This window comes from Gastrolobium bilobum, unplaced genomic scaffold (genome assembly GCF_033153095.1).
Source record: "Gastrolobium bilobum isolate Gb01-03AN ecotype WA unplaced genomic scaffold, APGP_CSIRO_Gbil_v1 utg14484, whole genome shotgun sequence".
Classification (NCBI taxonomy): domain Eukaryota; kingdom Viridiplantae; phylum Streptophyta; class Magnoliopsida; order Fabales; family Fabaceae; genus Gastrolobium; species Gastrolobium bilobum.
The window spans coordinates 327,250-399,338 of record NW_026898077.1 but is presented as its reverse complement, the minus strand read 5'-3'; the positions used below and the strand labels follow the sequence as shown (position 1 = coordinate 399,338).

Sequence of the window (72,089 nt, the reverse complement as noted above, 5' to 3'; positions counted from 1 at the left end):
CATTTTAACACAACTCAGCAGACATTCGCCACAAGTGCGCACGTGGTCATCCTTTCTTTTTATTATTATTATCACACTTATCGTTGTTCCTTAACGAAGATGATGTAAAATTTCTCTGTTTATTTCTTTTCAAAATTGTTATGTGGTATTACTTTGAATTATTTATATTTCTATGCCCTTTTTTAATCACTTAATTATTAATCTTCTGTGATTTTTTTTATAGTGTTTTTATCTTTATTGTTGGGCCAATAAGCTCATTATACCTAGCCCATACTCACTTAGGAATCTATTTGGGAATATTTAACTGAAAATATAATTTCCTAACAATCTCCCACTTGGGCCACATATTAACTTGAGATAATTATATCATATATCTTTAGTGCGCAACTGTATGCTATTTTTCTTTAGATTCCTCCTTAGATACAATCTGGTCCACCTCCTATATCAATATGAGATCATGGCGGCTTTTGTCACTTTCAAGCGTAACTAAACCTTCCATGGTCATCGCACCAATATATTCAATGACATAGATCAAGTATGGATGAGTGGCATGGAAATTACATGCAATGTGATCTTACCATGCCTATTTCCAACTGGTCCTACTTTAATCTTTATGAGATCAATCCTAAATTTTCTGCATACACAAAGCAGAAACACAAGCACAAAATTTAATACATTCAGAGGGAAAATAACATTGAATTCTTTATTCTGCAGAAAACAAACATAAGAATATTTCATTTATTTATTTACATAGAACACCAACATAAAGAACTCCCACTAAACCGTAGTGTCATCGAACAAAACAACACCCATATGAGCAGTATGCTCGTGAAAGACCTTAGGCACTAAGCCTTTAGTAAGCGGATCCGCAAGCATGGAGTTCGTCCCTATGTGTTCTATGGAAATCTGACCACTCTGAACTCTTTCTTTAACAACCAGAAACTTTATATCGATGTGCTTCGATTTTGAAGAGCTTCTGTTGTTGTTGGAGTACAACACTGCTGACCTGTTGTCACAATAAATCTTCAGTGGCCTTTCAACACCACTCACTATATGCAGCCCTGTGACAAAGTTTCGCAGCCATACCCCATGGTTGGATGCCTCAAAACAAGCTACAAATTCAGCGGCCATAGTAGAGGAAGCTACGAGTGTCTGTTTAACACTCTTCCAAGAAATAGCTCCTCCAGCCAACATGTAGACATAACCTGACGTGGATCTTTTACTATCTTGGCATCCAGCAAAATCAGAGTCAGTATATCCGACGATCTCTAATTCATCTGACCTCCGATATGTAAGCATATAATCTTTTGTTCTCTTTAAATACCGCATAACCCTCTTGGCTGCTTTCCAATGATCCATTCCTGGATTGCTCAAGTATCTTCCTAACACTCCCACTATAAATGCTATATCAGGGCGAGTACAAACCTGGGCATACATAAGGCTTCCTACTGCCGAAGCATAAGGTACCTTTGTCATTTCTATCATCTCAAGCTTACCTTTAGGGCATTGGGCGAGACTAAACTTGTCTCCCCTAGATATGGGCGTATCTCCTGACGTACAATCCTTCATGCCAAATCTATCCAAAATCTTTTCAATGTAGGCCTTTTGTGATAACCGTAGGATACCTTGAGCGCGATCTCGAAGTATCTGTATTCCTAAGACAAAAGATGCATCACCAAGGTCCTTCATCTCAAAATCTTTAGTGAGAAGTTTCTTGGTTTCATGCAATAAGCCTATATCGCTACTGGCAAGTAAGATATCATCAACATATAGTATCAGGAATATGAATTTACTCCCACTGAACTTGTGATACACACAATCTTCCACTAAGTTCACCTCAAAGCCATAGGAGATAATAACCTGATGGAATTTGTGGTACCATTGACGAGAAGCTTGCTTAAGGCCATAGATGGACTTTTTCAATTTGCAAACCATAGACTTTGAATCTCCCAATACAAAGTTTTCTGGTTGCACCATATAAATTGTCTCATCAATGTTGCCATTGAGAAACGCTGTCTTTACGTCCATCTGATGTAGCTCCAAATCCAAATGAGCCACAAGCGCCATTATTGTCCTAAAGGAGTCCTTCGTAGAAACCGGAGAGAAAGTCTCTTTATAGTCTATGCCTTCTTTCTGAGTGAAACCTCTAGCAACTAGACGTGCCTTATATCTTTCGATGTTGCCATTTGAATCCCTTTTGGTTTTAAATATCCATTTACAACCAATGGGTTTCGCACCTTTAGGCAACTCAATAAGATCCCAAACGTCGTTGTCTTTCATAGATTGCATCTCATCTTTCATGGCATCAATCCATTTATGAGCATTAGAGCTTTCTAAGACTTGTTGGAAGTTGATTGGATCATCTTCCTTCAAGCTTAAAATATTTTCATGCTCTTGAAGAAACACAATATAATCATCCGGAATTGCATTTCTCCTTTCCCTAGTGGATCTCCTTAATGGCACTTCTTGAGTTTGTTGAGTTTGTTCTATAGGTGGCATAGGGGGTGATTCATTATTGTCTTGACCCAAAACAATGTCAGGGACCAAAGCCTGTTCCATAACAATGTCATGAACAGGGACCTGATCATTAATTGCTTGTTCCGTAATTGCATCTTGAATGATGACAATATTAGGAAGAGAAATATAATTTTCTTCCTCATCAAAGACAACATTCCTTATTTTATCTTCCCCCGAACTCAACATCCTCAAGGAATCTGGCATTTCCCATCTTAAAAAAAGGATCTTGTAGTGGGATTATAAAACTTAAAGCCCCGAGAGCGTTCAGCATATCCAACAAAATAGCAGCTGATTGTTCTTGAGTCCAACTTTCTTTCATTTGGCCTATAAGGCCTTGCTTCTGCTGGACAACCCCAAATGTGTAAATGCCTTATGCTAGGTTTCTTTCCATTCCATAGCTCATAAGGGGTTTTTGTCACTGCTTTGCTGGGAACCCTATTAAGGATATAAACTGCAGTCTTTAGTGCTTCTCCCCAAAGTGATTCTGGCAATGAAGAATGACTAAGCATACTCCTCACCATGTCTTTAAGAGTCCGGTTTCGCCTTTCCGCAACACCATTCATGCTAGGTTTACCTGGCATTGTGTATTGCGGGACGATTCCACACTCCTTTAGGAAGATCGCAAAGGGCCCTGGACGTTGTTCACCTGATCCATCAGATCTACCATAGTATTCACCACCACGATCAGATCTAATGGCCTTAATTTTCTTGCCTAACTGAAGTTCAACTTCAGCTTTAAATTCTTTGAACACATCCAATGATTGTGACTTCTCTCTAATCAAATATAGGTATCCAAATCTTGAATAGTCGTCTATGAATGTGATAAAGTATTGTTGACCATTCCAAGAGGCTATAGGAAATGGTCCACAAATATCCGTATGAATCAATTCTAAGACGTCTGAAGCTCTGTTGGAACCTATTTTCCTTATGTTTGTCTGTTTCCCCTTTATGCATTCAATGCACACCTCAAAATCATCCAGATCAAGGGGTTCAAGAATTCCATCAGTCACAAGCCTCTGAATTCTCTGTTTAGAGATATGACCTAAACGCTTGTGCCACACAACCAGTACCAACAAACTAAAGTGAGACCTCTGAATTCTCTGTTTAGAGATATGACCTAAACGCTTGTGCCACAGAACCAGTACCAACAAACTAAAGTGAGAGTCATACCCTTCTTTTCGCGCCATGCCTTGTATTTGGAACACTCTTTCTTCATGTGTCCAGATTTCTTACAAAAGAAGCAGGTGAATTCCTGGTCCTGCTTCTTTTGCTTCTTTGGCAAAGCATCTGCATTATCCTTAGCTCTCTTTCTTTTCTTGTCTTGAGAGGTTGATGCCAAGTGAGCACTATCAGTCTTCTCTCGCTGTAACCTCTCTTCCTCTTGCACGCAGTGAGAAATGAGCTCATTAAGAGTCCATTTTTCCTTTTGAGTGTTATAACTCACCACAAATTGACCGTATTGTGCAGGAAGAGAGATAATAACTAAGTACATGAGCAACTCAGAGGGCAGCTCTAACTTTAATGCCTTTAGTTTTCCAGCAAGATTAGACATTTCCATAATGTACTCCCTTATGTTTCCCTTTCCTTTATACCTCATGTTTATGAGTTTGGACAAGGTTTGACCAATTTCAGCCTTTTCATTTCGAGCAAAGTATTGCTCGAGTTCCTTCAGAAACAACTTGGCATCAGTAGTCTCAACAATCGAGCCCCTAAACGCCTCCGGAACGGAACGTTTCATGATCATCAGACACATGCGATTTGAGCGTTCCCACTTCTCAATTTTATCCGTGTTTGGATTTTCCTGAGTGGAAGTGGGTTTCTCAGTCCTTAGCGCATTGTCGAGATCCATGCAGCCGAGAACAATTTCCACATTCTCTTTCCACAGCTTGAAATTTGCCCCATTAAGCATTGGAAGCATATTCATTTGAGCAACATAATTGGCAGCGGTAGCAGAAACTATACAGAGAACAAAAAAGATAACATACTAATAACATGTCATATCATATATATTCATACACGATATAGACAAATAATCCGAAGTAAAATGAGTTTATTATAAGATACCTAGCACAACATTAATATTTAGTCTGTGGACAAAAATATCAACTTGTAAGTGGTACTCTTAATGTAGTAATCAAACATTGACAATAAGTCCTGTCAAATCATAGCCTTCCTGTGGGCCGACTATGAATTACATGGAGAATTCTTGATAATTGTCACATATTTATTACCACAGGTATGTTTGTTACTTGGCCAAATAATAACCTTCCTGTGGGCCGATCACTATCCGCATAAGCAATAAACACACACATGATCACACAACATATGTTATTTGGCCAAACAATAACCTTATGACCAACCTATTTGAAATCAAATTAACCTTTATAAATTTGGCCACTGTGGCGGCTAACAAATATATCATATTTAATTTCAAATAAAAACCTTTAGGGATACAAATCATAAAGAAAAATAAGAACAACATAAAGGTGGAGGCATACCTGTCTCCATTGCAGCGGAATAACTTTGATATTGTCTCTTAGGGTTTGTAGTCTTCCTCAGTCAAATCACCCTAAAACCGAATTCCTCAGTGTGCCGTCTCTCTCTTAATGGGGAAGAGAAACTAGGGTTGTGCATTTGACGTATTGGGGACCATAACCCTTTTATAGTGTTTTTATCTTTATTGTTGGGCCAATAAGCTCCCATTATACCTAGTTGGCCCAACACCGGTATCCACTCCTTCAGCCCATATCACTTAGGAATCTATTTGGGAATATTTACCTGATCACTTTAATTTACCCAATATATATAAATAGCACAATATGATTATTAATATAATATGTGACCCACAATAATTATTAGAAAATATAATTTCCTAACAAAAAGTTCTCTTTTGCGACCTAACAGGATGTTGTTTTGTTTACCAAAAAAGAAAGATGTTGTTTTAAAATTTGAGCAAAAAAAATATAAAGTATTTTGATAAAATTCACGTTGTAGTAGAGAATCAAAACATTCGAAAAATCTGTTATTTTTATTTTCCCAAATCCCTAAACAAGTCATTTTAGGATTACAAAAATAATTAATTTATCTCATATATATATATATATATGAGAGGATTATATTTATAAATTTTTTATTTATAAGCTCTTATAAACTATAATATGTATTCTTGAAAATGCACTCGATTAGTAATATGCTTACAGGAGTACATAATATCATTTGTAAAAGTTTGTAAAAAAAAAAAAAAAATCTTATTAGTGTCGCAAATTTCGTGACAAGAAAAAAACAAGAAATATGTGACGAAATTTGATTATTTGTGTCGAATATTGTCATTTGTGACAAAATTTGTGACAAATTTTTTTGTCACAAATAAACTTTTTTCTTGTAGTTATATCTTCCTATATATATATATATATATATATATATATATATATATATATATATATATATATATGTGGCATGATATTCTTACACTGGTGTAAGAGTCAGAAGTCTTATGCTCAATCTTAATCATTGATCCACTTGTATTTAATGGCTCATATTACTAAAAAATTAGAACCATTGGATATAAGTAAAATGATCCTCATCCTATATATATATATATATATATATATATATATATGGAAAAATGTTTGTCCTTTAAATAACACAACTTATATCCTTTCACTCTCACAAAGAGGTAGGACCCACACTTTTATATTTTTTTATCCACTTTTTCTCCTTCTCTATCTATCTCTTTCTCTTACTTAAAATGACACAACTTTACCTCCTTTAAAATGATACACATTTTTTTCAATATATATATATACACACGGCTATTTATGAATTTTTAATGTCAAATCATAATGCTAAATCATGCCATTTACATCTTTTTACATAAAGAATCTAATGTCCATGCGTCGGTGGGGAAGTGGGGGACTAGCTAGCAAAAGTGGAGGTTAGTGTCACGGACATAACAATGCTGAAGGTCTACACAATTAGCCTGTCCTGTCAGGTTGTGAGATATATACCTACTGCAAAATCTGTCCTTATATGTAGAGATCTGGTTTTCATTCAAACTTCTTTTCAAACAAAGCAACACCGTATCCATATTGTCGATATTTACTTGATTCCAATTCACTTCGCGTAAGCGGGGACGTCATCATAATTAACATAATTCCTTTAATAATACAAAATTTGAATATAAAAGAAGGCTGTTTAATTATAATGATCTTTAACCAATATTTACAATGACACACACGAATAATTTATAGGAAAAAATGTTTATATTTTGAAGAATATAACTTTATGTCATTATAGATTCTGATAATTAATTTTCTTCAATCAACAGTTATGACTTATTAGGTCAAATTTATTAATTAATTAATAATTTATAATAAAATTCAATAAATTCTAACCGTTGATTGACGAAAATCAATTGTTGAGATCTAAAATGACATAAAATTGTATCATTTAAAAAAGATAAATATTTTTTCCTAATTTATTAATATAAAATCATCAGAAACAATCCAAGGCATTTTAAAATGCTATTTCACTCAAAAAGTTAACCCAACGTTGCCAAACTGACATCATTATTTTGTACTTCCTAGCAAACCGCATGTCTTTCATAGTTTTCCGCTTGGGATGTAAATTCTTTTCTTCTTCCAATTGTGAATAATTAGCAGCACTTACGATTCATGAATTGGGCTGCGCGTTACTTCACAAGAAAATAATACTATCTTTTGCGAATAAGATTTATTTTATTTTATTAGAATTTTTAATTTTGATGCACGTCAGTGGAAAAATAAATAAATTATGCATTTTTATCTAATGAGTATTGTCAGAATTCATAATAAATTTGACATATTATATATTTAATCATGCAACCGAACTCATTAAATAAAGTTTGATATGTAAATATAAAATTAGATAATTATATACCAAAAATTTATACTATCAAAGAGTCAGTGTATGTGTGTGTGTATATATATATATATATATGTATATATATATATTTGACACACAAATTTATAAATAATATATTTAATTATTTATTTGAATAAATAATTAACTTATATATAACATTTTAAATCATATTTCATTTAAAATTTATTTGTATTTACTTTATAAGATATTTTTTTAAATTTTTTAATATATTCAATATATAAATTAATATATTAAATATCTTTTGCATTTGAATATATAAATCCCATAATTTAATAGCCTTGAAGGGATTAACAAAAAATAAAAAAATTGATTCTCTATCTTGAATTAAAATTGAATCGAAGTATTCTTATTTTTTATTAATTATAATAATTTTAAGTTACTAAAATAACCTTAAAACCAAGTTATTATTTTTTTTAATAAAAAATTAACATTCAGTCTAAAACAAAATAATTTTTTTTCAAAGTACTAATTAGTTTTTATGCTATTACATTTGAAATATTTAATTGTCCAGTTAAAAAACTCACAATGTAACCAATCGGTCTCTTATAAAAAAAGCTTCCTTCACATGACTAAAAATAATAGTTTAGTCTTTTTGCAAAAATAAAATAAAAATAGTTTAGTGGTGGTTAAGGAATTGCGTTATGTACTTTAATTATTGCCCAAACAAGAAAGTTTTGTAAAAATAAAATTGCCTTCTTATGATTTTACTAAAGCAAAAAAAAAAAAAAAAAATACATTACCATTTGTTTACCAAAAAATAAATAAAAATACATTACCATTTCACCCAAAAGAAAGAAAGAAAGAAAGAAAATTTACCAATTAGCAGCAACTCACGTACAATTAGGTAGTGTTTGGTTGAAGGATTATTTTGGGATTGATGGGAAAGTGTAAGTGGATATTGGAGAATATCACGTTTGGTTTAGGTTTTTTCAAAAAAATACTAGGCAAATGGGATAGATGGGAAAATGACTTTTGTGTTGATTTTTGGATGAAATTCACTGTTATAGAATACCACTTGAGATGTGGTATTTTGAGATAACTGGGGAAGTGAAAAAACAGGTGCGAAGTTTCTCCCCAACATAGATTTTGCAAATTTAAATAAATTTCCCTGGTAATATTTCGGTCAACCAAACAACTTTTTTTACATTTTCCTACTAAACTCACTTTCCAACCATTTCCCTAGTATTCAAAAAATTTCTCCTCAACCAAACAACCCGTTAAAGCTATCTCAATGGCCTTAATTAATTTTGCTAATTTTTACGGGAAAGGCTTACAATAATCAATTTAAAAAGTCGTGCAAACTGTAAAGCATAATGATTATCTTCAGTTGATGCACACGTATGGTCATACCCCGCGGTCAAATTCACAAGAAGTCAAAAAAAATAGGAAACAAGGGAAATAGATCCTCTCATGTGCTAAAAAATATAATATGATATGGTCATATGAGAAGATCACAATCATACAAAAGTAAATTAACGGTTATGATTTCATAACTATCTATTTTATCATTTTTTCTCTCTCCTCCTTTTTTATCATTGATTTACTATTGTATAATTATGATTTCCCACGTGACATGATCATGTGAATTTTTACGTTAGAGGATTGAAACAAGACTCAACTGAAAAAGTGCCTAAAGTCCTAAACCAAACCGTTAAATTTTTGCCCCAACTCCTCAAAAGATATCTAAAAGACTCCTTAATTCAATTTAATTTTTTTAAAATGGTATTCAGAGAATACATGCATGGGAATTGCAATTTACAAATAAATTAAGCAAATTTTTCCTAGAATAAATATAAATTTGAAACTACCACCATTAGTAGCCATACAATTCATGAACAATCTTATACATTTCGTCTTTGGTCATAATTATTCCTTGCTTAAGTGATTAGAAAAATATAATATAATTTATAATATTCTCTTAATACATTTTAATATTTTGGATTGAATTAATTTTTTATATAGTATTATAGTTTCTATGACCAGGTGGTCACAATTATCCATATTCTAATAATAAATAAATATTATAAAATTTCTTAATACAGGTATGTGGATATGTGTATTGTTTATTCTTTAAATCTAATAGATTTTAATTTGTATGAAAAGACATATTAAAAAAATATAATATAAAATTATTAATACAATATTCATCTAATAATTTAAACTTTTACGTTAACTTGATTCTTTATATAACTTTTATTTTTTTTATATAGGGATATAAACCTTATTTAATTCTTTCAAAGGTATATATATTTGTTATCAATTTAATCATTCATAAAATAATTTTATCAATTTTTTTTATTCTTTTCGGTTTACAGAAATGTTACAGTGACTGCTGGATGCTGTCCGGAGTAGATACAATTAGTTGTGACTCGTGATAGTGTTTTCTTTTTTAATTTTAAATAAATTATAAAAACTTTGGTTATTTGTGATCGTTGGTCAATTCTGGGTCCTGTTTTCTGGACTGCTAAGGATTGTTTATTTAGCAGTCGGAATTGAATTCCAACGCGTCATCAAAATTTTCAAATAAGGTATATATTTTCTAAACTTTAAATATTTGAATATTACTCAGCATGCATTCACGTAATTAATGACTTGACTTATTTATATCAAAGTATAATATTTAAAGATTAGAGGTTGTATTCTGTTTTATAACATTTAAATAGAGGGGTATGATATTTTGTTATTTAAAGTTTGTATTAAATAACTTAAATATCAATCTTAAATATTCGAATATTATGATATTAGGTTAGTCGTTAGAGATTAAAATAAACAAGGCAAGTAAAATATTAGAAACTTAAATTTTGGGAGAATAAATTAATAAGACTAATTTTAAAAAATTAAATTGATATTGAGTATTTATTTAGATATTAAAACATGATTTTTAATCTTTCATTTATTGATTTATGTTTTACTATTATATTATTTATATCAAAATATTTATTATTATTTTTTATAAAAACTTCGGAGTACGTTTTTGTTTGTTCTTAAGTAATGGGTATAAAAAAAAGTATGAAAGCATATATACTACTGAAAGTAAAATAATTTTATGTAAAATTCTTTTATTTCATCAAACACATGTCGTTTCTGTTATTTTAATTTCCCTTTTACGTTTAATACTTTCAATTTATTCTTACATTTCTGTATTTGTTCTTCTTATTTATTAATTACAAATTACGAACACTCTTATCTTGACCGGATCCACTATTATATTATTAAAAAAAATTAAAAAGAACAAAAATAATAATAATTATTTTCAAAATTCAATTCAATTGTGACTATATATATATATATATATATATATATATATATATATATATATATATATATATATATATATATATATATATATATATATATATATATATATATAATTGTTATCCACAAATGAGTCAGTTACTTAACCATTAATTCAGGATTACCTCGATCCATGTCCCATTTTCTTACTCAATTCGGTCTTATATATCTATCAAACCTTAGCTACCCATATATAAAAGGAAATAGATGTAGAAATCTAGAGATTGCTACTTTTTTTTTAGCACACATATGACATATCAACTACATTGGCGAATTAGGTCTCTTTTACTTGGATTTTGATTGAGAAATTATTCTTTACCAATTTTCATGGAAATTTTGGAGGAAAATTTGTAGAATGGTCTCCCACATTAAAAATGAAGGGAGCGATACAAATATCTCAAAAAAGAAAAAGAAAAAAAGGAGCGATTCAAAGATAAAAACGAAGAACAAATAGAGGGATCGATAGACAGAGATATATTATCTTAAAAAAAAAAAATCCAAAAAAATATATACAGAGATAAATAGGTTAATCAATTTCTTATTATTTATTTATTTCTTATTTATCTGCTTAATTAGTTTTTGAATTTTCATAGAAAATATTCAGTAGATATTAGTTATATTAAGTGTCAGATATTTTTAGGTAGGAATATTTTTTTCTGCTACTCTTATATAAAAGTGAATAAATCTCACTCTTTTTTTTCCTCTCTTCTCATTATAATGTGATTCACTTAATTTGATGTGAATGTAGCACAAATTTTTTTCCCACAATAAAAGCAAAAATATTAAACCCAGATATCATATGTCATTATTATTTTTTCTTTTTCAAAATCTTAAATTAAATTCCTTTTAAATAAATTATGGGCATGCTTCATATAACGTGATGCATTTATTTCTTTCAATCTATATTTGTTTTATATTTTATGTTAATTAATTATGTATATTTTCTCTTATAATTTTAAGCTTTATCTTCTTTTTTAATTTATATTTTTCAAAATTTTACCTAAATTTAAAAGTATTCATACAATGAATAGAATACTGTCTAGTATAATCTAATTTTGATTGCCTAACATGATTCAATTTTGTTATGATGAACAGAATAATTTAGAACGTAACATACCAAAGTAAAGTATGACCTATATCTAAAAGTGGTTTAGTTTAATCTATTCTACACTTTAGATTTTTTTTTATCTCACGAAGCACTTCTACATTGTTAAAGAACTAAATTACATAAATTAAAGCTTCCTTCATGAAATTTATGTTTTGTAGATTAATTTGTTAGTTGACATGAAATAAATAAATAAAATATATACCAGTAAATTTAATTAACTTAACTTCAATATTCCATTTTATTGCTCCTGACGTGGTCTTCTAAATGAAATATTCATGTTTTTCTTCTTTTTTCTTTTTTTAATAAAAAGATATAATTGCGAATCAATTGGATTGCAGGCTGATAAGGAAGTACGACAGCATACCACGTGCAACAAAGTCAATCTAAAGAGGTATTTTTATGCTATTGTTGTACGTCTATCCACACACATAAATTTGTATATTTGTTTATCTATTTATGTATATATTTTTATTGAAAAATGTCTATTTTAAAAATTAATAAACTAATTAATCATATTAATAAATATTTTTTTCACTTGAGAACTATCATCCTCATAAATTATTTTCCATTTAATAACTATCAAGTAAGCACTTATTTCTCTGCATAGAAAAATCTTAGCAATTAATGATTGTTTAAAATAATCATTTGAATGCTATTTAATATTATTGTTACTTGTTATTTATTTAAGACTAACAGTTGCAATACACAGCATGTATTGTGTATATATATTTTTTTGGTAACAAAAAGTTCAAGTGGGGTTAAAATCAATATTCCACTAGGGGCACAGGCGCATGCACAGAAGACCTGACAACCTTTTTAAAAAATTTCAAATGAGATTATATATCACTCACTAACAAAATCTTCACATCGATCAGCAAGGTTTAAACTCACTCTCTTGTGGGGTATAGATCACAGGATTTGAATCCACGTCCTTGTGAGGGTATAGATCAAATCATTAGCCAACTGTGCCCAACATTATTATTGTATATTTAAATAGACAGCATGGGTTCTCTAACGCATGATTGAGGGGAAATGGAGATAGAGAAGAGAACTAGTGGCGGTTTGGAGATGGTGGAGAAAGAAGATGATGTAGACAATAATAAGAAGAAGCAACATCGAAGAGGAGGAATCAGAACATTACCTTTCATCCTTGGTGAGCCATCACAATTCTTTCTCATTCTTTTTAAACTCGCTAGCTTAGATTTTAGCTTCTGAATATTCATTTCCCGGTGAATCTTCTTCATAATTGTCCTTCCCTTTTCTCATTCATTTTCCCTGTTTTTCTTTGGCTATGTACATATGTTGGCCAAACATAGAGAGGGATGTTTATTCCGCTTAAGCAAGGTCTTGAGTTTATGTTCTTGTAAATACAAAAAAAATTCTTTGAGAGAGCTAGCTCTACCGTGATGTAGATATTCCCTACTCGAATAGAATTGTCTCCTATTGAAGATATATGTGATTTATCTATAAAAAAGAATTTGATTGAATCTCATTCTGTTGAAGAATTAAGCACGAAAAAAAAAGGAGAGTAACAGCTTGTAATGTGTTTTATCTTTCTAATTCTAATTTTTTTTTTTTTTTTTTTTTTTTTGTATATCTTCTAATTCTAAATTCTAATGTGTTAAAATTTAGACAGATTTTTTTTTCTGTAATTTTTACCTAAGCATTGATGAAAATCTAATTTCTTGTATAACTTACTTTTAGAATCTAATGTTTGATTCATTGGTACACTTTGTACTAGCTAATTAGAGACTGGTTAATTGATGTTAGTTTCATTAATTAATTAATTATCAGTAATAATATAAAAGGGAAGAACTTTACTTATCCTTTTTGAAATAGAATGTAATTTTATTAGAGATAAGGGATATAATATTTTTTTAAATATAACTATATAATAATTTTTTAAATGTACTATTATATATTTTATAAGTAATTATATAAATTATTACATAGTAAAAAAATATCTTATATTATCTTGTTATTTAAGAATAGCAAGTAAACCAAATGAGAAAGTGATTTTGCGTGCCAGAAATTTAGTCGTTTCTTAATAAATGAAGTTTTCACTTAATTTTACGCATAAATTAATTCCATTATAAGGTTATGATTCATCGTACGTATTTTATTATATGAACTTATAAGTTAGATTTTTCAAAATTAAAAATTCATTATATAATTTAAAAAATATTTATACAAAATTTATTTTTCAAAATAAAAATAATTATTAAATTTGTCTTATTATGTCGTTACTTTAATAATTTATTATAATTATTAAATATCTTTTATCACCGAAGATGAAATGAAACAATTCCACGTGCAAATATGCTGTAACTCTTGATTTATATATTGTGCACAACGAAAGAGTGGTTCAGAAATATTATATCTTCTGAAAATTATGTCTTGTATGACTTAATTTTCAAATATAGCGTCTGATTTTCTGATTTATTTTGTACTGACTAGAGTAGATTCTACTTAGTAGATGTTAGCTTCATTTATTAATTAACTATCATTAATAATATACAAGCGGATAATTTATATCTTCTCCTATTTTTTAATAAAAAGATAAAATTTTATTTAAAAAAATAAATATAATTAGTGTATTTTATAATACATTATAATGAGTTATTGTATCATAAAAATTATAATTTTTTTTTAAATAGAATTATATCTGATCTCATTAAGTATAGCAAATAATCAAAATAAAAAGTTAATTTGACCGGGATAGGATATTGTGACACACAAATAATGTTACGTACAATGTTACGACCACATCTTAACCGTTGATTTCCGCCATTTATCATTTTTCAAATCAAACTCATTAATTAATTATTAATTCACAATAAATGATAACCGTTGATTGGCGGAAATCAACAGTTAAGATGAGGTCGTAACATTGTGCATAACATTATTTGTGTGTCACAATATCCTATTCCAATTTGACCTGCCAACAATTTATTGGTTTCTTAATAAATGAACATCTCCCCTAATTTACGCAAAATTAACTGAACTATATGGTTATGATCCCCCGAAGATGAATTTTTATACACATGATTCCCCTTAAATTGAATTTTTAAAGGAGTGTAGAATTTATAAAATTAACGTGTCATTATATTCTTTTTTAAATATTATATATTAATTTAAAATTTTAAAATATAAAATAAACATAAAAAATATTTTTGTATAATTACTTTATCAATTTAAGAGTATATTAATTTTTTAATATCTTTTTTCACTGAACATGAAAAGAAACTACAGTTTCCACGTGCAAATGTGCTGTAACTCTTGTCTCGTGTATTGTCCAGATATACATACACTTAATGGTCCCGCATATACGAATTCTACTATTATCCGCAAAGAAGAGTGGCTCAGAGCATACCATAATCTCTGAAGCTAAAACAATTTTCTTTTTTAAAAAATAAAAATAAAAGAAAAATAAAGGCTTGTCCTGTCCTTTGTTCACTTTTATGCTCAGGGAAATAAGTAAAGGTGTAATTAAAAAAAAAATTATCACATTATTATGTGACGTGAACAACGTGAAATGACCCATTTATATACAAAAATTAATGGACTAATTCATGATTAGTTCTGCGAAAGATGCCAGCCACGCCTAGTATATTTTTACATGTATAACAAGAAAGTCTCATCGTGATTATTTATTTTCTATGTTTTTTCTAAATAGTTTTTTTTGTTAATACTCCTTAACTTATCTTCCCTACATGAAAAAAAGTTAATTTGGACTGGTTGGGTATTGTGGATATCTATGCAGGTAATGAATTGTGTGACAGATTTGCCGTGGCTGGTTTTAATGCTAACTTGATAAGTTACCTGACCCAAGTGCTGAACATGCCATTGGTATCGGCCTCCAACACACTTACAAACTTTGGTGGAACATCTAGCTTCACCCCTCTCATTGGTGCTCTCATTGCAGATTCCTTTGCTGGCCGATTTTGGACCATTACTGTTGCTTCTCTCATCTATGAACTGGTTTCTTACCCTCTCCTCTACAATCTAATATTGTTATAGTCGCCTCCTGATTTGATTACATTCATTAACCTTCCGATGCAAGTATTTTAATATTTAAATATAAAATGTTTGAATTAGATAACTAAACGCTTAAGATGTTTGAATTATATGCATGCCATTCCACCACCTCACCTTTATTAATATTAATCTTTAATTTAGATTTTAAAACTCTCAAACTCTAAGTCAGACAGTTTAGTTTTCAAATCAAAATAAATAAATGATATGAATTATGAGCAATTTCCATTTTATTACATCATATCATGTTCCAAACCTTGCCAATTATTTTTTGCCATACTATCTGCTTGAAACAGGGAATGGTTAGTGTGACTCTATCAGCTATACTGCCACATATGCGCCCTGCACCATGCCCAACTCAAGTGAACTGCCAAGAAGCCACATCCTCGCAACTGTTGATACTCTACATTTCTCTACTCCTCACATCTATTGGATCAGGTGGCATTAGACCTTGTGTTGTGCCCTTTTCAGCAGACCAATTTGATATGACCAAAAGTGGTGTGGAATCTAGGAAGTGGAACCTCTTCAATTGGTACTATTTCATCATGGGATTCGCTACTCTGAGTGCTTTGACCATTGTGGTTTACATTCAAGACAATATGGGTTGGGGCTGGGGCCTTGGAATTCCAGCCATTGCCATGCTGATATCCATCATCGCCTTTGTATTGGGCTCACCATTATATAAAACTGTGAAACCAGAAGGGAGCCCTTTGGTTCGTTTGGCCCAAGTGATTGTGGCAGCTGTAAAGAAGAGGAGGGAGGTATTACCAGACGATCCCAAGCTTTTGTACCAAAATAGGGAACTTGATGATGCTATTTCTTTGGAAGGAAGGCTTTTACACTCGGACCAATATAAGTAAGTCAAATATTCAAGCCAAAAACTTGAAGCATGGATAATGGGGGTAGGTTAGGTTATTGTTGGCTTTGCCTTTTGTGGGATTTTTAAACACCAACTTCAAAGCCTTCAATAATTAACTTAAAAAGTCCACTTTAACTCTTTAGCTCATTAACGATTTCACGCAGATTGCATGAACTGTATGAACGACTAAATTAACATGACACTTCATTGACCCAATATTTGCAAGTACCTTCATAATTCAGTGAGAATTTGCATATGCACACAGAATAACTACTTTATTGATCGAGTTTATACGTGCAGATGGTTGGACAAGGGTGCAATTGTCACAGAGGAGGAGGCCAGAGATCCAAATGCGCCACCTAACCTATGGAAATTAGCCACTGTCCACAGAGTTGAGGAGCTAAAATCTATCATTAGAATGCTTCCAATTTGGGCATCAGGAATTTTGCTCATAACTTCTTCATCACACTTGCACAGCTTTGTCATTCAACAAGCTCGCACAATGGATCGTCACCTCTCTCACTCATTCCAAATTCCCCCAGCTAGCATGTCTATTTTCGGTGTGTTAACCATGATGTCTGGCATTATTCTCTACGAACGCCTTTTTGTTCCCTTTGCTCGTAGGTTCACTGGGAACCCTGCTGGAATCACATGCCTACAAAGGATGGGGGTAGGCTTTGTGGTTAACATTATAGCCACAATAGTTTCAGCACTGGTGGAAATCAAAAGGAAATCAGTTGCTGCCAACTACCACTTATTGGATGATCCAAAAGCCAGTATTCCTATTAGTGTGTTCTGGTTGTTACCACAGTATTGCATACATGGGATGGGTGAAGTTTTCATGTCTGTTGGGCATATGGAATTTCTCTTTGATCAGTCACCTGAAAGTATGAGAAGCAGTGCTGCAGCTCTGTACAGCCTAACTGCAGCCATTGGGAACTATTTAGGAACATTACTGGTATCTTTAGTGCATAAGTATACTGGCAAGGAGAGGAATTGGTTGCCCGATAGGAACCTCAACAGGGGGAGACTGGAGTACTATTATTTTCTTGTTAGTGGGATTCAAGTTATAAATCTCATTTACTATTTAATATGTGCTTGGTTTTACACTTACAAGCCCTTGGAGGATATCAGTGAAAGGAACAACAAGGGAGAAGATATGGAACAAGCCAATGAAAGTATCTCATCTGTCAATTCAAAAGTAGGTAGGGAGGAAGAAAAGAGAGAATTTACAAACCATGAATGAACTTATCATGTCGTTGATATTAGTTAAGAAGCATTATTAAACTGTAATGAATGTTCAATTCCTCATCAAAAGGTATATGTAAGCACAAGCCAGACCATGTCTTATGTTTTATTTTCATGTGTACTTCTATAATCATTTGACATTAACTAGCCATTTTCCTAAAATATTAAAAATTGCTACCAAGATTGTATCTTATAATATCAATTAAAGTATCAAGTAACTCCAATTATCTAAGTTACCTCCAGTATTATAAATCACTCATTGGAATGATCTATCAAAATCTCAACTTCAATTAAGCAAAGAATATTAATCAACTCGCAATGGAAACAGCTAGCTTTATGTATTAATCCCATCAAATCAATAAGAAAGCATTTAACTTTTAACAAGCATAGAAAAATAACCTTAGATTCTAGAGTTTTGAGCAATCCTTTGACAAAGAAATTTATCTTTATCGAACAAAACTTAGATGAAAAGGGCAGAGAAACAAATACCTGCAGCACTTATCTTTAGGGTTTCAAGCGGAACTTCGAAGGAGAGAGAGAGAGAGAGCAGATTGAATTTGAATTGGGAATCGAATGAGAGACTTCGACACTTTTCTTCATCGGAGATGAGGTGGGTCCGATTACGGCAGGTTTTTTTACCGGCGGCGATCGTGACTAACATAGAGAATAGACGGTTTAGTGCCAACGTAATTTGGGAATCGTGGTTTCGCTGCACCGTGGTTTGACATATGAAATAAGTCAAATAACCTTCCCTTCACTCTCTTTCTGCATGGAAATTTAAGGGAATAACTGAGATTTAGGAAAGAGGAGGAAAAGCAAAATGCTTATGGGGAAACTGGGGCGGGAAGATTTGGAGAAAGGGGAGAGGTTTTGATTGTGAAAAACAGATGGAAGAAAGAAGAGTGGAATTTTTTATTTTATTTTTTAAAAAAGGAATGTGAAATTTTTTGGTTTAAAATTTTTTTTGGGATAACGGAAAATAAAAAATTAGAGTATAACATTTAAGTCGTTTTGACGGATTAATACGACTCTTTTTTGAATTGAATTTGTGAGGGACCACGATTTTAACTAAATGGGTTCATTTTGAATTTCTTAGGGACCACGAATAGTCATTTTATTTGTTAAGGACTAAAGCGGGCATCGTAAAATTTGCTGAGGACCAAAAATGATATTTACTCAAAAATTATTGAGTTGTAAGTTACTAAGGGCATGTTTGGTGCATAGTATATGATAAAGCTTGATAGTATAAGACTTGATTGTATAAGACCTGATTAAATTTTAAGGTGGTGTTTTGGTTAGAGGATTTTTGTAGGATGCATGGGGAAGTGAGAGTGGACATTCAATAATACCATGTTTGGTAGCACTTAAAAAAAAAATGCTGGGAAAATTGTATTGATGGAGAAATTTTGTGTGTGTAATCTTAAACCAAATTCTCAAAGAAAAATCCCACCCGGTATTGTGATTTTGCAGGGTAAATGAAAAAATTGATGCTAAATTTGTGTCAATATTCTCGGTAAAATTTTGACCTATCAAACAACTTTTGTTAACTTTCCTATCAGACTCATTTTTCTACCACTTCCCTAGTAATTAAATTTCTCCAGTATTCAAAAAAAATTTCCCCAACCAAACGCCCCTAATACTATCCAGCGTTTGGTACGGTATTGTATAAGATAATATCCTTCAATATTTTAAAAATTAATATATTAAAAAAAATTATTTTAATGATGAATGTCAACACCCATTTTTTTTTTCAAAATAATAATATCAAATTAAAAAAATGAGGAATACATTAAAACGAGAGAGATATTAAAAATTAAAAAAAATAATAATAATAATTTTAAATAAAAAAAGAGATTTATATGCATTTATTATAGAATAAAATTAGGAATGCAATATTTTTCATTTTTAAAATATGTCCCTAATAGAGATTTAGGGACGGATTTCAAAAGTATGATCTAACTTAAACCTCTTTTTTATGCATTTATAGAATAAAGAAATTGTATTATTGTTTTATACCAACATTTAATCAAAATTCAACTAAAAAACTGTAACAGTCTTACATGGGTTTTTTTAATGTGTTTTCTTTCTTGCTATTTAACTACTTCATCGCTCGATCTATTTCGCATTGTTTTCAAGGAAAACGAGGTTAAATGGGGCATATTCATTTGTAGGTCCCTAATAGGTCTCTAATTCTACACAATGGCCATAACACAAGTTGAATTTTGACACTTTAACTGAGTCTGTTGTAGGAAATTGCAGAAGTATAAACCCCTTTATTAAATACTTTATGAAATGTGTTTTCGCATCTATTTATTTATTTTGATTTTTTAATGTTGTTATGCACATGATCCTCGCGAAGAGGTAATTATATTTTTTAAGAGTTTCATGACATGCATAAAAACCCTTTCGAATATAGAGGGTTCATTTACTTGAAGAGGTAGTGTAATTATAGATTGAGACCACTAAATGACCTTTTCATAAAATTATAATTTTATCGATGTGACAGATTAAAAATGTGATTTCATTGGAAGATTATAGCCTTATAGGCGTAATCGTATAAAGGATCTAAATGTATATTATTTCATCCAAAGGAATTAAGTTCACATTTGTTCCGATGTGAGAATATCGTGATAGAAAAAAAAAATCTCGAGTGCTATTGAACAGTTTAAATTTATTCTTAATTTCACATCTCAACAACAAAATAGAACAACGTCTATGTGAAAATTGTAATTGTAAATCGTAACCTTTGTGTTATTGCGTAATGAACAAAGTCATTCATTCTAAATCCTAAGAGGTTCGCATCATGGTCATTAGCATGATTGTTTTTTAATTTCCCTGTCAATTTACCTTATATATGTGCAAACTAAAATTAAAGCAATGCCATATTCTTCATACATACGAACAAATTATACGTATATACATATGCAGGGTCCTAGCATATTGTGAGACAAATGGGGCTAGAGAAAAGCATTAAGGCTAATGGCGAGATGCTAGAGAAAAAAGATGAGCAAGACAATGAAAAGAAGCATCATCATCATCCACGAGGAGGCATTAGAACATTGCCATTCATTCTAGGTAACCGTACATCACTATGCGTCAATTCTTATTATCCATATTATATACAGATTCGGACGAATAAAATATAGAGTTAGACCTATGCTGTATATGCGGTGGTGCAGTAAATGATGTAATAGATTTGCAGCCTATGGTTGACCCTGCATTCTTATTATCATTTAAAAAAAAAAAAAAACGAAAAGCTTTTCCCTCGAATAACTAAATGAATATTTAAAAAAAAAATTGTCATCTTTAATTTTTTTTCCTCACATATTCTGTATGAAAAAAGTTAATTTGAACTTGTAAGGCGTTGTGCATATATATATCTGCAGGAAATGAATTGTGTGACACATTTGCTGGGGCTGGTTTTAATGCTAACTTGATAAGTTATCTGACCCAAGAGCTGAACATGCCATTGGTATCGGCCTCCAACACGCTTACAAACTTTGGTGGAACATCTAGCTTCACCCCTCTCATCGGTGCTCTCATTGCAGATTCCTTTGCTGGCCGATTTTGGACCATTACTGTTGCTTCTCTCATATATGAACTGGTTTCTTACTCTCTCCTCTACTGTCCAAGTTTGTAATAGTCGCCTACTGATTTGATTACATTCCTGAACCGTACTATACGAGTATTTTAAATATTCAAGTATAAAAATGTTTGAATTAGATAACTAAACACTTAAGATTGACATATATTTAATATGAAGATCAGAATTCAATAAATTTCTACATTCATATGTAGTAGCCAGCTAGCATATGACTTATTTTATAAAAATTAGATTTTTAAGTATTTTTTATTGAGTAATTATGATTCACTTTCAATATAAATACTATAATCAAATTATATGTAGTCAAGTAGTTATTTTACTTTACACAAACTCTTTTAATTATTTGTTAATAAGTAAGTGGATGATAGTGTAACACTTCAATAAAATTAATTTTTTAATGTTATAATACATTGTTAGTAAATACATGATTTGAATTATGAGCAATTTCCATTTTATTACAGCATATTGCCAATTAATTTTCCATACTATTATGCTTGACACAGGGAATGGTTAGTATAGCTGTATCAACTATAATGCCACATATGCGCCCTCCACCATGCCCAACACAAGTGAATTGCAAAGAAGCCACATCCTCGCAACTGGGGATACTCTACCTTTCTCTACTCCTCACATCTATTGGATCAGGTGGCATTAGACCTTGTGTTGTGCCCTTTTCAGCAGACCAATTTGATATGACCAAAAATGGAGTGGCATCTAGGAAGTGGAACCTCTTCAATTGGTACTCTTTCAGTATGGGATTCGCTACTCTAATTGCTTTGACCATTGTGGTTTTCATTCAGGACAATATGGGTTGGGGCTGGGGCCTTGGAATTCCCACCATTGCCATGTTGATATCCATCATCGCCTTTGTATTGGGCTTACCACTCTATAAGACTGTGAAACCTCAAGGGAGCCCTTTAGTTCGTTTGGCCCAAGTAATTGTGGCAGCTATAAAGAAGAGGAGGGAAGCATTACCAGATGATCCTAAACTTTTGTACCAAAATCGGGAACTTGATGATGCTATTTCTTTGGAAGGAAGGCTTTTACACTCGGATCAATTTAAGTAAGTCTAAATAAAAAAAAGGGTTAAGGATAATTTTATACCAATATAAATTACACTCTTAATTTTGAGTGTTGATTCTATTTATATCTAATAATTCTGATTTATTAAATATTTGAGCTGTTAAATGCAAGCAAATTAGTTATCAAAATTTGATGTAAGACTTCTTATTTTCTTACACCAATGTAAAATTATCATGCCGCAAAAAACAAAATATTTGGTTCTAAATATTTGCAAGTATGAATTTGCATTTGAACACGAGTTTTTATGTTCAGATGGTTGGACAAGGCTGCAATAGTAACAGAGGAGGAGGCCAGAGATCCAAATGCACCACCAAACTTATGGAAATTAGCCACTGTCCATAGAGTTGAAGAGTTAAAATCTATCATTAGAGTGCTTCCAATTTGGGCATCAGGAATCTTACTCATAACTGCATTATCACACCAGCATAGTTTTGTCATTCAACAAGCTCGTACAATGGATCGTCACCTCTCACACTCATTCCAAATTCCACCAGCTAGCATGTCTATTTTCAGTGTGGTAACCATGATGGTAGGAATTATTCTCTACGAACGCCTTTTTGTTCCCTTTGTTCGTAGGTTCACTGGGAACCCTGCTGGAATCACATGCCTACAAAGAATGGGAGTAGGTTTTGTGATTACCATTATAGCCACGTTAGTTTCAGCACTGGTTGAAATAAAAAGGAAAGAAGTTGCTGCAAAGTACCACTTATTGGATGATCCAAAAGCCATCATTCCTTTTAGTGTGTTCTGGTTGGTACCACAGTATTGGCTACAAGGGGTTGGTCAAGTTTTCATGTCTGTTGGGCATATGGAATTTCTCTTTGATCAATCACCTGAAAGTATGAGAAGCAGTGCTGCAGCACTGTATTGTCTAACTGCAGCCAGTGGGAACTATATGGGTACATTATTGGTATCATTAGTGCATAAGTATACTGGAGAAGAGAGGAATTGGCTGCCTGATAGGAACTTGAACAGGGGTAGATTGGAGTATTATTATTTTCTTGTTAGTGGGATTCAAGTTATAAATCTCATTTATTATTTAATATGTGCTTGGTTTTACACTTACAAGCCCTTGGAAGATATTAGTGAAAGGAACAAGGAAGAAGATTTGGAAACAAGCCAATGAAAATATCTCACCTGTCAATTTATAAGATAGAATGGAGGAATAAAAGAATTTTTTTTTTTTTTACAAATGATGAATTAAGTTATGATGTGTTGATATTAGTTAATAAGTATCGGAGAACTCTAATGAATGTTCAATTCCTCATCAAATGGCATATGTAAGCACGGCAGGTCACGTCTTTTACGTTATTTTTACTTTTAGTAAATGTCTTTTAAATGTAAGCATATATGTCTTCAAATGGCATATGAATACAGAAAAAAGGTTATGGATGTCGCCCAAGGTATAATTTTATGTGAATGATAGTTAATTTGAATGATGCAAATGAATGAATTAGGGTTGGTAAAATGGGCCAACCCGACCGGCCCGGCCCAACCCACATTCAACCCGAAAAAAATTAATCGGGTTAGGGTTGGCTCGAAAAAAAAACGAGTCAGAAAACCCAACCTAACCTGACTCGAGTCGGGTTAGGGTTGGTTCAAAAATATATGGCTCGTGGGTTGGCTCGAAAATTGGCTCGCGGGTTGGCTCGAAAATTGCTCGTGGGTTGGCTCATTTTCAGCCTATTTAAATGACCATGTAGTATTAATGCATCAGCTATGTGGCTTCCATTAGCTTAAACAAAGGGTTACAAAATGAGAAATAAAAGCAAAATATTTTAGTTTCGAATTTTCTTCACAACAAATTTGCATCAACATCAAGAAACAATCAGAACCACTTGCTACCAGGTGGGTAAGATATTTGAACCAAACAGAGTCAGCACAACCTAACAATATAAAAATGACAGGGATGTGAGAAGATTAGGGACTTAGGTTTAGAGAAGGAAGAAAAATGATGATAACATGTGTGAGTTTTGTCCATATTTGTATATTATATTTTGTATTTTTTTTAAAAACAAAACCCTCAACCCGCGAGTTGGCTCATTTGACCCGCGGGTTGACTCATTTTTTCACAAGCTCACTCGGGTCAGGTTGGCAGCTCATTTTTGCCAACTCAACTCGACTCATTTTTAGTGGGTTATGAGCCAACCCGACAGGTTGGCTCGTTTTTGCCAACCCTAGAATGAATGGGTGTCCCTGACTCATGGATCTATGAAGTGGGGTATTGATTGTGCTGCAATGTCATAACTATGATGTTTTTTTTGTAACGCCCGGCCACTTCAAGAATCAATGACTATCCCCACATACTAACACGAGACTTTTCAGTGTGCTTTTTCCTCATTCGCACACTTCTCGGGAAAACTTCCCAGGAGGTCACCCATCCCAGAATTGCTCCAAGTCAAGCACGCTTAACTATGGAGTTCTTCCGTTATAGGGTACCGAAAAGTATATGCATCTTGTTAGTATAGGTAGTACCAATTAATTATTATAAGTCATTCCTAACTGTACCGTCCCATACCAGCACAGTCTCTGGAATCCCTCTCTTTCGGTTGTTGATTCGATTCATTCATGAACCCCCAAGCTGCAAGATTTGGCATGAGCCGCTCATTGTCCGTGCCCTTTCGCACCAGCGATCACTCCCTGCCTTTGCCAGCTCTTGGGATGTTACATGCCCACCAGCTTCCGCCTAGTTCGTCCTCGAACCACACCGTACTGGAAGAGAGGCCCTGCTCTGATACCACTTGTAACGCCTGACAACTTGCAAGAATCAATGACTGTCCCCACACACTAACACGAGACTTTTCAGTGTGCTTTGTCCTCACTCGCACACTTCTCGGGAAAACTTCCCAGGAGGTCACCCATCCCAGAATTGCTCCAAGTCAAGCACGCTTATCTGTGGAGTTTTTCCGATCTGGGCTACCGAAAATTATTTGCAGTAGATCATGCATGAAGAAAATGATGTGATTGAGAGGTTCAGAGATATGCAATTATCTAAAATCTTTCCATGTAGAATTTGTGGCACCGAAATTACAAGCATTGCAAACGAACTGATGACCAGAATTAAAGAAGCTCAACTGCAAAATGAAAGTGCTAAACGACTGAAAGGTCAGAGTGGTGTATCCTGCAATGATGAGGATATACTATTATATCAGGGTCGTGTTGTAGTACCTAGGCAGTTGGCGGAGGAAGTAATGACAGAGGCCCATAAGGGTCATTTCACGGTTCATCCGGGAGCTACAAAGATGTATCAGAACCTAAAGATTAATTTCTGGTGACCTGGTATGAAGAAAGATATTGCCGAATTTGTCTCTAAGTGTCTCATTTGTCAGAAGGTCAATATTGAGCATCAAAAGCCTTCTGGTATGTTGCAACCTCTGGATGTTCCTGAATGGAAATGAGAGAGTATTTCCATGGATTTCGTAGTGGGATTGCTGCGAACACAGGCTAGTTATGATTCTATATGGGTGATTGTGGATAGATTGACAAAATCCGCACACTTTTTGCCAGTTCGGGTAGATTTCTCTGCTGAGAGATTGGCTAGGCTCTATGTGAAGGAGATTGTGAGGCTTCATGGGGTTCCTGAGAGCATTGTTAGTGATCGGGACCCGAAGTTCACTTCTCGCTTCTGGGGAGCATTGCAGGAGACTCTTGGCACTCAGTTGAGACTGAGCACTGCTTATCACCCACAGACGGATAGTCAGACTGAGAGGACCATTCAGACGTTGGAGGATATGCTGAGGGCTTGCACCCTGGAGCAGGGTACTGCATGGGATCGATATCTCCCGCTGGTTGAGTTCTCTTATAATAATAGTTTACATGCTAGTCCGGGTATGGCTACCTACGAGGCCTTGTATGGTCGCAGGTGTAGGACACCTACTTGTTGGTCAGAGGTTGGAGACACAGAGCGGTTTGTATTGGATTTTGTTCAGGAGACTACTGAGCAGATCAAAATGATTAGGGATCGTCTGAAAAAGGCTCAGGATCGTCAGAAAAGTTACTATGATCTCAAGCATCGACCTCTAGAGTTTGAGGAGGGAGATCATGTGTTCCTGAAGCTGTCACCAGTTACGGGTGTTGGACGAGCCCTTGGAGTGAGGAAGCTGAGTCCGAGATTTATTGGACCCTACCAGATTCTTCGTAGGGTGGGACCGGTTGCCTACCAGTTTGCCTTACCTCCTCAATTGGCAAATTTGCATGATGTGTTTCATGTTTCTCAGCTGAGGAGATATGTAGCTGATCCTTCTCATGTGGTTCAACCTGATAATGTTGAGATCCGGGAAAATTTGAAGACTCCTATTGGGCCACTGAAAATACTCGAAAGAGATGAGAAGAAGCTGAGAAATAAATCTATTTATATGGTGAAAGTCCAGTGGGAAGGAAGGACGCCTGAAGAGTCCACTTGGGAGCAGGAAGACGAGCTTCTCCGTCAGTATCCTGAGTTTAAGGACATGTACGTTGATTTTGCGGACAAAATCGCTAAAAGGTGGGGTGACTATAATAGCCCTAACCCAATTAATTAGCAAATTACATGTAGTTAAATAATTAAGCATGTTTTAGTGAGTAAAATTAAGTATAAGGCTTAATTAAATGAATCTGAGTCACTTTGGAGTTAAAGAGTGTACTCAGTGAAAATTAAGGGGTATAAATGGATACTGGCGAAAGTGCCCAAAATATAAAAAAAAATTATAAATATTCCTAGAATAATATTTCAGACTTTTGGGTAAAGTTTGGTAATTAATGGAGCGGAATAGATAGACGAACTAATACCCACATATTATCACTTAACATATGTTAAGTGACAAAAAGAGAAAAAGAACCCACTTCCCCCCAGAAACCCGTCGAGAAACAGAAGGAGGGAAAGAAGAGAGGAAGAAGAGAGAAAGGAAGGAGAAGAGGGAGATAGAGAACCTAGGGGAGGCAAACGTTGACCAAATCTATCCGTTCAAAAGCCTAAATCGCTTAGAATCTCCTTCTCTTTCATAATCCTAGCTTTGTTTTGAGTGGGGAGCATTGTGGAGAGGGATATTGGCTCTCAAAAATTCGCCCATTTGGTGAAATTTGGGATTTTGAGTGCTTCAACCTCCATTGAAGCTTGAGGAGCCATCAATCCTTGGTTGTGCAACCGTTGGTGGTAAGATTCTAACCCTTGAACCTTGTTTTCTTGGAAAATTTCATGGTTAGGGTTTAATGAATAGTGTTTTAGGGTTTTTATGAAATGTTGAGTAGATTGGCTATGTTCAAGGAAGAATGAGGCTTAGAGTATGTTGAGAAAAATGCTAGGAATGACATTTAATCGGTAGAAATGAGTTTATAGTGTTATTTTAGTATGCTTTGATGTTTGGAGAAATCTAGGCTTGGAACTATGGATTTCCTTGCATAGTTAGCATTGTTTATTGTATTCCTTGTGTTGATAGGATTGAGGCAAGAAGACCAAGTGGAGTGACCAACCCTTGGGGTTGTGTGCAATTGAGGAAAGCTCAAGAGCAAGGTAAACCTTTGGACCTTGGGGTTGATCCCATTGAGTGTTCCACCATACTCCATTGAGGAGAAATGGTTTATGAGATGTGATATGTAATTATGATAGTAATTGTATGCTCATGCATTGATACATGTTATGATTGATTGATGATTATTGGTTGATGTTTGATTGTTTAAGAGTAATTGAGGAATGGTTATAGAAGTAGCAATAATGAATGAGGTGAGGGTTGAGGATTGTGATTGAGGTTATGAGTGATAGTATTATGATGAGGATAATTGGTAGGAACTTCCCTTGGAAACAGCCCTATGTGGATCTCCATGTGGTTAGAGCCTAAGAGGAACAGCCCTATGTGAATCCCTCTTGGAGGTTCCTAGATTGAGGAAAGGATTTCCCTTGGAAACAGCCCTATGTGGATCTCCATGTGGTAAGAGCCTAAGAGAAACAGCCCTTAGTGGATCTCTCTTGGAAGTCCATGTGATACTTGCTGATAAGAATGTGTTAAGCTATTATGATTATGTATACATCGAAAGTGAACCTTAGGGTGGAGTGATCTCCAAGGACCCCTGGTTTACTGGATATATTCGTATATCTCACCCCGTGTTGTGGGGACCCCCTTTCAGGTAAGGATGCTACAGGAGCCTCTGGTGGCAAGTGGCCATATCTGGATTAGCATATGCATGAAGTGTTGCATTTTTTTGAGATTATACATGTTGTTTTGTAGCTCACATGTATAGAATTGTAATTAATAGGCAATGATAGATTTATGATTTGTATATTGGAATGGACTTAGCCTATGCTCATGCCTTTGGTCATCTCTTTTGTTGATGGGAGCCAAGGGAATGATCATAGTGTTTTGTAAGCTAAGTTCCATGATTTGTAATGAATATGTACTGTAAATGATGCCTACTTGAAATTCAATATATGCATGCTTGTTATGTATTGAGTTATTGAATTGGTTGGGCTGAGAATCAATTAGGTACCTTTTGTTTAAATTGGGAAACGTTGAGAAAACAAAGGTTATGCTGCCCAAATTCTAGCTAAATCTCATGAGGAGAGGTTGGATGAGTGCTAGGATTAAGTTGTGAGGCATGAACCATTGAGGTTTGGAATGGGGATGCATATTTCCCTAGACTTGGACTTGAAAAATGAGGGTAATGGAACTCCCTGGCAGCGCGCTTTAGCGCCCTGCTGCCCCTGTGAGAGCCAATGCTTTCGGCTTCTTCGCGTTGGAGCGCCCCGGATCGAGCGCTTGAGCGCCCTCAGCCGCTGAAGGAGGAGATGCTTCTGCCTCTGCGCGCTAAAACGTTCCAAATGGGGGCTTAAGCGCCCAGGATAGCTCGCTTGAGCGCCCTGGTGCGCGCTTAAGCGCCTAATTATACTGAAAAAACCTGATGTTTCCTGCCTCCGTGCGCTTAAGCGCCCAGATGGAGGCTTTAGCGCCCGGTAGCGCGCTGAAGCGCGCGGGGCCTATGATCAACACCCTTTTGTGTTGCTTCCAATTGTCATAACTTGGGCTACAGTTCTCTGATTTGAGCGCGGTTTGAAGCCACGCGTAGCTAATAAAGAGATCTACGATATAGTAGAAGTTGGGAAATAAATAAGAACATGATGTTAAGCTTGATTTATCTGATTCCGCAAGGTAATATGGTTATAATCACGCAATTGGATATTTTAAATTCGGCGTCGTTTTAAAAAGAAAAATTTATCCGGATTTTAATTGAGCCAATGTGATTGTAACTGCGCTTAATATCATAACGAGATGTTAACAAACCGGTTCTAGAACAGGGTGTTACATTTTTTATTAAGAGTGCAATAATATTTTGTTGTATCATTTACGTTTTGAGGGGATGATGGGCATCTATGACAATTATCAGGAAGTATGTGGATCAATTTATGTGAGTTATTTTAATTTAAAAATAATTTCGAGTTTGAGTCTTGAATACGCAATTGTGTTACATTGGTAACTTTATTGTTTTTGTGATTATACTTGACTTGATCGGATTAATTGAGTAATTGATTAATCGGTGCAGAAATATATATATATATATATATATATATATATATATATATATATATATATATATATATATATATATGACAATTTTATATTATGATAAAAAAAGAATTTAAGACGAAAAGAAAGTAAACTTCTATTTTTCTAAGCCTAAGCGTTGAGTATTTCAAATAGCTAGGCAGCAGCTAAGTTCGCTATATCACTGCAGGATTTAAGGACGATTCTGGACTTCTAAAGCTCAAGGGTTCTAGATTGCTTCATAAATCAAATGTATAAGGATCCAATTCATGATTCATGAAGCTAACCATACGGTGATTTTGAGAAAAACAAAACAAAAAAAACTCATCTGATGAGGCATGTTTTGTAAAAAGAATTAAAATTTATAACTATTTTTTTTTTGTTTTAGAATCAAATTTAAAGAATATATCTGACTTGTTTTTATTTTATAATTTGACTTTTAACTTTCAAAAAAATAAATAAATAGAAAATACGTATTTTATTAATTATTTTAAAAAACAGTTTTAAGAAAAAAAAAACCAAAATGTTTATCAAACACACCCAAGGTCTCCAATCCCCGTCTCTTAAATCCTTAGGTTGAAGTCTTGCAATCCTCCCATATGAATATGAAGAGTTTCACCTTAGTGCGTGTATGGATTAACTTATTTTGAGCACAAAAAACTTTTATATCAATTTCTTGAGAGAGCTTAAAAAAAGATTATTTCTCCCAAAAAAAAAAAAAACAAGCCGAACCAAACATGCAATGAATGTGTTGAAAACTGCCAGAAGGAAATTTTGTACAGACAGTGAAGTGTGTAAACGTGGCTTTGGTTGTGCATTTAAGTGTTGTATTGTTCAGCAATCAGTTGCACCTATTAGACAGGGGACTAGAATGCTCATTGCAGTGAAGAGGCAATCAAGGTTTCCAATAAGACTGAGTGATTGGTGAGAGTGTTTGCATTTTGAAACATATGAAAATATCAAATTATTTTAAATGGATAATTTTGGTAATTTTGCCTTTTGTAATGTTGGTATCAAAATATATTATATTAGTTATCATTGATGATTTTTTCTTTTCTTTTCTTTTTCTTGAGTACATGGTTATAGGCTATCTTTGGGATACGACACAGTACTCCGACACGTTAATTCTAAAAAATATTACATTTCGACACGTTAAGATACATTTTGATATTTAATAATATTTTTAATTTATGTAATGTATATTATATTTAATATTCAATAATTTAACAAAAAAATAAAACTAAACTTATAAGACCATCAATCTTGCAAAGAAAAATAAGATGTAAATATTTACTATTATATTTTCAAATTGAAAATCTCTATGCTCCAATGAGATTTATTTGATATCAATTTTTAATTTTTATTAAATGAGTTTGGTAAAATATCAATCAATTTTTTCATGATATGTAATTTAATTTAAAATATTATAGATGTTGGAGCATGTCAGAGTATCGGACACGACACTTCAAATGTGGGTGCAATAGGTTATAGGAAAGTGATACAATTGAGCTAATGCAGTTTGAAATATTCTCCCTTGATCCTTTTAATTGTGAAATGTGTTTTTGTTATTTATAAAATTCTCTTATGAAACGTGTTTCCGCATTTAACTTATTTTTGTTATGCACATGATCCTCGCGAAGAGGTAATAAGTACAATTATTTTATAACACTTTCATGACATGCATCTAAGAACTTAACCTTTCGAATAGACAGGGTTCATTTACTTGAAGAGGTAGTATGATAGATTGAGACCATTAAATGACCTTTCATAAAATTATAATTCAATCAACGTAACAGATTAAAAATGTGATTCCATTGCGAAGGTTGTAGGCGTATTGGTGGAAAGGGCCTAAATGTGTATCACTTTAACCAGACTAATTAATTTCACATTATAGTCATTATCATGGTTGTTTCTTAATGTCCTTATCAATTTACCTTAGGTGCAAACAAAAACTACATGGAAGGCAATGCCATATTCTTCATATATACGAACAAATTATATGTAAAATGTATGCAGAGTCTCTAGCATATTGTAACACAAATGGAGCTAGAGAAAAGCATCAAGGCTAATGGCAATATGCTAGAGAAAAAAGAAGAGCAAGACAACGAAAAGAAGCATCATCATCCACGAGGAGGCATCAGAACATTGCCCTTCATTCTAGGTAATTATACATCACTACGTATCACTTCTTGTTATCCATATAATAGTACAGTTTAGGACTTAATAAAATTTGAGTTAACTCTGCATTGTATATGCGGTGGTGCAGCAAATGAAGTATGTGATAGATTTGCAGCCTATGGTTATTATTCGAACCTGATGAGTTACTTGACCCAAGAGCTGAACATGCCATCGGTAACGGCCTCTTACACTCTCACAAACTTCGTTGGAACACTTTACCTCACTCCACTTGTTGGTGCTCTCATTGCTGAGTCATGTGCCGGGGCATTTTGGACCATCACTGTTGGTTCCCTTTTCTATGAACTGGTCTCTCCCTCACTTCTATCTCATCAATTTTATAGCTGCTTCAGTGGTTTTCTCATTCATAATTGTAAAATCTGATGTGCTGTTTGGTAAAGGCACATTGCATTAAGGATTGAACTAGTGAATACTTAGTCACAGAATCTTTGATATCATGTAAAGAACTATTTTAACCCAAAAGTTTAAATTATTAGATAAAAGCACATTAATGGACTTATATTTTATATATTGTTTCTATAAATGATGTGAATAATAATCGAAAGAAAAATTAAAAACATCCTCAAATGTAGAACTCCCCTTGGTAGGGTGCCACCATATCAACACTTATACATAACACATTATATTAATACAGCTCCATTTACTTGATACATTATTTCTGAGTACTATATCTGTATTGTGAGCAGTTTCCTAGATACAATACAAAATTATTGTAGTTGCAACTTCTTGATGCAGGGTATGCTTGGTCTTACTATATCTGCATCTTTGCCATCTCAACGTCCACTACCATGCCCAACTAAAGTGAATTGCCAAGAAGCAACATTCTCGCAGGTGTGGACATTATATCTGTCTCTCCTCCTCCTATGTCTTGGCTCAGGGGGAATTAAGCCATGTGTTATGCCCTTTTCAGCAGACCAATTTGATATGTCAAAAAGTGGTGTGGCAGCAAGAAAGTGGAACCTTTTCAATTGGTACTCATTTTTCATGGGATTGGCTCCACTAACTTCTTTGACCATTGTTGTTTATATTCAAGAAAACATGAGCTGGCGCTGGGGGTTTGGGATCCCTTCCGTTGCCATGTTGATAGCCATCATTGCTTTTGTTATGGGTTCACCACTTTATAAGAAAGCTAAACCACAGGGGAGTCCCTTGGTTCGATTGGTTCAAGTCATTGTTGCAGCTATGAAAAAGAGGAAGGAGGCTCTTCCAGATGACCCTAAGCTTTTGTATCAAAATATAGAGCTTGACGCTGCTATTTCTTTGCAAGGAAGGCTTTTGCACTCAGACCAGTTCAAGTAAGTCAAGTTATTAGTTCTTAATTTTCAAGTAACTTTAGCAAGTTTTTGAAAATAGGGCGAGTCTTGAAGTAGCAATAAGGTTATTCCTTGTGGGTGGAAGGTTATGAATCGAATCTAGAAAACTGTCTGTTTACAAAAAAATATATATAAGGATAAGGCTGCGTATAATCAACCCTTATCCTTACTCTCACAAGTCAGTGAGTCTTGTGCATTAGAATTTGCCCTTTAGCAAGTTTGTTTCTGAAACCGAATACAATTTTACAATCTTATGCATAAAATGTAACCCGAGGATCCTTTAGGTTATATATACCTTCCCACTAACATCTCAAAATTGCAAATGAAAATTGAAAAGTATCATCCTTGCATCAAGATTATTAAGTGCTTTATTGCCTAACTGCTACTTATTATCTCCGCAGATGGTTGGACAAAGCTGCAATAGTAACAAATGAGGAGGCCAGTGATTCAAAATTATCACCAAACTTATGGAGATTAGCCACTGTCCATAGAGTTGAGGAGCTAAAATCAATGATTAGAGTGCTTCCCATTTGGGCATGCACCATATTGCTTGTAACATCATCAGCACATAACAACAGCTTCCTCATTCAACAAGCTCGTTCAATGGATCGTCACTTCATTCCCTCATTCCAAATTCCACCAGCCAGTATGCAGATTTTTAGTGTTCTTACCATGATGATTGGGGTTATAGTATATGAACGCCACTTTGTTCCCTTTGCTCGTAGATTCACAGGGAACCCTTCTGGCATCACATGCCTACAGAGAATGGGAGTAGGCCTTGTGATTAACACAATAGCCACCCTTATTTCAGCACCTATTGAGATAAAAAGGAAAGCTGCTGCTGCAAAGTACCATTTATTGGATAACCCTGCAGCTACTATTCCTATTAGTGTGTTTTGGTTGGTACCTCAGATTTGTCTACATGGTATGGCTGAGGTTTTCATGTCTATTGGACATTTGGAGTTTCTCTATGATCAGTCACCTGAAAGCTTGAGAAGCAGTGCAATGGCTCTTTTTTGTTTTTCCATATCCGTTGGGAGCTACTTAGGTACTGTGCTGGTATCTTTAGTTCATAAGTGTACTAGTAAGGAAAGGAATTGGCTCCCTGATAGGAACCTCAATAGGGGTAGATTAGAATACTTTTACTTGCTTCTTAGTGGGATTCAAGTCATAAATCTCATTTATTATGTCATATGTGCTTGGTTTTACACTAGCAAGCCCTTGGAAGAAATAACTGAAATATACAGGGAAGAAGATTTGGAACAGGCCAAAGATAAAATATTGCTACCTGAAAGTGATGGTAAGGAGGAGCAACAGAGGAAACTTACCAAAGATGATGAATAAGTTCATGATCGGTTATAGTAGCTGAGCATTATTGGCTTTAGTAGTGTTACTTCCTTTCCTTTCAACATGTATGATCGAGGTCAGGGCATAGCTTGTTTCGTTTGTTTATTTGAACTATATGCCGCTTATATGGTTATAATTCCTTTCAAAATAACTGTGGTTAAGGTGATATTTGGTATTCATCCTAATAGTTTTAGTCTTTTAGATATCAGTTAATGGGATATTATCGAGACAAATTGTGTCATGTAACTCATAAAGAAGTGAGTGAGACCCATTAAGTAGAAGAAAGAAAAAAGAAATAAATGGATTCTATCTACTTTTTTGTATATTGCATGAGATAAACTATCTCATAACATAAGAAACAATATTCTCTCGGTTAGTATATGATTTTATAAAATAATTGTATCTTAGTTTTATATAATAGTTTTTTTTATGTTTCTTAATTTGATGATGTATTTTATATGCTTGCCAATTTCATGGATTGTAATTTTTTGTTTCTATAATTAATGGGGAAATCAAATATCATGTTACAGGATATTTGATTCTCGTCCTGCAGAGTAATCAAAATTTGTGCATCATTTTTTTTGTTTTTTTTTATAAAAATCGGTGGGGCTCATTTATATTGTGTCTGTTGCATGATATAAACTTCCTCATGTGACATATATTCATAAACCCTATAATTAATATTGTAAATATTAGATAAATGGAATGAGATTGCTCACGAATCTCTGAATGCATTCACAAATTCTTATAAACATAGTAATGGTATTAGCCAAAACTTTCAACCCCATGTCAATCTTCTAAGATGTTTGTTGTCATCGTTACCACAGAAAATGGCTGCACCTGTATCATTGCCAATCAAATCCAACAACTTTTCACCCTCACTCCTCTTGGTAAATATGGTGGTTGATATTTCCCCTTCTCACTCTTTTTCTTCTTGGATCATCAGTTCTAGTGCTACAAATTTACAAAACATATTTCTTTTACTCCTAATATATTTGATTCTCTTTCACATGTAATACTATTCTAACTATATCTTTACCAATTTCAGCTCATGTTATTCGTATTGGATTCATCACACTATTTTCTGGTTTTGTTCCTAATCGAATACCACTTGTTTTGACATTCAAATACAATTTGCTATCTATTAGTGTTGTGATCACGACAAGTGCATCGATCGTATAAGTATATCGGTCGTACAAGTAATAAAATAATAAATAATAAATTATTTCCACGAGGATTGAAGTACAAGTGTATCGTTATAATAATGTGAGATCTTTTGAAGTATAATGACCAAATTGAAAATATTATCAAATATAAGGACCAAAAATATATTATTCTTGATTCTTATACATGAAACATGGCATAAAATGTACCAAATATTAACGTATGGCACTCCTCCTCGCAAATTAGATTTGATATACCATGTCTGTTCTAATTTTTATATACCACGCCTATTCTAATTTCTCTTAAAAAAAATTTGGTAAACAATTTCTCTTAACTTTTTTCCTTCTCAAGTATCTCATACTTTCCAATTTCATTAATAATAAGTATAACGGGTGAATACCAATCACTAATACTACGAGAAAAATGGATTTTGTTGATGGTTCTAAACAATGTTTAGCAGCGATTTGAACCACCACTAAATATATTAGTAATGTTTATAAATTGCCATCAATCATGTACTCAATAATTTATTTAGCAACGATTTTTATTTTAAAAAGCATTTAGCTTTTAAATTGTCACTATTATTGTATTAAAGTATTAAATGATAACTTTAGAATTGTTTCCGAGATCTGAAACTGCTACTAAATTTTTTGAAATTTAAAATTATAAAGAGAAAAATAAAAGTCACGGTATCAAAAAGAAATATCATTGTTATACTTTAAGTTAAAAAAATGATATAGTGCATGGATCAGGTTTGGGGGTAACAGGTACAATTCTGAAGTAATTAAATCGAAAGCAAAGAAAACACATAACTCCTTCCTTGCTTTGGACAGATCTGATATTCACTTGTCTTATGCTGATGTAATGATTAGTTGGGCTCCACCTGAGATTAGTTGGGTGAAATTGAACACAGTTTCGAAAGGCAACCCGAGTTTCCCAGAAGGTCAATGGCTTGATGCATTCTCTTACGAGGTTGGACTCTACAATGCAATAATAGCTGAATTGTAGGGCATTCTTAAAGCTTTACAGTTGGCTTGGAATGGTGGTCGGAGAAATCTAATTGTTGAAAGTGATTCTGTTACTGTTATCACTTTGCTCAGCAAAAGCGATGTAATGATTTGGACAGATCTGATATTCACTTGTCTTATGCTGATGTAATGATTAGTTGGGCTCCACCTGAGATTAGTTGGGTGAAATTGAACACAGTTTCGAAAGGCAACCCGAGTTTCCCAGAAGGTCAATGGCTTGATGCATTCTCTTACGAGGTTGGACTCTACAATGCAATAATAGCTGAATTGTAGGGCATTCTTAAAGCTTTACAGTTGGCTTGGAATGGTGGTCGGAGAAATCTAATTGTTGAAAGTGATTCTGTTACTGTTATCACTTTGCTCAGCAAAAGCGATTATGCAGCCTGTGAGTCTCATTTGGTGACTCGGATACGGGCTTGGCTTTTAAGAAGTTAGTCGATGCGTCGGGTGCATATCTATAGAGAAGGCAACATTTGTGCTTATTGGCTGGCTAATCTTCCTCTTCAGTGTCCTGATCAGGAAGACTATTTGAGATTTCAATCTCCCCTTCAAGGAATTAGATGGTTATTTTTTTCTGATTTTAGCTCTGTTCATAGAAGGAGGAGAGTTTTGAATTAGTTTTTTATTTTATTTGTTTTGCTTTTTTGTGTTGGCCTTTGGCCTTTATTTCACAAAAAAATTAAAAAATCATGTATGTGTACCACGATATAAGAAAGATTGTTATTCTACTAAGTTAATGGGGATTGTTCCTCCTTTATTGTCTTGGCAACTGAGCATGCTGAGTATTAAATGCATAGGACTCCATGTCTTTTTTTTAAGATATTCCAATCGGTTTATCGCTTCGCGACTAGTCTGATTCAAGGTAGGTCCCGATATTAAGGCTTTAAATTCCTTCCAAAAATAGTACAGTAGAGAATCGAACACATGCTCACACCCCCACCTGCTCGGTTCTCTAACACCAACTGGGCTATCATTATTTGGTCATAAGACTCTATGTCTAAACAACAATCCAAATAAATGCAACCATCTCATTAAACGAAGAAGATTATGGAAGAAGAGATGATATGTTTACTCCATCTATATAACGAGATTAAATCAGAAAGAGAAAGGTTAGATAGTTTGTTTAGGAGTTCTGTTACTGGTCTCACATTGGTGCCTATACAGCTAATGTGGCTTTTATAAGGTCTTAGACACTTTCACCCTTTGAGCTAGTTGAAAGGGTGTCTCACATTAGTTGTATAGGCAACTAATGTGGGACTTGTAATATTACCATCCCCTTTAAGGGCCGACGTCCACGGCGGCTTTCACTCTATCGACATTGACTCAATGGTAACCATTTCTCTTTTGACGGCTTCACTTACCTATCAATATTCAGTACAACACCCCTTTGGGAGATATGACACCTTAATCCAGCCTATAGGTAACCCTTTCTGTGGCCTCACCACTGTTGTGTCTCGGAGCCCAGTAATTTTAAGTTCGGCCTCAGATTCAATTAGTCTGGCCTTCTTCTGGTCGGCCTACGGAAGCGACAGTGAACAATAACAACAAATCAAAAATATAGATAGGGAGGAAGAGAACACCAAGAATTTTAACAGGGAAAACCTCTTCGATGTGAAGAGTAAAAACTATATGACCAAATCCAGAAAATCATCCACTATGAATAATGAGATTTGTAAAAGATTCTCTTAACTCAATAACCAGAGGACTTGACCCTCTAAAGGATGGATATATTTACAAGTGCCTCACACAAGTGTTTCTCTCTGTAAAGGGGATAGAGAATCCTACTTTACAGGGTATTCTTCTTCTTCAGCGATGGCATTAGGTTTTTTCCTCAGAGAATCTTCATCTCTGACTTGCATTTTTCTTCCTTCTTCTTCAGCGATTGCATTAGATTTCTTCCTCAGAGAATCTTCATCTCTGACTTTCATTTTTCTCCAGCGCGTTTCTCTTTCTTTTTTTTTCTTTCTTCTTTTCACTCTTTTATCAGTATTCAGTACAACAACCTTTTGGGAGGTATGACACCTTAATCCAGCCTATAAATAGCCCTTTATGTGGTCTCAACTCTAAACATGAGCACCAATTGTTACGGACCTTGAGGTCATCACCTCAAAAGCTAGCTTAAAGGGTGAGAGTGTCCAAGACCTTATAAAGGCCACGTTAGTTGTATAGGCAACTAATGTGGGACTTGTAACAAATTCCTCCTGAGAGAAAGATAGATTATATACCTCTTCTGAGAAGAGAAGAACTTTGTGTATTACATCCTTGTGAGGGTGAAGAATTGTATAATCCTCTATTGAGATATTAAGGAAGAACTCTTGTAATCCTATTATTCATAAAGTGAAATATTTTTTTGCCTAGGTCCCGTGATTTGTACCTTTCAGCATTTGAAAGAGTTTTCCACATTATAAATCGATGAATTTTTTTTATCTTTCTCTCCATTTCATGCAAACTAGGCTAACCTATTAATAGGTTTCACTCCAAATGTCAAATTGCTTGAACTCGTCTTGAAGTTTTTATCTTGTTTCCGCACTAATCAAACAGACCTTATCCCAACATAAGTGGATTCAACAAACCAATATTTCTTTAGTTGCTTGAAAAAAAGATACAACAAGAATAGACTAATTGCATCATATTGGTTAAAATTAAAAAAAAAACTCAAATATAAGAGAAAAATAAATATGAATGATGAAAGAATATTGGCATTAGAAAACGTTAACAAAAAAAATTATATTATCATTTTTATATAAGTATTATTTTATAATACTTTAATATTTACAAAACAAGAAAAAGTTTATATAAAAAATTATAAAATATCTAAACCATGAAAGGTGGAAACTTTACATAACGCGAATAAACTTTGCATGGGAAGTTTTTTTGGAAGCGGTTAATGTAATAATTTTTTTGTGTTTAAGTCATTAGCAATGAATTTTTTTTAGGATTTGAATATTTTTATGTTAAAAATATTAAAGTGATGTTATGAAATAGAAGACATAAAAAGTTTAATAAATTATGATGCGTCTAGTTATAGTAGTTTTTGTATTTTTTTTATATAAAAACTAATATGGTAGTAAATAATATGAAATAATCTAAGATATGTTGGATGTTGTATTTAATAGAGGTGAGTTTTTCACCAACTATATTTTCATTAATAGTTGCCTTCGATTACTTTCTATAAAGTGAAAATGCTAGTCTTTATGTTGTATGATTAGTTGTTTGTTTGGGTGAGTTGTTTAAAAATAAATTTTAAACCAAACCTTTAATCTTTGAACTTATAAAAGTGATTTTGATTAAGATGTAAAAATCAATAGTTTTCAAGTGTAATAATTTTATTTCAACTTTGGAAATTAAGTTGGCAAACGATTACAACAATTATAAAGTTAAACACAATTTTAGTCCAACAAATTTATTGGAAGCCTAGTAAGTAATAATTTTGAATTATACTAGGTTTGTGTTGTCCATGACCCTTTTTTGTTTTGTTTTTAAATTTAGTGGGCTTATAGTCCAATTAGCTTTAGTTGCCCTAAGTTTAAAAGGAAAAAAAAGTGTAGTGTGTTGAATGTGAGCATCGCACAAGGGAGAAAGAAAACGGAGAGCAGGAGCGCCACTAAGAAGAAAGAAAAAGAAAGAAGGTTTCTCTAGTGAATTTAATGGTGAGATTTTGGTGGAATGAGATTAAATTTTAGGGGAGTGTTCGTGATATCTAATACTTCATATCCAATAGTCGCTTTGTGATTTGGAGATCTTTAGAGCTGCAAATTTATTTTCCCTTTTTGGAGCGTTATTAGTAACTTCCCTCTGTATTCTTACTCTTGATTTCCATCTTTGAGATGAAGTTATTTGATTCTTCTATTGTTATATATATAGAGAGAGAACACTTTATTTGTGCACACATTAAAATTATTTCATGATAGTGAAGATTTTGGTTGACTCCAATAAAGGTCTTGTCATTTTTTTCCCACATTGGGTTTTTGACGTTAAAAGACTTGTGTGCCATTTATTTCTATTGTTGTTATTAATTTGTTTTATGATTTGTTTGCTTCAATTTGCACTTGCTTTATTTGTTTATCCCTAGCAAAGTAGTTTCAAGAGTCTTAGTTCATAGTTGTGGGTGTTTGTGGTGGAAATTAATATGGAAGATAGTTCGAGCACCATTGTTATACTTAATGGATCAAATTCATTGATTTGGAAACTTATGATGGATGATTATTTAGTTTTCAAAGACTTATATGAGCTTGTTGAAGGTAATGTTAAGCGACTATCGAAGATGTTAGATGCATACTGGAAAAAATTGAATAGAAAAACAATTGACACAATTAGGCAGTCGTTGGATATCAATGTTTTTCATCATGTTCCAAATGAGACATCGACTAAAGAACTTTGGAAAAAGTTGACAACTCTTTATGAGAGGAAAATAGACGGGAACAAAGCATTCTTGATGAGAAAACTTACAAACTTGAAGTACAAGGATAATATCACTATCAGTGAAAATCTTAATGAGTATTAAAGTATAATGAATCAGTTGGCCACAATGAAGTTGACAGTTGAAGCTGAACTTCGAGCTTCTTTGTTGATAAACGCTTTACCAGATTCTTAAGAGACATTAGTGGTATATGTCAGTAATTTTTCTCCAGAGGGTAAACTATCAATGAGTATAGTTACCAATGCATTATTTAATGAAAAGAGCAAAAGAAAGTCTGTGGGTTCAAATGATGCACAAACACTTTCACAAAGAACAGAGGAAGGACCAAGGAGAAATTTTCAAAGGCCGCAGTCGAGGAAAGAGTCATGGAAAGTGACAGAACATATCAAAATCTAGGGAAATAGTCAAATGTTCCATTATGGCATAGAGGGGCATATTAAGAGGAATTGTCAGATTAGAAAAGAGAAAAAAAATGAATGTAGTAGCCAGAGGAAAGATGATGATATAAATACCACTATTGTAGCTTCTGATGAGGCATTGTTACTTTTTCCTTTTAGAAAGATTATTGTTTGGACATGTCAGATAACCAGATTGTGTGGGTGATTGATACATGAATTTATTATCATGTTACTCTCACTAAGGAGTCCTTCACTAGGTACAAGGAATGATACTTTAGAATGTGAAGATGTGTAATACTAGTTTCTACAACATTGTCGGGAAATCTTTGCATAACAACAAACATGGGTTATACGGTGACACTAGAAGGTGCATGACATGTTCCTGAGTTATGTCTCAATTTGATATCAGAGATTGGATGGAAAAGGTTTTGAGAGCACTTTTAGTAATGGAAAATGGAAGCTCACTAAGAGGTCTTTGGTGATTGTTAGAGGAGATGCTTGTTGCAATTTATACAAGAGCAAAGTGAAGATATGTCAAAGTGGATTGAATGCAGTAGATGATAATTCTTCACCTGATTTATGGCACAAAAGATTGGGACACATGAGTGAAAAAGGTCTGAAGGTACTGGAAAAGAAGTCTTTATTTTCATTTGCCAAATGTATGCGTTTAAATACATGTGATTACTGAATTATTGGTAAGCATCATAGAGTCTTATTTCAAAAGCATGATGATATGTTTTGGAGGCATAAATCCAATCTTGGGAAGGGACACAAATTCTGGTATAGTAGGTGACCTTGATTGTAATAAGTCTACCTTTATGTACTTGATTACTTTTGCAGGGGTAGCTATGTCTTGATAGTCGAAACTATAAAAATATGTTGCATTATCTACAACTGAGGTTGAGTATATCATCGCTACAAAAGTTGGAAAATAGATGATATGGATGAAAAGATTTACCTAAGACCTATATTTCAAGCAAGATGAATATGTGATCTACTGTGATAGTCAGGGTGACATTGACTTGAGTAAGAATTCACCTTATCATTCTTGCTTAAAGCATATTGACGTGAGATACCATAGCTATGTTAAGTAGTGGAGGATGAGTTGTTAAAGATTAAGAAAATCTACACTAACAAGAATGCCTCTGACATACTGACGAAAGTTATTACTAGAGAGGAGTTTGAGTTGTGCAAGGGGCTTGCATACATGGACTCCAAGAGAAGATTTAGATTGTGGCTTTCTTCCTCATGGTCAAGGAAGGGGAGATTTGTTAGATTCGCGACCCTTTTATGTTTTTGTTTTTTAGTTTGGTGGGAACATGCCCAATTAGCTTTAGTTGCCCTAAGTTTAAAAGAAAAAAAAAAGAATTGTATTGTGTGGAATGTGAGCGCCACACTTAAGAGAAAGAAAACAAAGAACAACAACACCACTGAGAATAAAGAAAAAGAAAGAAGAGAGAGAAAAGAAAGAAGATTTCTTTGCAAATCCAACGATGAGATTTTTTCATAATGAGCTCAAATTTTCGGGGAGTATTTGTGGTGTATGGTACTTCATATCCAATGGTCGCTTTGTGATTTGGAGGTATCTAGAGCTATAAATTTATTTCCCCCCTTTGGAGCGTTATCGGTAACTTCTTTCCTTATTCTTTCTCTTGGTTTCCATCTTTAAGATAATGTTATTTGATTCCTCTATTTTTATAGAGAGAAAGAGCCTTTTATTTGTATACCCCTTATTATCATTTGGTGATAGTGGAGATTTAGGTGGACACCGATAAAGGTTCCGTTATTTTATTTTTTTCACATTGAGTTTTTCACGTTCAAAGTCTTGTGTGCCATTTATTTCTGTTGCTATTCTTTATTTATTTTCTGAGTTGTTTACTTTAATTTTTACCTGATTTATTTCTTTAGCCTCCAACAATTTACAATTGTTGTGGTCATTATGTATTGGTTTGAAGTTGCTTTTTTTATACATGTGGAATAATAAAACATTTAACAAATTTATATTCTAGATAAGTCTACACTTATTACATCATCCATCAAAAGAGAAACATAGCCCTTGGGATGGACACTAAAGTGCTGGATGTTGCAGTCTTGATTGTGTGCATGTGTGGTAAGCCAATCAACCACTCTATTTCCTTATCAATAGGTGTGAGAAATATGAACACTCCAAGATATCAAGAGGAGTCGATGGATATGCTGGGTTTAGGGAGAAATGAGATGTTGTGGTTGGTACTTATGCAGAATGAGTTCCTTAGAAACCAAGGAGATCTCTCCCACCCATATATTCCTTTAACCTCATTCCCAAGCCAGATTGATACTAGTTGGGAAACTCCATAACTTTGCCATAAGTGTGTTTCTCAACCTACTTTTTTTGAAAATTCTATTGTCCACTTGTCAGAGTTGTTCCTTATTGCCCTATCGCCTCTTATCTGTTGTCCACACAATAGACTCAATTACATTCATTCACCTTCACCTTGTCCTCAGTTGGAGAAGTCTTATAGATAAGTTGTTCTATTCTTAGGTTGTCCAACAAGCCTCCTAATTTTAGTTGATATTTTGATGTTGTTTCGTTATCTTATAATATATGGATTAGTGCATGAGTGTATACTCAATTGAGCTTTTGTTCTCAAACACAAGCTTGTTTCTCTTTGACCAGACCAACCAATTCCAAAAAGGAGCGACTGACTTTCCCCTGCATTACTGTTACAGTTATTAATCAAGTTAGAATCCAGCCACTTTGTTGGAGATGTCATGAATAAAGGCTTACACTTTTCCTACTTAACAAGATTTTTAGATGGTTTAAGACTAGGTGCAATCTTGTACAACATGTAGACAATCTTCTATGTGAGAGAGACATTGAAGACATGATGTGTTATTTGTCTATCGTTTATAAATGAACTCTCCCTTTTTAGAAGCCAAAGAAAGTAACGTATTTGTTATTGTTCACCATTCTTGATTGATTTTGCTTCAGATTCAATAGGATCTCGTATGCAAACTTGATTAAAAATTTGTCACTTCTGGACCTATTTCATATTATTTGGTCCTATATATCTTAATCCCATGGGGCAGTAAATTATTGATTTGGAAGGTAGCTTCTTCTAGTATGAGGTGTTTAAATAGTGTCCAAGTCCAATCCCCATTTGATGTTGCACATGACGTTTTCCAGTGAATGAGCCTTTTTGGTATTTATTGTAGTGCATTATTAGCCAAACGAGCAAAGTTTGGCACCCATTTGTCAAACCAAAACAGAGTGTTATCATTATTCATTAAAAGAATCCTCAAGTGTTCTACGATGGTTGGCCAAGTCTTAACAATCCCCCTCCATAAGTAGTAAGTTTCTCTAATAGTTATGACATTTAGGATGTTTTGAGTCTGAATAATAATATATGATGTTTGAGGTGACTATGACAATGATTCGAATAAAAAATGTGTTTTGAGATATTTTCTTAAGGCTAAAAAATCATTCTGACTTTTCAGAAGAAAAAAAATTAAACATGTAAAAAATTAACATAATACTATGAGGTTGTTTTGTAGTTGTCATGTCGAATTTGGAGGACAAAACAATGTTCTCGTGTATAAGCATAGTTTTCACTGGTGAAAGTGTTTTTGGTAGTGTGGATATAATTTTTTGTTGAAAGTGTTTTTGGTAGTTTGGATATAATTTTTTGTCGTAGTGCTTGTTTCTCCCAATACGTTTGAATACTTGACAAAGAAGAAGGAAGAACCAATCCAATCTTTGGCGTTTCATCGTGATTAAGATTCTCTACTCAACTTTATTGTTAGCTCCGCTTCTTGTTCTTTTTTTTTATTGACAAAATTCTCTTTATCAAATTTAAAACATTACGTTCTTAGGACTCAAATTCAAAATTATTGTTTAAGCTCGAACTACCCTTTAGTAGCTGGGTCTCGAGACCATTTTGTTCTTCTAAATTAATGAAAATCAACATTAATGCACCACAAGCTCATTGATATTTAAACATTTTGAGGAGAACCTATCACAATCAGGAGCAAACTTTTGGTACACCTTGTGTATCGATTTTGGTATACCCGTTTACTAAAACGAGTAATTTTTTTTTCACTTTAACCTTTTTTTAATATTTTTCTCTATGTCCCTTCAAACTTTCCCTATTTAGTAAGCAAATGTATCAAATTCTGTACACTCGTAATATTAAAAATATATCCCTCAATCAGCCAAGGGAGGCTCTTTGACCTAAAAGGGATTTTTACCCCTTTAATGTACCAATTTGGTATTTGATTACTGATATTTACCAATATGGGTTGTTTAGTGTCGTGGGGGACCCCAGCGACACTGAGTTTCGCCCCCACCCCCTGTGACACTCACACGAGTGTGCCTAGTGGCACAATCTCATTAGTCCTGTTATTGTAAAACTTCGAAAGACTGTAACTTTTGACTCGGGTATCTAAATTAGATAATTTATTTTTATTTCATATAAATTTTTGAGATATACGCAATGACACCTCATTTGACATATTTTATCTTCCATAAATATATTTCAAATTTGCAACAATAATTCCACAATCACAAGAGCGTTTAGATTCAAATTCAAATTTGCAACAATAATTTTATCTGTTAGAGTTGCAGCAGCACCTCTGCTAAACAATAATTAATTTCAAATTTTGTTTTTGTGAAGAAAACAAAACTAACAAAAAAAGTTAGAGCAAAAATAAAGTGTCATTACGTAGATCTCAAAAAGTTATGTAAAATGAAAAAATCATCTGATTTAGATACTTGAATAAAAAGTTATTGCCTTCCGAAATCTTACTATATCGGAAATAATGAGATTGTGCCACTTGGCACAATCGTGAAAGTGTCGCGGGGGAGGGGGCGACACTCCGTGTCACTGCCTATAATATCATAAATCAAATACCAATTGGGATATTAAAAATTTAAAAGCCCTCCGTTGGTGAGCCAGCCAAGGGAACTATTCCTGTTCGAGTTACACATTTTGCTGCTTTTTTTTTTACACGCTTTTTCGGAGTTCGATGCGATTTTGTTATATTTTGTTGAAGGCATTATTCATAGGGTTATGTTTATCTCATTTTACATGAGATAAACAACTCTCCTACACACACAAAAAGGGGTTGGGTCCCACCATTCTTTTTTCTCTCTCTTCTTACCTGTGGGTTCCATTTATACTTTTATTTCTATAACATGAGGTAATTTTTTTCCTACAACATAAAAAAATATATCTTTTATTCATATGATGCAGTTTATCGTTTTACATATGGAAGAGAGCTCCCCATTGATATTTTTTTTAATGTTTTTCAGTAATTTTTTTGAAATAATATAATTTTTTTAGCATTTTTTTTAAAGTGATTTGACAATTTATTTATGAAAAATATATTTATTATATTATATAAGATAAGGCATTAATAACTCTCTGGTTGCTACAGATCAAAAAATTTGTAGCAACACTTACTTCCACAGGATCCGGTTCCGTATACTATTTTTTTTTGTTAATTTCAAGATCCGGCTCCGTATCCTACTATAATATATTTGCTGCAAGTTTTTCCATCAGCAGTGACAGCAGAAACGAGGAACCTATAAGATAAATAATCTCATATAATAAGTCCCATATGTTTTTTTGTTTCATGAGATGATCTGAAAAACTATATCTCCTTTGACCTTTGTTTATATGTTAATACTATCATATGTTTAAATACAAGATTTTATCTCAAAATTAAATGGGATAGGATATTGTGACACTCAAATAATGTTACGCACAAAGTTACGACCATATCTTAACCGTTGATTTCCGCCAATCAACGGTTGTCATTTTTTATATCAAACTCACTAATTAATTATTAATTCACAATAAATAATAACCGTTGATTGACGAAAATCAACGGTTAAGATGTGATCGTAACATTATGCGTAACATTATTTGTGTGTCACAGTCCTATCCCCAATTAAATAGAGAGTAAATAATTATCCCTTGGTCGCATGGGTAAGTACCCTAATATCTATACAATTTTGATGAAAATAAATTTGCAAGGGTAAGTGGGCATAAAAAATAGCGCGATTGTGTGGAACTCCTTGGGACCGAGGTGAAACCCCTCAGCTAATTACTTTGAACGCAGGCAGTAGAAGACATGCTTTTGTACTTCTAGACATCGGAGATTCTTCCATTGTTCTGTTTTTTTGTTTGTTTGTTTTTTCCTCTGAAACTTGATTTGTTCAAACCAAAAAAAAAAAAAAAAAAGGGAAAAGAAGAAGAAACAGGAATTTGGATTGAGTAGAGAGAGAGAGGAAGATGACAGAGGTGTCGATGTGTATCAGCAGCAGCTCTGAGCTCAGCCCAGATGAAGAGAGGATCATGATCAGAGACATTGCTCTTTCTGCTCAAGCTAGCAGTAAAGAAGGAGACACCTTCTTCTTAATCACCCAGAGGTTTTTCCTTCTTTCCTTACCCTCAAAATCCTCCCTTTTGTAACTGGGTATCAAAGTCAGACCCAAAGTTCACACCTTTTTTATTTTTTTGATTAGATTACATCAAATTTTTCATTCTCTTGAGAAAATAGGATATACCCAGAATTTGTTCAGATGTTTTTTTTTGCCCAGAATTGTCGTGACCGGAATTTTGCTTTATTTTGTTCTCATTTGAGATGAAATTTTTGGGAGATGGTGGATGAATTTTAGGTAAATATTGCTATAATGATAGACTGGTTTAATCTGATAGATAATAATGATGCCTTGATTATGACTGCACAATGCTCATAACCCTCAATCCCTTTTCATTTTTTCTTTTGGGAGGGTGGTTTTTTTTTTTTTTTTGGTGGGGGGGAAGCAAGTTTGCTTCATTGTTTGGTAGAACAATCTTGTGCCATGTCCTGGGTGGGTTCTTTTCAACCAAGATAATTTTACTCAGGTGTAAGTGTAACTGCTGCAGCCATTGTCTAACAATGAACTAGCTTGGTGTTCAGTTGTTTTTGTTAGAAAGCTGCAGTTTGGGTAATTGACAATGGTATAGTTTTGCTGTGTTGTTTGAACCTTTTACTATGACGCTGCGCTATCTTACGAGTAAATACTGTATATTACTTTGTTTGGGGGAAGGTTATTGAGCTCGAACGTTATGCATCCTGATATTAGGAGGTATAGGGTCTAAAGAATGAATTCTTTGCTGCTAATTGTGCAGACTTCTTCGAGATTCTATGGTTGCATTGTTTCCTTGACTTGCATTTTGTCTGGATTATTATAATTTGAAGTTTATGTTTTTATTCAGTTGTTTAATACATTTAGTTTCAACCTTTTTGTATCTTTCATTTGGGTTCATCTACCACCGACCCCAATTAATTTGAGATAAAGGTGTTGTTGATGTTGATGTTGTTGATGTTTAATACATTTAGTGTTTGTTTTATTAGTATTTAGTATTATCTCTTTCTATTCTTTTGAAAATCTTACTGGTTTTTGTTTCCATGCCGGGTTGGGGTGGCAACCAATGTTATCAAAATTGAGATCTTAAGTAGGATAGGGAGGGGTGGTAGGTTCGTAAATTGTAAAATTGACACAGATCATAAATCCTACTACCTAAGATATAAAATTATATTTAGTCATATTTATATGCATGCAAAATAACATATGTCGAACTCATAACATAATATAAAAGTCATAACATAAGTCAAGTAAGATAAGTCATAGCATATAGAGTTGACAATGCATAAAAACAAAACATCAGAGGAAAGAAAAGAGTTAAACATCTCTAATTTACATAAAGTCATTCAAGTTAAAATTATCAATGGCTATGTCCTCTTCCACTTCTCCTCTAACAAGTTCATCAACGCAATCTGGAATGTCCAAGTCATTTAAGTTAATAGGTTCCCGTTCTTCAACTTCATTCAAGTCTTCATTCGGAGCATCCAAATCAAAGTGGTCTACTTCTACATCTTCCAAATCTTCTTTGTTTTCCACAATCCAATCATCATCTGATGGAAGATAAGTACTGCACGCTGCCACAAAATGTTGGTCTCATCTATAAACCAAATCATGACAAATTGCTCCAAGTATGAGTCTCTCCTTCCAAGGTTCATCTAGAACTGCGAACGAGATATTCCAAAGGAAAGGAGCTGCTTGACTATGTAAAAGCAATTCAATTTGATCCTCTGTCCCAAACAAAATACAGATTTGCACATAACATGTCTCGTTGGAAAAAGAGCTGTGTGCATAAAATATCAGCCCCTTTCTTCATATGTTTGTTGATGAGGAGTCCAAAAAAGACAGAATTTTTATCATTAACAATAACCTAACTTAGTCTTGAAATACAATGCATACTACTTCTTAGTTCTTACTTTTATCTATATTTTGTGGTTATAGACTAACTGGTCTAGTTTGAATGACATCACACAAATATGCAATTATACTAGATAAGAAGGAAATTGTTTCTGATAGTTTTAATGCAGATGGTGGCAACATTGGATTGAATATGTAAACCAAGATCAGACGAACAATTCATACGATGGATCTTCCTTCTCAGAACATTGTGATCTGGCCAATTCAAGTGCTTTAAAGAGGCCAGCTGGTATTGATAATTCTGATTTGATAGATGATGCAGTGTCAGAGGACTCTACTACGGTTATTGAGATTCATGATACTCTTTTAGAAGGCCGTGACTATGTATTACTTCCCCAAGAAGTTTGGAACCAATTATTTACTTGGTGAGAATGCATGATTGCTAGATAGGTCATCTATGGTTCATCTAAAATGTGAAAAGTGCATATTATCTTTATGGTTTTTCTTTTTAGATTTCTTGATTTTCTCGGTTTTTTAAGAAATTTACAAATAGATACTAACTTATAGATGATGAAATCTTTAACTGGGCTTTAATGTGAGCTGCCTGATTTTTTTCCTGCTCAACTAGGTATGGTGGTGGACCTACATTGGCAAGGAAAGTTATTAGTTCAGGCCTTTCCCAGACAGAATTGACAGTAGAGGTGTATCCTTTACGGCTTCAATTACTTGTGTTGCCAAAAAATGATCGTTCCTCTATAAGAATAAGCAAGAAGGTATAATATGAGAGAAAGTAATGAATCATGATAAATGTATCTTTAACATTTCTTGCTGTTCCTTTACAAGTGTAATTCAGTTTATACATGCTATATCTACCTTAGAGTTGAGATGTTTTGGGCAGGAAACCATTGGACAGCTTCACAGAAAAGCTTGTGAAATATTTGATCTTCAGTCGGACCAAGTAAAGACTTCATGATTACTTCTTGAAATTCTAATTTTTTTAACCTGTTTTTTCTATTTCTTTCACTCTCCACCCGCCCCCCTTGGCGCGTAGTAACAAAAAGCTGCCTCCATTGTAGGTGTGTATTTGGGATTACTATGCCCGTCGGAAGCATGCCTTGATGAATGACATGGACCAAACTCTTGATGATGCCAATTTACAAATGGATCAGGATGTGAGTCTTACCAAATTTTATGTATATATTACATTTTTAGAATCTTGTTTTCTTTTGATTATGATAACATTCATACAGATTCTCGTTGAGGTCCTTAACAATACAAATGGCACAACTTCTGCTCAAGAAAATGGATCTGCACCAAGGGAAGTAAGTTCTGTTCTTGTGGAGCCTCCAAAATCAAGCTTATCAATTGCTGGTGGTTTGTCTGCTAGCAAGGGTGGTAGAGGCTACAGTACGGAGCTTTCTTCGTCTCAGAACCTCAATTCTCCAGTCAGAGATGTAGAAAACCCTTATGGAACCAGTGGTGTCACCACAAGAGGTTCATTCGGTGGTCTCACTGGATTGCTGAATCTTGGCAATACCTGTTTCATGAATAGTGCAATACAGTGCCTTGTTCATACACCAGAATTTGCTAGGTACTTCAGGGAGGACTATCATCGAGAGATAAATTGGCAAAATCCATTGGGCATGGTTGTAAGTATTATCTAAAAATCAGTAAGCATGAACTTATTTCCTTTTCTCTCCATATTTTTTTATCTGGCTAACCTCTAGAGCAAGAACTTGGTTTAGAGATAAAAAATTGTTTCTAAATTTCATTAAATATATGATATATAATATTAGGTTTTTCATGAGCCACCTATCCCAAAAACTTAAGCTTTCGGGTGAAGGCACATGAATAGTTTTATATTCAACATGCTTCCTCATGCAAGAGTCATATGGGCTTGAAGTGTGAATAATGTACGGGCTCACCTACTTTTTGCTTAATTCCAACTTTTTTATTTAGAAAAATGTGGGTGGTAATGATTGAACTCTAGATTACTTGGTCATAGAGGCTCTAATGCCATGTCATGATTCAACTATTCTAAAAGCTTAAACTTTAGGGTGAAGGCAGGTTTTATTTTTAACAAAGCTTAAGTTCACTTTTGATCCATCCAATTGGTTTAAATTTGAATAATGTCATCCTCCTAGTTGTTCAAATTGAAATCTAGAGTGCAAAAATATTTAACTTTTTTTCTAAAAGTAGGAGGTCCAGAAGGGTAATAAAGCCTAAAATTTAATCTATGGTCATGAAGTTGGTTTTTAAGATCTTTATCGTAAATGCTCCATTTTGTTCACTATGGGTTATATTTCTTTTTTAAATAAAACAATATTTGAGTAGTCTGTGCTTGTGGTAGCATTTGTATGGAAAAACATCATCTTCATTTAGCTTGATAGCATTTGTAAGAGAGTTATTATCTTGGGTTATAGAATCACTTTGTCCTCTGTTACGATCCTACTCCAAGGTATGGGACTTGGAATCCTACATCAGTTATATGGGTGACTAATGTGGGGTTTCTCAAGGTTCGTATCATCCTCATATTGCTTGAATGCCTGTTTCATTATTGTGCCATCCTTCAATGACTTGATTTGGTTGGGGAATGATTTTTAGTCAACCACATGATAACTGTTATAATTACAAGTTATTGTTCTGAATGGAAGTTACCACTATGTAGGGTGAACTAGCCGTAGCATTTGGTGATTTGCTTCGAAAACTATGGGCACCTGGCCGAACACCAATTGCTCCTCGGCCTTTTAAAGCAAAGCTTGCTCGCTTTGCACCTCAGTTCAGTGGGCACAATCAGCATGATTCTCAGGTTCACTTGTTGGCTGAAATGTTTTCCCCGCTGTTTAATTTCCATGGTGTAATATGTAATAACATTCGTTTATTACTTTACCAGGAGCTTTTGGCATTTCTGCTGGATGGTCTCCATGAAGACTTGAATCGTGTAAAGCACAAACCATATATAAAGTCTCGTGATGCTGATGGTCGACCTGATGAAGAAGTAGCTGATGAGTATTGGGCAAATCATATTGCTCGTAATGATTCCATAATTGTTGATGTGTGCCAGGTGAGTCAAATGAATAATTAGTAAATTTTGATATTGTTGAATATCAACCTTTCAGATTCAACTTTAACTTGCGTGGTGAACTGGAAATGTTGCATAGAATGTCATTTGAATAAATATTAACATAAATGATTAACCCAGTCTGTCTAAATATGATGTTTAACCGAAGTTTTCGGTTTCCAGTAATCAAGATGTTTCAGTATGTGAATACTGCTGTATGTGGGGTATTACAGTTATGATATTGTTGCTTGTTAAAATTATAGGAATTTGGGTAGTAAAGGAAGAAAAGAGAGAATGAAGACTGAATAATCTGAAATTGATTATTATTTGATATAAAGGATGTGTTATAAAAGAGAAAGTAATACCCTTATGGCCTTATTTATACCAGTAGTAGACTCCTAATTCTAATTAAATAAAGAAACAAATATTGAAATATATGAAATTCAGAAACCAATCGTAAGATATCATTTAAGATACTCTAAACTATTATAAGTTATAATTATGATATTATGAGATATCTTCCACATATTCTAACTTGCTAACTTATATTTTCATTCAATGGGTAAATTTCTTATATCTCGAGACCACATACACTTTCTTTTCTTGATGTAGATTTTCCATCATGTTTTGCTTTCTTATATTACTTAGTATATTTCAATTGAGCCTTGATCTCAAATTTGGATATGGCTGCTTGAATAATTGTTTACTGTGACTCTTCTTTTGTCGCTCAATCCTATATTCTATTAACCCTTTTGTATCTGTATATTTGTTTGTTACTTCTACATATGATTTAGGGTCTCATTCTATCCATTGAGATGAGTCCGCATAATATTCTGATAATTCTGTTCTTAGGTGTCTACACGTTTATGTTCTCTGTCACCTTTCCTTCTGTTTCTGATTTATACAGCTCCTAATATTTCCTAATTCCTACAGTGAGTGGTAAACAACAGCCTTGGTCCTCTAAAGTAGCATTATAAGGATCTTTTTGGGTCTACTATCTACATTCTGTAGGCTATTGTGCTGTAGACATTCTGAAAGAATGTTAATATTTTCGTATGGTAAAAAAGTGATAAAATTGGTTTGAATTGCTGGGAATCTTATGTCTACTATTCTGTCTGTCTGGTAGATTTGTAACAGCTTCTTTTATGTCATTTCATGAGTTTTGAGTAGAGTAAACTGAGAATAGCCGCATGCCATTGTGCAGTGTGCTCTGTTGTCTGTACCATTGGTGCATGTTTTGGGATGAAGCAACGTTTTTGGCCTCTTTCGTGATTCTCTGCATCTCTTTGGCATTTTTTATGACATAGGATTGAGTACAATGCATATTAGAATCCATGTAGCTGCCCCTCTCTGGGGAAGTAATACTTGGTTGTTGTATTTTGTACGAGGATTTCTTATATTCAACTGACATTTTACTTTGCTGGTTTTATTGCTTTTCCTATTCTATAAAAAATAAAGATTGGATTGCACAATTTATTAGTAAAATGTTTGGTAAAATTATTGAGAATCTGTTCCAAGTATCCAAAATTGTGAAACAGGTGTCATAAAATTTAAATGAATAAGGTTTTGAATAGGTAAAATATATTTTTTGTAGTTTAAAAATAAGAAATGCCGCGGGTGGGCTCTGTTAAGAAAATTTGCTTTCCATTTTTTCCACCATAAATGTAAGTTTCCCCCTCGAATTACCTTTTCTACAAATTGTTTTAGAGGCTGTGTTGAGCTACCAATTTAGCAGCTTGATAATCATCACTTTGATTTGTGTCCTACCAAATCAGGAGTGATGGGGCAATGAGAAGTTGGAAAGGCTTTGTTTGATTTCTGTACAAGAGAACAGTTTTCTGTTTCCTACAACTAAAACACAAAACAAAACATTTTTTATATCTGATTGTGTTGAATACTTATTCTCCACAATTTGTTTTTACTATAGAAAAGCAAGAATATATTTTAGTTGCTTTTGTTTTCTTATTCTTGTTTTCATGGATTCTCTACTCTCATTTCAAACCACTGCAATCGTCGCCATCATTGCTAAACCCACTGCCACCTGCCACCATCACTGCCACCGGAGTGTCCTAAAGCTTTTAAAACTATTTCAAAACAAAACTCATCAAATAGGTTTTTTGATATTTCTGTTCTGTAAAATAATTCTAAGAAACAATTCTATGAACGATTTTCAAAAACATAAAAATAAGAACAGAAGCAAACAAGGCCTTTGTTTCTGAATGTGGTGGGATAACAATAGAAAATTTGATGATTCCAATTTGGTTCGTTAAAGGGTTTAAGCTTTATGGATTGTTTTTGTTTGAAATGATAAAAATGAAATTCCGGGAAAAAAATGTAGGATTACGATGATTTTACTGGGAAAAATGTGGGATTACATTATTATTTTGACTATTGTCGTTCTTCCTCTTAGGAGCATAGTGAACTTTTCGCGAAAAGAACTGTAGTTTATCCAATGGGAGGGGTGTTTATATGATTAGAGACATCATTTTTTCTGACTACGTGTGTGATTTTATACTCTACAATACATATTTGACTTATAGCTTACTCAGTCTTACGCCAGAAACTTTAATTAAGAAAATGTTCAATGATGCCACTGTTTGTCCATGATTTAAACTTTGGTCTCTTGATTATCAGTCAGAAATTGTTTGTGTATGATATCTGTTCACATTTTATATGTTCCTAATCAAGTTCACCTAAAACATATATTTCTGATGATTTTTCATTTCATAGGGGCAATACAAGTCGACTTTGGTTTGTCCAGTGTGCAATAAAGTCTCTGTCACATTTGATCCTTTTATGTACCTTTCCCTGCCACTCCAATCCACCACCAGTAGAACCATGACAGTGACAGTTTTTACTTGTGATGGAACTGCCCTGCCATCTCCTTGTACTGTAACTGTGCCTAAGCAGGGACGATGCAGAGATCTTATCCAGGCACTTAGCAATGCTTGCTCATTGAAGCATAATGAGAAGCTATTGCTGGTGGAGGTGTGTACCATACTAGAATAAAAGTTAAATAGATGTATTGGAATTATAGCGTAAATTTTATTCTAATCGGGTGTTATATTAATATGCTATTCACAGATACAAAACCATTTGATTCATAGATTTTTTGAAGATCCCCTTCAATTGTTGTCCACAATCAAAGATGATGACCATCTTGCTGTTTACAAGATTCCAAAGATAGACAAAAACACAAAGTATCTCCAGTTGATACATCGCCGTAGAGAGCAGTATGTGCTTTTTCCATTTAGATGTTATGCTTACAGTAATTATGTTTGCCAAAGAATTCAGTCTGGTTTGTCTTAAAATAGTAAATATAGTGATGCTTACTCTTGTTACACCACTATTTTTCTTTTACTAATAAGGGGATTCAGGGAAAACAGTCTATGTCGTGGTTAATAACTATAATGCAGTATTTTCTAGGGTTGATTTGATTTGACCGTGTTCTTTGTTTGATCTGGACCCATTAAAATTTAAATGGCAGAGTCACTTGGCTGTGGTATCATATGTCATCCCGGCCTTGAAACATCATAGTGGCATAATTTTGTATGTTGTCATGTTGTTTGCTAAACTGCTTTCTGATATATTGTTGTAATTTTTTCTTAGGAATAGTGACTCACAGACAATATCAGGATGGAAACCATATGGAACACCTATTGTTTCATTGATCTCATGTGATGATGCAATCACAAGAGGTGATATACAAGTAATAGTTAATCGTATGCTCTCTCCTCTGCTGAGGAAAGGTGGCAATGTAGAAAAGGCTGCTACTTCTGAAACGAGCATCCCAAAAGCAACATCTGACCAATGTAGTGTCACTGCGTCTGGTGACGCATGTGCTGCCAACATGGTGTCAAATTCAGTAAATAAGGTGAGTACCAATTTGAAGGCACCACCAATACCAACATTACCTCTTTTGTTGGTAGATGATAGTAATGCTTGCATTGATCTTTCAATGGGAGAGGAGAAAGTTGTTAAACTGTCTCCATCATCAACAACAGTTCTTGTGTATATGGATTGGTCTCAGAAGCTTCTGGAGAAGTATGATACTCATCCACTTGAGACTTTGCCAGAAGTTTTAAAATATGGGCCTGTAACCAAGAAAGCTCGTACTGAACCTCTCTCCTTGTACACCTGCTTGGAAGCTTTTCTGCGTGAAGAACCTCTGGTGCCTGAAGATATGTGGTTAGTCCGTCCTCCAATTCACTTATGCCATAAATGCTACTCTCATTTCATATCTTTATTTCTAATGCTTGGCAAATATTCAAATTGAATATGGATTAATAATTGTGCTTGTGATTCCCTAAAAAATTTACTACTTTCTACAATAAATTGTCTTCATACCAATTCAACCTTAGAATAAAGGATTTACATTTTGAACTTTTACACGCTTTTCTTGTTAGATCTTGTAATGCTAAAAAATCTCACGACAAGGACTAAAAATGTATAACTGCTGCTAAAAAAGAAAACTTTTCTCCATTTACATATGTCAAAGAGAGAATGGGCAATACTTGAATGTCAATTGCTAATATTATTTTATGTATCTAAATCTGATATAGGTACTGTCCCAAATGCAAAGAGAGACGACAAGCAAGCAAAAAGCTTGATTTGTGGAGACTCCCAGAGGTTTTGGTCATTCATTTAAAGAGGTTCTCATACAGTAGGTCCATGAAGCATAAACTAGAGACTTTTGTTAACTTTCCTATACATGATTTTGATTTAACAAACTACATAGCCAACAAAAACAACTCTCGCCGCCAACTGTATGAACTGTATGCCCTTACAAACCATTATGGTAGCATGGGTAGTGGGCATTACACTGCACATATTAAGGTAAGAAGATGATAAATTTCAATCCTTTGAAGTCGATTTGATTATTTCTGTCTAGGGTTCAGCATCTAGAATGTTCTTCCTTTTAGCAACATTGCAGCCTGACTGATATTTTCCCAATATGCAGATTTTAGAAGAAAACAGGTGGTACAATTTTGATGACAGCCACATATCACCCATAAGTGAAGATGAGGTTAACACAGCTGCTGCATATGTTCTATTTTACCGGAGGGTGAAGACTGATGATGCAACTGTTAGCAATGGGGTTTAGTCTTTCATTTTGGGCATTTTATGCATAAAGTAGATGTAAAGAACATATCTGGTTATTCCCAGAAATTTTCTATCAAAAGCTAGGTGAGCATTATTAGGTGTGTGTCTCAATTTAGAGATTTTTTATTTAATATGGAAAAGCAAAAGCCTGTTGATATGAGATTTGTCAATGAAATAATTATAGATGTACTTTTTTTCCTTTCCCTATCTATTCTTTCTTTGTTTTTGGAGTTTCTTTTGGGGCAGGGAAGGTGGGAAATTGAATTTGACTTCCTTTGGTTTCAGAAACAAGTGGAAATCAACTTGTTTACTGTGTTCTCCTGCTCAAATTACTTGCACCTGTTGGTAAACCTGAAACTGCTCACAATGCAAGGCTATTTGAACATACTAGCAACTTTGCGTCGGCATGCAATTTTTATCTGGAAAAAGTGTAATCGATTTTTTTTTTTTTTAAATATTGAATCTTATAACTGGAATATTCAGCATTCTGCTTTCCTATATTGTAGAATCAATGTGATGATAAGCACATGTATCTAGGGTTCGTTTGGATGGACTTTTTTCTCCTTCAAAAGCTGCTTTTTTTCTTAAAAAAAAGCACTTATCAGTTTTAGTTCATTTGGATATCTGCTTTTAAAAAAAGCAAAAGTCACAAAAAAAGTCAAAAATCTACTTTTTTCAGAAGCTAAAAATTTTAACTTCTTAAAAAAGCAGAAGTTAAAAGTCAAATATTTTTTTTAAAAAATAAATATTTTTTTAAAATATAAATAGCTTTAACTTTTGTAAAAAAGACTTTTAAAATAAAGAAGAGATAAAAGTTACTTATTTTAAAAGTTAAAAGAAACGGGCTCCTAATGGTATGAGGTTGTTGCAGTTTAACCAATGAGTTTTGAGTATGTATTTGTGTTAAAAACTTGGTAAAAATTGCTTTAGTGCTCTTGTAGTCCCATCAAGCTTGACCGGATCAGTTAATTAATCGATCAATTGATGAATAATTTAAAATAAAAATAAAAATCAATGTGATATAGCTAAATTCAATGATAGGTGAAACTACTATAATGAAGTTAGTGGCAAGCAGCATGAATATAAACAAGGAGTGGTGGTGGGGTAGGGTATACATTTGAGTGTCCAGCAATGATGGTGCATATTCAGGAGTTGTATATATAGTGTTACAGATCTAAAAATGTTTAATTTGCTTTCAATTTATTTGGAGTAAGAACTTATATGCAAATTGCAAAATAGTGCTAGATATTTTGGAAATTTTATGTTGGCATGAAATCTGTCACATCAAGGACAGCTTGTAATTGTAACATTCAACAACTGCGACCGCAAACGTTTAACTCAGCTCGGTTTTGATAACCAATTCATCAATCGCAGCTACAAGTAAATTTCTTCCCTAAGGAATTCACCAATCTTGATCAATACAAGTGAAACGCCCGAGAATTTACCATGTTATGAAGTGGAGCATCACCATTATCAGCACACCATGTTCGAAGCTTAGATGGGTTGGCTAACAAAAATCATACCAGAATCATCTCATATCTAAATCCAATAATAATAATAATAATAATAATAATAATAATAACAAATGGGGCAGGATCTTTTGACATTTGACATTAATTCTCGATCATTGATTTTCATAAATTTAACGGCTATAATTTATTGTGTCATATTTATTAATTTTCAATAAATTATAATCGTTAGATTAACGAAAATCAACGATTAATATTTGATATAATGTCAAATGATATTGTCCCGTAAGAAATTGAAGTACACCATGATAGCATTTTGGAATTGCTTTTTTCTTCAAAATTTTGTTTGGGCTTATAGTAAAAGTAGCTTTTATCACTTTTTTATTTTAGAGTATTTTTTACAAAAGTTAAAGCTACTTATATTTTATAAAAATATTTAGTTTTTGAAAAAAATATTTGACTTTTGACTTCTATTTTTTTTTTAAGTTAAATTTTTAATTTCTAAATAAAGTAGTTTTTGACTTTTTTTATAACTTCTATTGTTTTAAAAAACAACATCCAAACAAATTTAAAGTTAGAAATATCTTTTTTTAGTATTTCAAAAAAAAAGAAATATCTTTTTTTACAACTTTTGGATAAAAAAGTTCGGACAAACGGTCCCTTAAATCAGTTAAAGGAGAAGACACCACTGTTTTAGGTAAAGCGGGTTTTGGAACATGTAACACGAAGATTCCATTGCTTCAACCATCCATTTTGTTACCTGACAATTTTCTTGCATACCATTACAGCCAGTTGCCTGACTCCTCCAATTCCAAGTCTTCGACTTTTTTTTACTCTTGTCGGCATTGCTTGTACATTAATTACTTGGATTTGGAAGGTTAAATTGTACTACCCGAAAGGGGAATAAATCTTAGGTATATCTATTGTACCTAAATTTAGTACATCTCATTAATAGAATTATTACACGTTAGAGGAGAGAGAGAAGTTGACAAAGAAGAGAGAATTTTGTCTGACGTATAATGTTTCTAGGAAAAACTTCAAAAAACCCCTTATAAGTTTTCTCAAAATCACTTACTCTTTTCTAAATTTTTTTAATCATTTATCCCCCTACTTAAAATTTCTTTATCATTTACCCCCTAATTTGATTTTCCATCCAAAATTTTATTAATAGAGTTAGATTTTTTTTTAAATTCCAAAACTACCCTTAATTAAAAAAAAAAGAACAACGTGAGGAAACGATGTGGGTGTGGCCACATCCTCTGTTGCCATGTTAGCTATTTATTCCTTTGCCATTTCAGCTATTTCATAGTTCTATTCGATCATTGGAATTCATTCACATGATTTTTTTCAATTCCAATGCACGAAAACGTATTCTTATAGTTTTTTAAACGAGAGAGAAAAGCCTCCATTAATTGTGCAAGCAACTACAGAAGAATACAAAAATAAAATAGAAAATAGAACAGAAAAATATTTAAGGTAGAATCGAAACCAAAATGCAGTGAAACTCAAAATTAGTGAAGGTACCATCATTCAGGTCAAAATTGGACACTTTGGGACGCCTCAAGGAGTAGGTTTGTTAACAGCAGTAAAAAATTAAGGGATCTGATGTTGAGCAGTGAATGAAACATGTTAAGAATAAGCCAAAATGTGAAGCTGAAAGGGAAACGGAAACGCCATTTTTTAATTTTTGGGAGAAATTGAAATTTTACATCAACAAACTTCATTGAAAAAACTTGTAAAATATGTTTTATATCATCAAATTAACTAAGAGATAGCATGTCTCTTTCCCCTGTCAATTAACCTTCTTGTGCCAAAAAAATTTCCAGAGTACGTACCAAAAAATAATAAACAAAAAACCTGTAGAGTAATTTTCTCTGAAATCTTAGATATTACGATGGTTAACTGTCTAGAAATCTGAGTTCCCGTTAGCCTATGACCCATATTGAACCCATGAAGAAAATCCAATAGTGGTCGACAACGGTGATCATTTCCTCAAGTTGTTTTTCTTTTTTTATTAAGGGTAGTTTTGGTATTTTAAAAAAATCTAACTCTATTAATAAAATTTTGGATGGAAAACTAAATTAGGGGGTAAATGATAAAGGAATTTTAAGTAGGAGGGTAACTGATTAAAATTTTTTAGGAAGGGGGTAAGTGATTTTGAGGAAACTTATAGCGGGGTTTTTGAAGTTTTCCCATGTTTCTATTGGTGGGATGCACTGAATCTTTGGTGCAATAATTGTACCAAAGATTTATTCACGAAAGAAATAAATCTTAAGTATATTTATTGCACCTATATTCAGTGTATTCCAGTAATGGAAGTATTACCAGTGTTATGAAACCCGGCCGGGTCGACCTGGGAACTGGTAAACCAGTCATATAACCGGTCCGGTTGAAGCAACGAACCGGTTATGCATCAGAACCGGTGCGACCTGGTCTGACCCGACCGATTTTCATGAAAACCGGTGACCCGGTCGGTTAACCGGTGACCTGACCCGGTCCCAAAAAAAATCTAATTTAAAAAAAAAAATCATAATGGACATATTTGAATATTTTTTTGCTTATTGACTTGCATAAGTTATATACATATATACAACACTAATATTATCTCAATTATGCACTATGCAGAAAATTTTGATTTGATTTATAGTTAGAGATGTCGTTTTCTTAACCTAAAGTCCCGTATCACGATCATTATATTTTTGTTTGATTTTTTATTAGATAATAATATATCATTTATTATTTTTTATATTAAAATATTTGAAATTTTTATGATTTTGTTTAGATATTTAAGTATGTTTATAATTTTTTAATATAAATTATAAAATTGCATATAATTATTGGGTCATGCAGTTGAACTAGTGACCCCACTAGTTGAACCAGTGACCCAGTACCTCGACCGGGTCAATGACCGGACCGGTTTTAATAATAATGAGTATTACATATCATAAGAGAGAAAGAGAATTTGACATAGGAGAAAAAATTTTGTCTGACATATAATATTTCTATTGATAAATGTCCCTATTGATGAAATGTCCTAATCTTTGGGCGCAAGAGTTGTATCAACCATAGCTAAAATCATTTTCGGAGTTTTAAAAATGACATGACACATTCATAGTCACATCATTCTCTCACGCTGAATCTGAAAACAATGCCGTGCTAGTTCAGAAGAAGCTAGTTTGGAAACAGTCGCCGATTCTAGAAGATAATGATGATTATTATCTCAGGCTTAAGGAATATTCAATATCCTTTTTGAAAAGTTCATTTATTTTAATAATCGTCACTTGAAATTTATTTTATTTTATTTAAATTATTAGTCGCTTTAAAAATTAGGAAGTTATTGATTTTTTTAATTTATCCTCACCTCTTATTAGTTTTATTAAATGAAATCAGAAGAAATATTGAATGAAATGAAAAATAATAATTTAATGAAATATAATATTTTTAAAATTAAGAATGTTTAATAATTTTTTTAATCTTTATATAAAATCATAAAAAATGTTTATTTTGAAATAGAAAAAAAAGGGTCTTAAATTACTTAAAGAAAGGGTTGTTACGGAAAACTTGGGTGAGAAAGCAGGAGAAAACGCCCGATCGAGCTTTACCAAAGTCATTATTATTTTTAGTTTAAGTTTCACCCTTTTTTAAATTCAGAATTATTGATTTGTTATGATTTCTGACCAATAGCCAAATAGAGCGTGCATTCAACAGCACTTTCTTAATGAAATAAATATTACATAATTTTCAATTTTAAAATAATAAATATTTTACTTTTCATTTAATAACTTTTTTTTCTTTTCACGATAAGGCAATTGTTAACAAATCTTTATCTCATTAATCATCTTCACCGGTGAGAATCTAGCAAATCATCACGGACTATAGTAAGATCTGCATGAAAACTATTCGAATTTTTTTTTTAATTTTTATTTGCAGGAATAAAAACAAATAGAAACAGTATTTGATAAAATTAATTTTTTTTTTATTTCAAGATGAATTGGTTTAATTTTTGTACCGGAGAATAAAAAAAAAAAGAAATAAAAAAATTTATTTCTCAGGTTTCAGAATCACTTTTCTATTTTTTCCTTTTTTTATTCGTCCATGTTTGGTCTATTTTTCCTAATCAGTTGTTTTGGCATTTCTTTAAGGTAAAATAGTATTTAGAATATTGAAATAATTTTGAATCAACTGGCAGCTAGCAGATATAAAATTTATGTTTGGTGGGAGTCATACATCTCAAAAGTATACAAAATTATTTGCTATTGTTGTCTAACACTTCCTTCCTTGTGGAGTGACGAACCAACATTTGACCAACAAATGAATAATAGGATTACTTACGAGGTTATAGTAGAGATTATACGCTTATATTAAATATAGGTTTCTAATATGGATCCACCCCAATTCTAAACTGAAAACCATATACTGAGTGACAAGTGTTTTTCTCTACGTTTGTGATGGTCAAATTTTGTTTTTCTTATATTAAATTGTTTTGAATTTAAATTGCATGCCGAACCAATTGGTGGCTTCACGGCTTCCATAGCAATGTTCAACATTAATAATGAAATATAAAAGGGGAAAACTACCACATAAATTCACAATACTTCTTAGGTAAGGATCTATTTATAATATTTTTTATAAATTTATACAAATTATACTATATTCTTCTAAAAAAAAATATAATTAATATTCTTTCGAAAGAAAATAATATAATTTATAAATAAAAAATTTATAAATATAACTTGAACATTCTTTTTATATCAGCTAAAAAACCAAGGAACCCCGAATCACGTTACTATACAGCTACTATACTATCCCCTTTACGCTTGCACTCACGGTCACGGGCAACCCTCCTTTCATCCTCAAAGTCAAGGACAAAAGATGCTGGGGACACGTGTCCTTATCAAGTGCAACAATCTCAAACCTCTCCATCACCGAAGCTGCAATGGACTTCATCTGAATATAAGCCATTTCTTTCCCCAGACACATTCTGGGACCCGCGTGGAAAACCGGAAACCGAAACGGAGACTCGGTTCGGTACACACCATCCTCCAACCACCTTTCGGGTTTGAATTCGGTGCAATCTTTCCCCCACACGCTCTCCATTCTCCCCATGGCGTACGTGTGGTAAGTTATGAACCAGTTCTTCTTAATCCTCGTACCGTCTGGCAAAACGTCGTCGTTCAAGCACGCCTTCGTGTCGACCGGTACTGGAGGGTACAACCTCATTGTCTCCGAAATTGCGGCGTGCAAGTACTGCATCTCCTTCAGTTCCTCGTACCCGAACGGTGCTAATTCTTCATCTTCTTCTTCGCCGCCGCGGTTCTTGGACCGAACCGTTTCGATTTCGTCGAGGATTTTTTTCCTCACGTCGGGCCTCGAAGACAGAATCCAGAAGAACCAGCTAAGAGCGGATGACGTCGTATCGCGTCCGGCGAGGATGAAGCTTATGACGATGTCGCGGAGGAACTCAGGGGAATTATCCTCTGCTCCAATGAAGCGTGAGAGCAAGTCCTGGTCGTGGGTGGTGGGGCCCTTGGCTTCCGTTCTGGACCGTATGATCTTATCAGCGAACTCATGAACGGTGGCGATTGATTCTTTTAGACTCCGCTCCGTTCCCACGTTGAGAACCTTCCTCAGTCTCCACAGCCACGGGAACGCACACATGAACCTCCCCGAACTCAGCATGGCGGCGTTCTCGAACGCCGCCATGAACTCCGCCCCTGCGGTGCCGTCTCCGCCGAGACACCCGGGGTCCACGTCGAACGCGAGCTTGCACACGTTGTCGAACGCGAACCGCTCCAACATGTCCTGCAAATCGATTACCCTGTTTTTCTCGGAGGCTCTGGATAGAATTGGAAGCAACCTCGTTTGGATTTCGACCGTAACATTCTCCATAACGAAGTTTCGGAGCGATTTGGTGTTGAATTCGTAGCTTGCTGTTTTTCTCTGAACCTTCCAGAGCTCGCCGTCAGAGTTGAAGATTCCTCTGCCGAGGAAATCGTCGAGGAGGGTGATGAACCGTTCGCCCTTAGGGTAGTTTTCGAATTTGGTCTTCAGCATGTGTTCAACGTTTTCGGGGTTCGCCGTTATGACGCCGTGGACCTTGCCTGGACGGGAGAAGACGGCGGTGTTGGTGGGGCAGTCACGGAGGACTTCGGTGCTCCATTCAAGGAAGCGGTGGCGGTGTTTCAAGAAATCCGGTAAGACTCCAACTAGAGGGTAGGTTTTAAAGCCTATGTTTTTTATTGGTTTTTTACTATTCAGGAATTGAACGTAGAGATAGAGAAAGAGAAGTGTGAGGAAGAGGAAGAAAAGCTCCATGGCTCTTGAGAGAAAGATAGGTGGCTAAACTTTTCAAGGGATAAGGTGTTATGTGTCTATAGAGGGTTCATATGAATGTTAGTGGCTATATAATCAACGAAATTGATACAAACACGCTAGTTACGCTAGTCTTATTTTCATAACAAGAAGTTACTTCATTTCAATTTGAAGAGATTTGTGGAGTTAAGGTAAAGATTAACGATTGAATTTCTATATTAGAACAGTGATATGAGACATATAGAATTATAAAAAAAAAGTAATTTCTCATTATTAAAGTAGTCGAGTGTGAATTCCTTAATCTCCTCAAACGGGTTTGTTTCTTATTTTAGGACGAAAAATGTAAAGTAGTTAAAATACTGAAATCACAAACAATAGTCAAATATGATTAAGATAAAGTTGACACTTCGAGCCAGAACTACGCGTCTCCGCCACAAGCTTTCCCATTCACACTGTAATGAAAAAATATTTCTCGCATCCATTTTAGATAAGTTTATCTACAGCTACCTATTTATAACGTTCTCCCGAGAGAATATAGTTATAGGGAAAAGTGTCTATACATTTAAATTACACAACTTACATCCTTTCACTCTCACAAAGAGGTGGGACCCACAACTTTATTTTTTTTGTCAACTCTCTCTCCTCCTTTATCTATCTCTTTCTCTCTCTTAAAATGACACAACTTTACATCCTTCAAAATTATACACACTTTTCCCATAGTTATAACGTTAAAATTGCTTTTCTCTCTCTCTACCCATTTATAACGTTCTCCCAGGAAAACATAGTTATAAAGGGTAGCTGTAGATAAGTTTATCTAAAGTGGCTGCAGAAATGTTTACCCCATATATATATATGGCAAAATCATTTCTGCCGCCGCTTTACGTACAACAACGAGAGATGTATGACTATGATTCTCCACATTTAATACTTTTCTCCTTTGTATGATTATGATTTCCCGCATTTAATGCGACAACGTTCTCCGTTTGCAATAGTGTTCTCCGAAGTTAGTGTATTATAAATATAACCTGCCATATATATATATATATATATATATATATATATATATATATATATATATATATATATATATATATATATATATATAGGGATATATATTTGACTCCAGAGTAAGATTTAAAAGTCTTACTCTTCATCCCAGCCCTTGATTTCCGTTCATCCAACGGTTATCATTTAGTAATTTAATGCATTAATTAATTATTAATTTCAAATAAATGATAACCGTTGGATGAACGGAAATCAATGGCTGGGATGAGGAGTAAGACTTTTAAATCTTACTCTGGAGTCAAATGATCCCTCCCCATATATATATATATATAGTACGAAATAAGTAGAGTACGAAATAAGAGTAGTATATATATATATATATATATATATGTAGTATGAAATAAGTAGAGTATGAAATAAGATTTTTATATATATATATATATATATATATATATATATATATATATATATATATGTATAGAGTACGAAATAAGTAGAGTACGAAATAAGATTTATATAGAGTACGAAATAAGTAGAGTACGAAATAAGATTTATATATATATAAATATATAGAGTATGAAATAAGATTTATATATATATATATATATATATATATATATATATATATATATATATATATAGGGAAGAGATATATTTTGACTCTAAAGTAAGATTTATAAGTCTTATTCTCCATCTCAATCATTAATTTTCTTCCTCTAACGGTTATTATTTATTTGAAATTAATAATTAATTAATTGGTATAAATAAATGTTTAATAGATAGAATCAACGGTTGTGATGGGGAGTAAGACTTGTAAGTCTTACTCAAGAGTCAAAAGATCCCTCCCTAGACACACAAACACATATGTGGCAGGTTCTTTTTACACCTGTGTAAGATTAACAAGTCTTACACTGCATCGCAACTGTAACACACACACAAATATATATGTGGCAGGTTCTTTTTACACCTGTGTAAGACTAACAAGTCTTACACCGCATCTCAACTGTTGATGGAAGGAATCATTGGTTGGTATTTGTAGTGTAATTAATGATTAATTAATATTAATTAATTTATATGACTTCCTAAATTATAACCGTTGGATGCACGGAAATCAACAGTTGAGATGTGGTGTAAGACTTAACAGTCTTACACCAGTGTAAAAAGATCCTGATCCTATATATATATATATATATATATATATATATATATATATATATATATATATATATATATAGTCAGGATCATTTTACACCAGTATAAGTTACACTCTCATTGTTGACTATTGATTACACTTATATCTAAGGGCTCTTAGTTTTGAGTAATGTGAGTCATTGGATACAAGTGGATCAATGATCAAGATTGAGTGTAAGACTTTTAACTTTTAACCAGTGTAAGAATATCCTGCCCCTATATACACACACACACACACACAGATATATATATATATATATATATATATATATATATATATATATATATATATATATATATAGGGCTTAACGTTTCTCAAGCTGCTTGAGATAATTTTATTTTCGTCTACTAAATCATAACCGTACAAAGATGGATCAATGGTGATAAAGGAAGAGAGAAAAAATGAATCATAACCATTCAAAGATGAATTAATTAATATAAGAAAATAAATAGACAAAAGGACGTAGTTTTAGGGTGGCCGGAGATAAATTTATCTCAAGTTGCCGGAGAAATATTTTTCTCATATATATATATATATATATATATATATATATATAGGGCAAAGGATTTCTCCGGTCAATGGATATAAGTTATTTCCGGTGAGCCCAAAATGACGTCGTTTTGAGACGAAAATCATGGTGTTCTTGTAATTATAATATATTGCAGGGTTATATTAGTCTTTATCATTATAATTTTTTAATTTTATAACCTTAAAACGACGTCGTTTTGAGCTCACTGGAGATAACTTTATATTCGGTGACTGGAGAAATACTTTTCCCATATATATATATATATATATATATATATATATATATATTATATATATATATATTGTAAAATTTATTCTTATTGAGCTGCTCAAAGTGACAATCAAAGCCATCACAATAGTAGGGTTTGAGTATTGGGAGTTTTGTAAACACTACTCTAAATCTAAATGAAAAAAAGGTTATGAGTTTTTGTAAAAATATAAACGATTATAAATTTTTGAAAAAATATTAAAAATAGGAGGATCTACTAAAATGAAAATTGGTTTCAATAATGATACGAGGTTGTTTGTTTCTTGATAAGAGACTAGTAAAAATAGGTTGACTGCATGCTCACACGGAAAGCACTTATACAACCTAATTCAAATAAATCCCCTGACAATTTATTATTATTGTTAAATAATGACTCTTATAATTCGTAAAATTTAAAGAAAAAATGGTGATAAAAACTCGTGACATGAATATATATATATATTTTTTGATAATACGTGACATGAATATTACTTAAACCTCTCATACTACAATCCTATCTTTGTACATATTATAAATTTGTTTGTTGGTTCACATTATAAATTTATTGTTTAACGCATTATGATTTTCCTTTGTAAAATTTAATATACTACATAAGTGCACTAATTTCAAATTTTGCATTCTTCTCTAGTTTCATAAACATTTTGAAACATTGGAGGTTATCTTCTTAATCTAAAACACAATAATTATTTCACTCATTTATTTCTTCCTTTCCTGATAAAAATGTAAAAACATTGAAATTAAAGAAGATGATCGGCATGGAAAACATAAGCTGGTCATGAAGCTAATGAACCAAAAGTTCAATTTATTTTCATCAATAAAAACACATCGATAAAATGGAAGCAAAAACATTATGCTAAGAATCAGAGTAAGAAGATGATGTTGGAATAAAATTAGTCTTGAAACGTTTAGATTTAATACAATCTACACAATTCTACAGACGCCATTTCTTCTAAGAGTAAGGCCCGTCAACTCCAAGTCTGAAAAATAACTCCATTAAGGTGGTCCATTGGTTTTCTAGTGCATATCTAAACTAGGGAAAGAGTTAGCACCAACCCAAATCACCTTGTATCAGCATCGTCCACCCTTCATGGCCTGCTCCTTAAACCTTAAAAATATTATTTTGTCAACTACCACTTTCAAATATCAGCCAGCACTAGCATGCGTGTAATGATACTACTTTGGGCTTTCTCTTTTCCGTAGCACATCTCCAATATCCTGATCTGTTAGCCACTCATTGATTTGATTGTATTAAAAGTTAAAGTAAAGACATTTCGTCATACTTTGTCATGAAAGTGAGAGAAAATGAAACATTCAAGAAGGAGAAAATTATTCTCATTACTCAACTGAACTGATACATTCAAGAAGGAGAAAATGAAACATCAACATGGGTACATACATGAATCAAGAACTAACTCAAGCTAATGAACTGCCAAGTAATAGATTCTAATAAATTATCCTAACAGAATAAGCTAGGTATAATCTGACGTGGCAACTATCTGTTATGATCAGTCAGCTGCTTATATGAGTCACACGAAGGTTTTGCTTCAAGTAAGGGTTTTTGGATTTGGGCCTCAGTATTACGGGCTTGAAAGTGGGATTGTAGAGATTAAACAGACCCAACTTAAAAATTGTAGAAATGAACATTTTTTTATGGAAGAGGTTTCTTGAATACATCTACCAATTGCCCAGCAGAAGAAACAAGAAGGAGTTGGAGGAGGCCAGATTGAATTTTCTCCCGAGTTATGTGGCAGTCAATCTCTATATGCTTGGATCATTCGTGTAATGCTGGATTATGGGCAAGATACATTGCTGACTTGTTATCGCAGTATACAGAAGCTGGTTTCAGCCACAGAATGCGCAAATCATTGAATAAGTGCTTGAACCATTGAATTTCAAAGGATAAGCTTGCCAAAGCTTTGTATTCTGCTTCGGTTGAGGATCTGGAAATGGTAGACTGCTTTTTGAAATGCCAGGTAACTAGAGACGATCCAACAAATATGTAAATGCCAGTGATAGACCTGTGTGTATCAGGGCATGAAGCCCAATCAGAATCATTGAAAGCACTGATGTGAAAATCAGATTTTGTTGAAAAGAATAAGCCAGTTGATGGAGCTCCTTTTAAGTAACGTAAAACACGGTTGGCTGCTTGTAACAGCCCGTTACGTACCGGTAATGTTATCATTGCATATGGTATTAAGCGTAGTTACAATCACAGTAATTGAGTTAATTAAATTAAGGGTAAACTTTTTCTTTTATTACATCCTTATCTTTAAACATTAACCATTTCCGTAATCAATTAAAAACAACACCGTAATTGTAAATGCAAAACTCGCGGAAGCATAAAACTTATTTATTATAACCCCTCCAAGCATTACCATTAACTCTAGGTTATAAAATCACTTATTTTCAAAAATTGCACAGTGGTAATCGATTACCATGCTTGAGGTAATCGATTACTGAAAGCTACAGTAACAGACAGTAACTCAATTTGGGCTCCCCTGTTTTTGGTAATCGATTACCTTGACATAGGTAATCGATTACTGAACTAGGTAATCGATTACCTATTATTAGTGACTCGGCAAGTGCACCAATCGTGAAAGTAATAAAATGTACTGAGTACGAGATCGTTCCCACGAGGATCATAATTTCAAGCACTAGTTCACTAATTGCGTTTTAGTTGGACAATCAAAGGTTTGGTTTGAGAGAATGGTGAATTTAGATGAAGAGAATTGTTGTTCAAAGAACTTAAAATTAAAAACAATTAAGAACATGCAATTATGAAAATTCAAAATAAAAAGAATGAATGAGATGATGTTTGATTAAGATTTAAAACAAGCGTAGTTAAGGTTTCGACT

At 33.5% G+C, this 72,089-nt stretch overlaps 5 protein-coding genes across 7 annotated transcripts; 4 read left to right on the top strand and 1 right to left on the bottom strand.

Annotated features, from left to right (window-relative positions):
* The first annotated feature begins 12,753 nt into the window (after positions 1-12,753).
* LOC133312699 (protein NRT1/ PTR FAMILY 3.1-like) lies at positions 12,754-18,350 on the top strand. Its single transcript, XM_061513939.1, has 4 exons — positions 12,754-12,995; positions 15,606-15,823; positions 16,174-16,733; positions 17,037-18,350. The coding sequence occupies exons 1-4, from the start codon at positions 12,875-12,877 to the stop codon at positions 17,980-17,982; spliced, it is 1,845 nt and encodes a 614-aa protein (XP_061369923.1). The 5' UTR covers positions 12,754-12,874; the 3' UTR covers positions 17,983-18,350.
* Positions 18,351-20,935: 2,585 nt separating this feature from the next.
* Positions 20,936-23,797, top strand: LOC133312700 (protein NRT1/ PTR FAMILY 3.1-like). Its single transcript, XM_061513940.1, has 4 exons — positions 20,936-21,059; positions 21,371-21,588; positions 22,092-22,651; positions 22,924-23,797. Exons 1-4 carry the CDS (start codon positions 20,936-20,938, stop codon positions 23,795-23,797), a joined length of 1,776 nt encoding a protein of 591 aa, XP_061369924.1.
* Positions 23,798-32,222: 8,425 nt separating this feature from the next.
* LOC133312698 (protein NRT1/ PTR FAMILY 3.1-like) lies at positions 32,223-35,035 on the top strand. Its single transcript, XM_061513938.1, has 4 exons — positions 32,223-32,343; positions 32,449-32,666; positions 33,114-33,673; positions 34,093-35,035. Exons 1-4 carry the CDS (start codon positions 32,223-32,225, stop codon positions 35,033-35,035), a joined length of 1,842 nt encoding a protein of 613 aa, XP_061369922.1.
* A 13,225-nt stretch (positions 35,036-48,260) lies between these two features.
* LOC133312703 (ubiquitin carboxyl-terminal hydrolase 5) lies at positions 48,261-58,986 on the top strand. 2 transcript variants are annotated; one of them, XR_009751721.1, is made up of 14 exons: positions 48,261-48,460; positions 50,467-50,721; positions 50,925-51,069; positions 51,195-51,254; positions 51,373-51,468; positions 51,547-51,945; positions 52,965-53,105; positions 53,190-53,360; positions 56,088-56,345; positions 56,442-56,590; positions 56,967-57,545; positions 57,920-58,193; positions 58,318-58,544; positions 58,746-58,986. XR_009751721.1 is itself a non-coding variant. In XM_061513948.1 (13 exons), the coding sequence occupies exons 1-13, from the start codon at positions 48,324-48,326 to the stop codon at positions 58,459-58,461; spliced, it is 2,808 nt and encodes a 935-aa protein (XP_061369932.1). In that variant the 5' UTR covers positions 48,261-48,323; the 3' UTR covers positions 58,462-58,605. The 2 variants fall into 2 exon arrangements, 1 of the variants encoding a protein (XP_061369932.1); XM_061513948.1 differs by lacking the exon at positions 58,746-58,986 and having other exon boundaries at positions 58,318-58,605.
* A 5,660-nt stretch (positions 58,987-64,646) lies between these two features.
* On the bottom strand, positions 64,647-66,705 carry LOC133312711 (cytochrome P450 CYP94D108-like). 2 transcript variants are annotated; one of them, XM_061513956.1, is made up of 2 exons: positions 66,693-66,705; positions 64,647-66,246 (listed from the first exon to the last, which is right to left on the bottom strand). In XM_061513956.1, exon 2 carries the CDS (start codon positions 66,242-66,244, stop codon positions 64,727-64,729), a length of 1,518 nt encoding a protein of 505 aa, XP_061369940.1. In that variant the 5' UTR covers positions 66,245-66,246; positions 66,693-66,705; the 3' UTR covers positions 64,647-64,726. The 2 variants fall into 2 exon arrangements, with proteins under 2 accessions (XP_061369940.1, XP_061369939.1); XM_061513955.1 differs by lacking the exon at positions 66,693-66,705 and having other exon boundaries at positions 64,647-66,435.
* Positions 66,706-72,089: the final 5,384 nt, after the last annotated feature.

Bases quoted from the DNA above. Each gene is read 5' to 3' on its own strand.
- LOC133312700 (XM_061513940.1), top strand. From the start codon at position 20,936: ATGGGGCTAGAGAAAAGCATTAAGGCTAATGGCGAGATGCTAGAGAAA. The intron at 21,589-22,091 runs GTTTCTTACTCT...TGCTTGACACAG, and splicing joins CTTCTCTCATATATGAACTG to GGAATGGTTAGTATAGCTGT. The intron at 22,652-22,923 runs GTAAGTCTAAAT...TTTTATGTTCAG, and splicing joins TTACACTCGGATCAATTTAA to ATGGTTGGACAAGGCTGCAA.
- LOC133312698 (XM_061513938.1), top strand. From the start codon at position 32,223: ATGGAGCTAGAGAAAAGCATCAAGGCTAATGGCAATATGCTAGAGAAA. The intron at 32,667-33,113 runs GTCTCTCCCTCA...TTCTTGATGCAG, and splicing joins GTTCCCTTTTCTATGAACTG to GGTATGCTTGGTCTTACTAT. The intron at 33,674-34,092 runs GTAAGTCAAGTT...TTATCTCCGCAG, and splicing joins TTGCACTCAGACCAGTTCAA to ATGGTTGGACAAAGCTGCAA.
- LOC133312699 (XM_061513939.1), top strand. From the start codon at position 12,875: ATGGAGATAGAGAAGAGAACTAGTGGCGGTTTGGAGATGGTGGAGAAA. The intron at 12,996-15,605 runs GTGAGCCATCAC...ATATCTATGCAG, and splicing joins AACATTACCTTTCATCCTTG to GTAATGAATTGTGTGACAGA. The intron at 15,824-16,173 runs GTTTCTTACCCT...TGCTTGAAACAG, and splicing joins CTTCTCTCATCTATGAACTG to GGAATGGTTAGTGTGACTCT.
- LOC133312711 (XM_061513956.1), bottom strand. From the start codon at position 66,244: ATGGAGCTTTTCTTCCTCTTCCTCACACTTCTCTTTCTCTATCTCTAC.
- LOC133312703 (XM_061513948.1), top strand. From the start codon at position 48,324: ATGACAGAGGTGTCGATGTGTATCAGCAGCAGCTCTGAGCTCAGCCCA. The intron at 53,361-56,087 runs GTGAGTCAAATG...TTCATTTCATAG, and splicing joins TAATTGTTGATGTGTGCCAG to GGGCAATACAAGTCGACTTT. The intron at 58,194-58,317 runs GTAAGAAGATGA...CCCAATATGCAG, and splicing joins ATTACACTGCACATATTAAG to ATTTTAGAAGAAAACAGGTG.